Here is a 62232-nt window from a genome sequence, read left to right as displayed (position 1 = left end):
GAAGGGAAAAGCTCAGGAATGTTGTTGCACTGGCGTGACAATAGACCAGTACAATGCAAGAACATGAGTGTGCGTGTGTGTTTGTTGAAGCATAATTCTGGAACACTAAAATGGTTATGAGGGAGGCCCCCTCTCCTGATCAATTTCACCTTGGCTGAGAGATCCCCAAGCCTGTTGAACTTTGCTGATCAATTTTACCTCATCTAACAATTCCCCACAAGCCTAAACTTAAAAGCAGAAAATATACAATGGGTATTTCTTTCTCTGGACATTGCTGCTTTCCAATTAATCACTTCCTGAAGCCATTTCCTGCCACAATACCTTTCCTTTTAAATTACCTGCCAGCAATTATATGCATGCTTTCCTGGGAGTAAGCCCCATTGAACTGAGTAGGATTTACTTCCAGGATGCATTTATTCTCCTGTTGAGAGCACAATTGGCCATTTATATCTCCCTTTGTTATCTTCCCCATCTCCTGGTAGAGCAAAGAAACAAATTGTAAATGGGATACCTTGGGAAGAACCTACATCCTCAATATATATATTAAATCATACTTCCCGGTGCTTCAAAGAGACAAAAAACAAAACAAAAGGTAGAAGTTGCTCTGTGTGTGTGTGTGTGTGTGTGTGTGTGTGTGTGTGTGAGAGAGAGAGAGAGAGAGAGAGAGAGAGAGGGGTGTGTGTGTGTGTGTGTGTGTGTAAGAGCAGTACAGCACTAGAATAACTAGATTAAAAATAATAATAATAAGCTGGCAAGAGATTCCAAAAAATCATTTCACAGCAGGCAACTGGGGAAAGGAGTGTGCCTAGCCAGAGGTATATACCCAAAGCTGTGATGGAACATAGGAAGCTGCCATATACTGAGCCAGACCATTGGTCTATCTAGCTCAGTATTATCTTCACAGACTGGCAGTGGCTTCTCCAAGGTTGCAGGCAAGAGTCTCTCTTCAGTCCTATCTTGGAGATGTTGCCAGGGAGGGAGCTTGGAACCTTCTGCTCTTCCCAGAGTGGCTCCATCCCCTGAGGGGAATATCTTATAGAGCTCACACAAGTAGTCTCCCATTCATATGCAACCAGGGTGGATCCTGCTTAGCTAAGGGGACAAGTCATGCTTGCGACCACCAGACCAGCTCACCTCTCTGAGGTGTGCACAGGTGACTACAACTCCCAGAATCCCCAGCCAAAGGCCACTGCAGCTGAAGGTGCTGGGAGTTGTAGTCAACAACATCTGGGAATCTCTGTTACAGGGAACACTGCTGTGCAATAAAAAGTAGTGTGAAAAGGTAATAGGGCCATTCTCACAATAGCTACTAGAACAGGAGAAGCTTCTCCCCTGGTTTGGGAGCCAACTGGCCATCATGAGACTTCTACAAGCAAGGTAAGAGGGCAGGAAAATGATAGGATGTGAGGAAGTACAGTGGTGGGAGGCACGGGGAGCACAGGAACATCGGAAGCTGCTTTATACTGAGTCAGAGCTTTGACACATTGGTCCAACTCAGTATTGCCTACACAGACTGGCAGCGGCTTCTCCAATGATACAGGCAGGAGATGCCAGGGAGGGAACTTGGAAGGCATGAGGCAGGTGCTATGCAAGCATGCAGGTGCTCTTCCCAGAGCGGCCCCATCCTTTAAGGAGACTCTCTTACAGTGCTCACGTGTAGTCTCCCTTTCAAATGCAACCAGGGCAGACCCTGCTTAGCAAAGGGGGCAATTCATGCTTGCCACCACGAGACCAGCGCTTTCCCTCCACCCTTGCTGTGGAGCTGGGTACAATTTCTGGGCTCACAACCGCCTCCTGCTTCCATACCCAACTCGCCAACAAGCTTTCCCCCTTCTCCTACCGGTATCTTAGGAAGCTGCCATATACTGAGTCAGACCATTGGTCTATCTAGCTCAGTATTGTCTTCACAGACTGGCAGTGGCTTCTCCAAGGCTGCAGACAGGAATTTATCTCCGCCCTATCTTGGAGATGCTGCCAGGGAGGGAACTTTAAACCTTCGGCTCGAGCAGCCCCATCCCGAGGGGAATATCTTGCTGAGCTCACACTTCTAGTCTCCCATGCAGCCAGGGCAGACCCTGCTTAGCTAAGGGGACAAGTCATGCTTGCTACCACAAAACAATTCTCACACGGGCTAATGGGGAAGACAAACAGCTCCCGAACTAGGGTAGGATGCATCTCAGACCCTAGTAATCAGCGTGGAAACAGCCTTACCAGGTCCAACTCTGGGCCCTGCATTTCAACATGGATGCCAATAAACTGTAAAGCAGGGAGGTCAAACCCCCCAGCCCCCAGATGTTGTTGGCCTACAACTCCCATCATCCCCAGTCACAGGGGCCAGGGGTGTTGGGAGTTGTAGGCCAACCTCTACAGGAGGGCTGCGGTCTGATACCTCTACAAGGATTCAGCAGAGGGCAACAGAGAGACTGTGGGTCCTGGATGCTCTTATTTCATCAGGGAACACATTCCAAAGCCCCGGGGCAGCCACAGAGAAGGCCCAGTTCCGAGTTGCCACCAAACAAACCATAACTGGACCTTTCCAGGTGATCTTAATAAGCAACAGGGTTCATGCTGTTTTGTTAATGGAATATGTTTATAAAGAGACACCTTCCACCAAAACAGACCAAAGGTTTCTAGAACCCCTTTCTAAGGCTGTAGCTGAATACAAGATGCAAATCCCATACTTCTTCAGGAATGGTCTCTCAGGCAGATGTCTTTCCAAAGTAAAAACGCATGTTGATGCCTTTTAAAAAATCCTGTCAGAGGATTTTTTTAAAAGCTGCTGTCCAGAGGGTTTCCAATCACAGAATATTTAAATAGTCTCTCCAGTATATATAATTCTTGGTTTTAATTAAGGTTTGATCTCTACATGATATTCCTCCAACACACGTAATTTCTCTGAGCACTCCGAGAAAGCATGTGTGGATTATATGGTGGGAAGTGGTATGGTTTCAACCCTTGTGTGAATTCCTTGATGTTTCTTCAGGGCTGAGCTGCAACTGTAGCTCTTTCCACACTCTGAGCATTGATATGGTTTCTCCCCAGTGTGGATTCTTTGATGAATAATAAGGCTCGAGCTATGACTGAAGCTCTTTCCACAGTCTGAGCATTGATATGGTTTTCCCCCTGTATGGATTCTTTGATGGGAAATAAGCCTTGCAAGTTGGCTGAAGCTCTTTCCACACTGAGAGCATTGATATGGTTTCTCCCCTGTGTGGATTCTTCTATGAGAAATAAGATTTTAACTACAACATAAGCTCTTTCCACACTCTGAACATTGATATGGTTTCTCCCCTGTGTGAATTCTTTGATGGGAAGTAAGGCTTGAGGTCTGACTGAAACTCTTTCCACATTCTGAACATTGATATGGTTTCTCCCCTGTGTGGATTCTTTGATGAATAATAAGGTGTGATTTATGACTGAAACTCTTTCCACACTCTGAGCATTGATATGGTTTCTCCCCTGTGTGGATTCTTTCATGGGAAGCAAGGCTTGAGCTATAACTGAAGCTCTTTCCACACTCTGAGCATTGATATGTTTTCTCCCCAGTGTGGATTTTTTGATGGGAAGCAAGGTGTGAGCTCTTCCTGAAGCTCTTTCCACACTCTGAGCATTGATATGGTTTCTCCCCAGTGTGGATTCTTTGATGGGAAGTAAGGTGTGAGCTGTTCCTGAAGCTCTTTCCACACTCTGGACATTGATATGGTTTCTCCCCAGTGTGGATTCTTTGATGCGAAATAAGGATATAATTACGGCTGAAGCTCTGGCCACACTCTGAGCATTCATAGTTTTTCTCATCTGTACAAACTCTTGGATGTGTGCTGAGGCTTGATTTCCTGGTTAGTTCATTTGTTAACAGAGAATTTTTATTTCTTCTGTTGCCTTTCCCAGCCTGTTCTTTAAATGGAATTTCAGGGACATTTGATCTTTGGAATGCAACAGATTTCTTAATCAACTGATAGTTTGCTTCAGTTTTCCTTTTCAGCTGCACACCCTTTCTCTGTCTCTTCCCTCCATCACCTGCAGAAATGGGAGAGAATTTCCCAATGAGGGAGAAATGGAGCTTCAAATGTTGTATTCCTTTCCTGTGTGAGGAAAGGAATGCAACATTCTGTAGTGGGAAGAAGATCCTGCTCTAAAGATCTATTTCCCAATGCAGATCACTATAGTGAAGGATCTCTATGAAGATTGTAACAGAGGTTGACTCTTTGTGGGGTATCTGCAGCTATCCCTATTACCACCATAAGATGTATATTGAATGATGCGTATTCAATGTATGTCTTCCAGTTGTAACAGGAATAGCTGTGTGCTATCCCAGATGGAGAGAAGGGGAACCGCTTTTATGGGAACCCCTTTTATGAACGTAAATATCTATTATTTATTATTATTATTATTATTATTATTATTATTATTATTATTATTAAAACTTTTATACCGCCCTTCCAAAAGGTCCAGGGCAGTTTACATTAAAACACCATTAAAATCAATTAATAATTAAACAAAAATTATAAAGCATAAAACAATGACTAACAATTAAAAACATCATAAAACAACAATTAAATAATCTTGCATTAGATTTGGCCATAGGAGCATTGCATGAACTTCATGCGGATGGTGGAGAGGAAATGGCTGGGGAAATATTTGTGATTACTTCACCACAGGGATGTGCAGCCTTTCAAACTCTTGAGGAAACCCTGCTCAAGATGAACAGGGACTTCCTTAAAGTGTGGACTAAGCTCCAAGACAGAAGTGGGGAAATGGATCCTGCCAAAATAATGTATTATTTATTTTATTTAACATATTATTATACCACCCACAACTAACATCTCTGGCAGTTTACAACACCTGATCCTCCATTTAGCTACCTGATCCTCCACTTAGATACCAAAACCAAACCTAGAGGAGGCTTAGCAAGGACAGGCTAGACAATTACAAGGTTGTGAGACCAGAAAACTGCTATTCTGCTCCCTTTTGACTTCTACTGATTTGGCTTTGCACATCCAAGGAATAAAGACCTACACTTGACGTCCTCAATGACAGCCACCAACTTTGCCAATGCAGACCCACAATCACAGCAAAGGGAAGGGAGAACCTTACCCAGAAAAGCCAGATGCCCATAGATGTCTTCCATGACTTCTGTGTGCAGAGCTCTTTGGTCTGGATTCAGCAGAGCCCACTCCTCCTCCGTGAACTGCACAGCCACCTCTTCCAATCTCACTGGTCCCTGACAGAAGGTGAAAGCATTTCCTTCTTAGTGACAGTGTAGCAACCCAGGAAGACAGTAAGTGTGAGGTGGATGGGTCTCCTCACACAGGACTTAACTGTGTTGTGAACCAGCCTGGCTGTAGGGGAAATCCACTGTTGCCATTTGTTTCTCTACTGTTTGAATTGATTTTATATGTTCTTATTAAACCAAATTGTACTAATGTCCTCTCTAAAATGAGGGGTATGCATGTGCAGAAAGAGTGAATGGGCATTCATGCCAGAGGAAGGATGAAGATGGGGGTCATAGAGCAGGGATGGCCAAACCTGGCCATCCAGCTCTTTTTAAACTATAACTCTCATCATCTCCTGCCCCAACCAGTGGTGGCTGGTGATTATGGAAGTTGTCATTCTACAGCAGCTGGAGGGCCACGTTTGCCCAGCCCTGCCATAGAATCTAGAGTGACCAGGAGAGATGTCAGGACTGTGCATACAGAATACTTTGAAGACAGGAGCCTAGAGGAGGAAAAGTAAAGCTTGCCACCAAAGTGCCAGGTAGAGAGACAGTTTCCTGATAAGGAGGATGGTTGGCCGAACAGCACATCCCTAAGTAGATAAACTCCTTGGAGGGAGGGCGTTGCTTCCCAGATTGTGAGCCTGTGAAACAAGTTGCTGCCCGATCAAGCCACCAAGGGAAATGTCAGCACAAAAGACCCAAGGCGCTGGCCAGAGAGAGGAGAGTCTAAAAGGGGCAATTTTGCAAATGGCTTATTGGGGGGAGACGGCTGACTAATACCTCCGAGCAGAGGTGAACAAACCCCAGAACTCCTGGCCTTTTCCATCTCCATGCTACATTCAGGCTTGGCCAACCCCAGATGTATGCATGAGTAACTTTAAACACTAACTATACTCTCTCTCGCACAACTTCAATACATTCTATACTTTGAGTCTCTGCTTGTCAGTTGTGAACTGTGTGGCATCAAAGCCTGGTCATAAAAGCTTCCTTCCCACGTGGGGCGTGGGTGCCCTAATGGCTCAGGGCAGGGTCATGGCCTGCACAGTGCCTTTGCCTTAACAATGGTTCCCCAGTAGCCTTCCATAGGGGACATTTGGACCATTCAAGTGAGGGGAGGGAGGCAGAGGGTTTCAGGCCCAGGGAGAGGCACAGCAGACAGAGGCCCTCAGGCCCTGCCCACCACTTCTCCTTCAGGAGCCTTGTTCTACCTGGTTCCGTGGCCCAGAGGCTGTTTCCGCTTGGCCCAACAGAGAAGGTCTGGGAGGAAGGACCAGTTTGGTTTCACCATCTGTGAAGATGACCAAAAGGGACAAAAGAGATCTAATTCATGACGACATAAACATTGGAAACAATTTAAAAGTTCAGTAAAACAGAACAGAGTCTATCAGGCAAATTGCAAACACTAATATCAGCAGCATGTTTTTGATCTTACAGAGCCCGTCTAGACTCTTCATTCTCTTGAGCAACAGGGTGTGCAAGATGACTGGCGGAAATTGCACCTGGGATACGCTGGCATACCCAGAAGGGCTTGGAGCACGTGCACTTTGGCAGTGTTCTCTCTATTTTTTCCCATCTGTGTGCAGAATGAGTTTTGTTCTGGGCGGCAGTATCAAGGCAGTGTGTGCACACATGCATTCAGAATGGGGCCTTCCTGATTCAACCTGAGCAGTATCTAAAATTAATTGAAGGGACGTAAAAAAAACGTGTGAGCATGTGCACACACGCACGCCTTAGAGGGAACACAGCATTTGGTGACTCACTATATCAGGCAGTGAGAAGAAACGCATCTTCAGTTCTTGCCAAAAGGCAGGCAGGGTGCATGTTTGATGAAAGTGACGGGTTTCAGGAATTCCAAGACGAGAAGCCACAACCATGAAGGCCCTGATCAAAAGATGGGAAACTGAAGGGTAGTCTTTGAAGAAGATATTAAGGGTAAGGCAGGCTGCTACATTACAGGGGAAACTTCAGGGATCTTGGGCCAGTTAATTTAGGGCTTTAAAGACCCAAACCAGGACTTTACATGAGTCACCTCTGAAGCCCTTAACGACATGGGACCTGCACACCTCAGAGATGGATTTCTCTACCCTGGGTCCCTCCCTTCTCCTTGCTCATGATGGTCTCCTGGAGAGAACTTGCTTCACAACTCTCTATTTAACATGCTTCAACCTTAGAAAATCCTCCCAAAGAGCTGGGAGTGGCCCCCTCTCTAGAGAGCTTTTGTCACAGGAAAAAATAGCTGGGCTTCCCCAAGACATGCACTATTCACCATTTATCCTGTTGACTCTGGCCCACTCCAGACATTCAGCGAATCAGCACTGCACACACTTACATCTGCTGAAAGTGAGCTGCAACTTCTGCCCAGGCCTGGCACTCACCAACTCCTCTGTGCTGCTCACAGATAGGATGGCACTCCCCTGAAGAGGCCACCGCTGTATCTGTGATGGCGGATGCTTCCGTGATAGGGAGGCCCAGGCAAATTCCTTGACAGGTTCTGTGTCAAATATTCCTGTGCCATTTTTACATTTGGATATGTTACTATGAGGGCTGACTTTGGGGGAACAATTCAAGTCAAGTCATACAATGAAATACTCTCTTCTCCATTTACTTCCCACACTGGATCTCGGGCACAGTTCAAGGCACCAGATTGGACACCTGAATGTCTTGAATGTTGAAAGTAAACTCATTTTTAATCTAGGGAAAGAAGATGGAGAGAAGCTTGGGTCTCCATAGAACTGGAAATGGAATGTAAAAAATTTCAAGAGGGAGGCAGAGCAAGTTGAAATGCACACCCCATTCCTTCTTACCTGGCAAGGTGGCCCCTCTGTCACCCTCTTCCACCATCCCCCTGAAGAGCAGATTCTGTCTGGGATCCGATGGAACCTCAGAGAAATCGTTGTCCGCTCTTGATCTCATCTGTCCCTAGAAGACCAGAAAGGGAATGGGGAGACGTATTAGGAAATGGGGGACATTCCTCCCTTTTGTTACTGAAGGAAGACACTCTCTTTTGTTATTGAGGAAAGAAGGCCATCAAGGTACAAGCCTTAATCCTTTTTCACAGCAGGTAACAGGCTCAAACTGGACCCGCCTTTAAACATGTACGTTTAGGCCCATTAAGGAGGAGGAAATTCCAGTTTGGAGTGGAAATCCCAACACTAGAGTGACATCAGAGATGCACCAGGCCTTCTCAGTGGATCCAAGAGCTGTCTATCCTGGGAAGAGGAGGACAGACTTCCCCCTCCATAATGGCTATAAAAATAGACGGCAAGGGCCTGGCCAGCATTCACAACTTTCCACTTGCTAATGGGTGTTCCAGGGGCGAAGCTGTAGAGATTAATGCTCTCTCAGCCAAGGACCAGCCTACTGCTAGACTACGGTAAAACACTGTGCTAGTTAGTTAGTTAATGTAATGGAGGATTGCTTGCAAAAATCTTCCCCAGGTGCCTCGTAGAGCCATTCTCTACTATCGAGTTGTTTTTCAGCATAATAGATTGTGGTCTAGAGCTGAGTTATGTGGACAGTGTCCTGTAAGGCCCAAGTCAGACAGTTCTAGGTTGTTGAAGCCGTGTCTAAGCATGGTCAGTGCCTTTGGATCAGTCTTCAACTGGTGGCAGCCTACATCAAAAAGAACGCTGTGCTCCTAGATCAGGATCAGAGCAATCTCTCTTCTGAGAGAAGATCCCTGGAAAGCATAGAGCAACCCCATTTTGTCACAATTTGACACAGTTAAAAGAAAGGACACGAGACAGCCTTTCCAGAAATGTTTCTCCCCCAAAACTGGGCTAGCAGGGATCTCATCTCATTCATATCTTCAGACCGTGGAAGCTACCCAGATGAAAGAGATGTTCTCACCTGATGCTCTTCGTGCCTCTTGTCCTCTGCCTGGCTCAGGAGGAAGCCTTCTGCTAGGGCTACTGCCTGGGAACTGGTCTCTGCTCCACATTCTCTCAACCAGGTCTCCATCTGTGGTGGCAGGACTCTCAGGAACTGCTCCAGGATCACCAGGTCCAGCATCTGACCTTTTGTGTGTCTCTCTGGCTTCAGCCACTGAAGGCAAAGACTGTGGAGTCGGCTGCAAATCTCTCGGGGTCCCTCGACCTCCTGGCAGAAGAACTGCCTAAAGCGCTGTCCATCTGAGCTGGTGGCATCCTCTCCCAGCCTCTTCTGCTCTGTCTTTCCCCAGCATTCCTCAGTGCTTCCACCCTCAAGGTCTCTAACTGCTACAGAGCCAGCTCGGTATTTCATCTTTGTTCTGTATTCCAAGGTGGCTTCTGGGAATTCCCAGAGATCTCCTTGCTGTTCCATCAATCACACTCTTAAAAGAAGGTGTTTCTGTTAAGTCTTGGGAAGCCAACACCCTTTTCTATCTTCAGTATTAATATTGTAATGCCACGGCAAGAAACCTTACAAGAAAGACTAGTGACTGAGGATTATCCCTGTAAGAAAGTAAGATGGAAAGTAAGACTCATGGAAAAACCACAGATTGGGTAGTGCTTGTTGGGGAGGATCCATCACTGAGGGGGCCTGGCAAAACCTACACACTGCACATTGGTTCACCCGAAAAGCTCCCCCATCCAGCCCGTCTGCCCACACTCACCTACCTGGTATCTCCACTCTCACCATGGTTGGGTCTCCTTGCCATTCTGGGCTCGCAAGATGATAGCAGCCTCTTTGTTTGCCTGACTAGGCTACTTTCCTCACCCTTTCAAATCATGGTGGTCCCAGGCACTCCAGCCAGAGAGCCCAGATGTGTAGGGTTTGTCGCCTATGCAAGCTTGTAGCTCATGACCAGCTGCCTCCCTGCCTTGTCTCCCTCTCCACTAGCTGGGCATCTCCGCCTCAGCACTCAGAGCGCTCCGTCCCCACTTTCCTCTCTTGTATCCCCTGCTGCACCCCACATACCTGTTGCTCTCCCCAGATCCCAGATAGGAAGGGAAATCCAAGCCCAGCTTCCCTTATGGTTGGGTGAAAAGAGGCTGTTCCTAAGGGGGCAGGGTGAAAGGATATCACTGATTTCTCTCTTTCCCTCATTCTCTGAAGCTGCTTCTCTCCTGAGTCCTTTGCCTGCGTGGGTGGTGACCACAAATAAGGGCTGGCTAATGAGCTAAGCCTGAATTTATGGGTCCCTGTTTATTTAAAATAGGGTTATCCTGCCCCTGCAGTGCAATACTGCTCATGACTGAATAAAAGAATTAAAACAAACTAGCTGGGCCGGGCGCAGAGCATCTGCGCCTCTGCCGGCCTGTTTCTTCCCACGCTGGCCAGCTTCTCCACACACATACACCCTCGCCGGCCTGGTACTTTCTGTTCCTAGCGCCAAGCCCGCTGCCGCCTCCTGCTCTTGACGGCTGGGCCAGGCTGGCTTGCCGCCTCCTGTTCCCTGTGGGCCTGGCCACCATTGCCTCCCCATCACTATCCCCCAGGCAGCTGCTCTTGTGAGAGCTACCACTCAAGGGATACAACAATATAAAGTAAATAAAACTCAGTTAAAATTAGACTCAAGTAAATCCAAAGTTACCATTTCAAAATAGCCGCCACGAACCAGAACGCAGAAGAATAATGCTTTTTAAAGCCTCTCTTCAAAGGATTCTCGAAAATGCAGGGGGCACAGAGACATTCATCCAGAAGGGCATTCCAGAGGGAAGGGGCCATCACCAATAAGTTAAGTCCCCTCTCATGGTCCCCACAAAGCTAGGTTCCGCCACCTTTCCCCCTAGTCTGCCTTTGCCTTTCTTGATGTGAATTTGGTTCATCCCTGGGCCCGCCTTAAACCAATCAAACAGTGGGAATCAATTAGAGGCATTTTATTGCACTGCAGTTGCAACAGGTAATCAGAGGGCTTTACGCTCTCTAACTGATTACAAATTGGTTATAGGTGCATCTTACATTTATACAGACAATCTGAATGATGCTGACACCCCAGACATAGTATACGTGGCAACAAAATGGTGGACTAAGTATCTAGTACGCATGCGAATGATTCATTGTTCATCTGGTGATCACTCCTTATTTGGTTACATCCTGTTTTCTAAACTGCCCTGTGAGAACCAAGTTTCTTTAGATACATTTTAGTGGAGAGAGATAATGACGTTGATCATGAGAGGCCTTGATGGCTCTGAGCTGAGCTGGGCTGGGCTGGGGTTACTTTAAGTTAGAATTAGGTTTTCTAAGTAAAATGCTTTGGTTTTCTAAAACACATCAAGTACCCTCTACAGCTCTTCAAGAAAATATGCCTCCTTCTCTCCACTCCGCTTACTCTGAGGCTGCTAGATGTGAGAATTCCATAGCATTGACTCTTAGCACAGCAGTAACCGCCTCTTTGGGCGACTAGAGGCCCGAGAAGTTATGTCGTTAATAGGTCTCTCAAGGCAGTTGCTAGGGGTGTGCAATTCGAATTGCTAGCAAATTGATTTGTGGCGAATTGGGGGAGAGTCACAGATTTTTACTCAAATTGAATCACCCCTGATACGGTATAAAGGGGCGGATTTGTCCACAAATTGAATAGACAGCGATTCGTCATGAATCAATTTGCACCATTCGCTTAGCAAACTCCATTTTGTCTCCGTGTTTTTCAGTCTCTGATTGGTTTACTGGCACTGCATTCCAATTGGCTTGAGATCTCCTTGCTTTTTGGTTGGCTTGTTGACATATAAATCAAGCGTTGGCATGGGCAACTGCTCCCTCGTTGGCTGAGGAGAGGGAGCAGGGAGGTCAAAGGAAGGAATGGCAGAGAGAGTCATTGCTTTTTGTGGCTCAGGAGAAGATCATCAGAGAAAGACTGCAGCAGCACCGAGTGGTGGTGGTCGTGGTCAGGGGCATCTTACACAATCCCTTTGTAGAGATGCCCAATGAATTTGTGCCAGACGCATCTCTGATCAAGGCAGCATGGGTGCATGGAGACTCATTTCAAAAGCCATCATCCTATACCAGACTGGACCAAGTTTTTACAGCTTATATCCTGTGTTCTGTACATAGAAGAATACAGCATTCTTTTCTTAAATATACTAGCAAACAGAACCTATACCCTGTGGAACACTGTGGATAATGTCAGATTCTTTGAGAACAGACTGTGAGCTGGGTAGTGGTTGTGGGTTAAAATGACAAAATGTATACATGCTTCCCACCCACATTTAAAAAAAAAAAGATATTTCCATTATTTTCCTCCCAACATCATTTTTCAGGGAGTGCTTAAATATTCCCTCTTTATTTTGAAGCAAGTCGCACTGAGTTGAATGGACTACACTCCCTTCCACATGTGCATAACTGCATCCATTCCCACCCAGTGCCAACAAATGACTATAATGCTATACACTGCCCTTGAGCATGGAGGTTCTACATGAAGAACAAAATGACCTATGAACTTGCAGGCTTAATTTCCTCAGTATGGTCAAGTGAAGCTTCAAAATTCACAGGTAATTGGGCTCTGATGTAGAACCTCCATGTTCAAGAGCAGTCTACAAAGAGATAACACATACTGGGATCTCTCAACTCTCAAATGCAACATACTTAGTTTCATTTATGCAATTTCCAACTGCTATGTTTGGTCTTATGTTGTGTTGAGAATATATAAAATTATACTGGATCACATTGTTGCTTGCTCTCTATTACATGGTTAGAAGATTGTATGGTGCGGGTCTTATAGTTTCTTGTTTGCAAGAGCAGTCTACATCAGAATACTCATTTGGAGGGAATTGTTTGTTTCTCACCCACTTTTTAAAAAACGTTTCTCTTATTCTCCCCACCACAAACACAACATTATTGAGGGATTGTTTAACTATTCCCTCATTATTGGAAGGAGGTTCCACTGCATTTAATAGTGTTTAATTCATTGTAGGTCTTCTTGTAGGACGGCAAGCTCAGTTAGGCTCAGTGAAGTGCAGTTTTCATATCCACAGGCAGATTGGCATTGATATAGAGCCTCCATGTTCAAGGGCAGTCTATACCAGAATGATTATTTCTTGGTACTGGCTAGGAATAGTTTTTAGAGTTACCTTCAACTATCTGCAGCCATTCATTCATGTGCGGGGGGGAAATCAGTCATTGGAAATGCTGCTGGAATAAAGGTAAAGGCTGCTTTCTTCTCCCGACCATGAAACACCTAAGCCGCACTGACAGGGATCCAAGGAGATTATATAGATTGTGCACCAAGGTTCTTTGCATTACATGCCTCACCACCACCATGCATATCCTGATGGCCATAAAGCAAGACATTTGCTAGTTGCTAATATAAGCTGTCTGTTGATGTGTTATTAGACGAAAAATACTGCTGATACTTGGGGGGGGTGGGAAATCAACTTGTTTTCCTAACAAGGCTCTTTACTTTGTTTCCCCCCCCTAAAAAACATGAGTGTTTTAACTTAAAATTTATTAATCCAATAGACAAATATTTGGTTTCACAATCTTACTAATCACCTCATCTTGAAACAGGCATTGCAGTGCTGGAAATGGTGCAGATAAATTAACATAACATGATCAAGGGGCTGAAGCTACTTCACTAGGAGGAAAGGCTGCAACATTTGAGACTTCTGAGCTTAGGAGAAATGTGAAGAGGAGGGATGTGAAAGAGATTGATAGCATTCTGCATAGGGTGGAGAAACTGAATAGAGGGAATTCTCTCCTCTCTCTCTCTCTCTGTTCCCAGAGGCACACTTACCCCTGGATTTCAAGGCCGAAGTCCGGGGCTCCCCAAACTTCTTTAATCTGTTCGGGGTGCTGTGGTCACCGCACTGTGCTGCCAGCCCACACTGCGCCAGGTGTCCGAACAGGATTGTGACCTATGCCAGGTGCTTTAGAGAGAGAAGGGAGCGTGGGGAAAGAACTATGTGGGGTGCAAGTATGTTAAGTTTTGTGCTAAAGTGTTTCTGCTAATGCACACTTGCATAAATCAACCTGTTTTATATCCTTACATTCTTGTGAGTTCAGTTGCTGTTTGTGCCCTCAAGAACCACGAGTTAAAAATATTGTGTGTGTGTGTGTAGCGGGATGATGGGGGGAGGGGGCGCTCCTAAGGCCTTTAAGTCCAGGCTCCCAGAGGCGTAACTAGGGAAAACGGCGCCCGGGGCAAGCATTGAAATGGCGCCCCCCCCCGCGCCCCCAACATACTACATTATACTTAGGTTTTTCCTCACAAGCGCCCACCGTCGCCGCCGCCAAGCCAGGCCACTGACTGGCCGCCAGGCGCCAGCAAAGCAATGGGGGGGGGGGGCGCGGGCGGCGCGGAAGGGACCGCTCGTGGGGGAGGGGGCGCCGACGCGCTCCCTTGACTGCTGCAGTGCTGCTGCACTGAGCAGGAAACATTTGTATTAACAAAAAATTTAAAAAAAATTAAAAAAAATTTTTTGTCATGGCGCCCCCCCCCACGTGACCAGAAAAGATGGCGCCTGGGGCACGTGCCCCCCCCTATAGTTACGCCTCTGCAGGCTCCCAAATGATCACTGCCTGGTGCCCCTGCATTTCCTTCCCCTCCCTCCTTATCTCTTTGCCTCTTACTTTTTCTCATTCTCTGCACAGCTTTATCTTTAAAATACGGAACTTACAGTTGCCCACAGTTGATCCCTGTCCAGCCTGTCCTCGATAGCCAACTGAATCCAGCTGCCACAGAACTATGGGCGGAGCACAACCAGAAAATCCATAGCAGAGAGCCAATCGGCTGGCTCCGGGGACAGGAAGAAGGACAGATCGAGGCACTGATTGGAGAGGGTGCTCTCCGCCGACCCCTCCACTTTTCATTCAGTCCATCGGCTCTTTCTCCCGCCAGTCAAATGGTCTGTTCCGTGGTCACTGGGGTGGGAGGCCTCTTCGCTCTCCTTTCCGCCCAGCAGCCCCTCCCTGTCCCTGTCCTGCTCCTGGTTCAGAGAGGCTCGGCAGGCGCGCTGGTTCTTGTCCTTCCCTGCCTGCTGCCTGGTTGGGAGGAGAGAGGGAGGGGCAGGCTGCTCGGGCTGGGGGCGATGATCGCCCTGCTCCCCACCCCCGCCAAAGGACAGCCCTGAAATGATATAAACTACGTTGGGTGCTTGCACGACATGGTGGCTAGCTTTGGAGGGATTTGGCAGAGGATGCTTGGGGCTTCCGGCCCGGAAGTTCCGGGGCTAAGCGAGCAGTTGGACTTCTGGAATGTGCTCTTGGGCAAGGAAAACTTCTGTTTCAAAGTTAAGAAAAATGGTGAAAAAATATTAAGGGGGGAAAAAATTGACAAGTGTCTATTTTGCTATTGACTTTGCTAATTAACATTGAGAGCTCAGAGAGAGAAAACCATCAGAGTCCTCTGCACCTTTACTAGAAGACAGACACACTAGGCTTTACTCAGGAGTAAGCGGCCACTCTAAAGCTTCCTCCTCTCCGCCTGTTCTGGTCCCCCAGCAGATGCCTTTGCAAACCCAAATATTCTTGCTTTGGGCAAAAGCTCTGTAAGAAGGAAGTCAGTCCAGTGACTCTTGCTGGTGTCTGGCTTATGTTTCTTTCTAGACTGTGAGCCCTTTGGGGACAGGGATCCATCTTATTTATTATTTCTCTGTGTAAACGGCCCTGAGCCATTTTTGGAAGGGCGATATAGAAACCGAAATGTTTGTTTTTTTATATATATTCATATATTCTCAGTTCTTTGGGAAAGTCAGCCCAGAGGGGGGGGGGCGTGAACAGGAGGCCCCGCATGTTAAGATGGGATATCACAATTAATTTAAGTACACTCCGGGGGACCTTCCTGAGCTTGGTGGAGGCATCGGGCAAGGGAGGCTCCAGTAGGGGGCTCCAGGGTGATCCGGCACCCCGTGTGACAATTTTTGACAGAGGCAGAAATGAGGAGGCAGGAGAGTGAATAAACATCTGCCTCTGTGTCTGTTCAAGACTGATCCTTCTTTTCGATCTGGGGTGGGGTGGAGGCAGGGGCTGACGCTTCTCTCCCCCGCCTCCCCCCCCCCGCAACTCAGGAGGCAGCTTATTGGCTCCCAGCTATTTGTTTCCTTGTTTGTGCTCCGCCCATCGCTCTTGCAGCAGGGTAATGTTGATTGCAGCTGCTCTACTCTTTAGGCTGGAAGGGTCAGAGATCTGCTAAACTTAGACAAAACAAAAACAAAAACGAAGGAGAGAGACTGTGTGAGTGTTTGAGAAGTGGGAGAGCCTCCGGGAGTCCTTGTGTGCTCTGGTAGGTAATAGTGGTTTTGTTCCTTAAGCAGAGAGCAATGTTACCCGCCAGCAGCACCTGAGAGGAAAAGCGCATGTCTGTTTCGACTGAGCCAACTGGGTGATTCAGGGGGAGATGCGACAGAAATACTTGGTTTTTGTTGTTTTGTGTCTGTTTTTTGCCTGTACTTAAGACTAAGAGTGATCAGGACAAGAACCAGTCTCTTCTTGGGGAATAAAGTTCTGCTGAGAAGGTTCGTGTACCTACAAACACCTTTTTATTTCATTCATTCAGTGTCTATACCATCCTCCCTAAAGTGGCTCAGGGCGGTTTACATTAAAATCAAACACACACAATGAAACAATTAAAATTAAAAGAGAAAAAACATGTACTGCATGTACTTAAGACTAGACTACAGGCAGGGTTGCCAGCATTCTGTTGCCCAAATAAGGGACACAAGGGGGGGGTCCCATGGGGGGTACTTCAGAGGCAGGGATGTTCATGCAACCCCAGCCCAGCGCAAGACAGAACATTCCCCGCCCGGGCTGCCGCCACCACTGGCCCAGGCTATGCTCTTCCTCCCTCTCCAGTGGGGCCTCATGGTGGCGGAGAGGGCAGCAACAGTGGCAGACCTCACACCGGACTAGATCTTGCAACTTCCTTTAAAAATAGTAATAATGATTATGACAACAATTTTTACAGTTCCTTCCCCCTTCCTTCACTGTAATCAATGACATTTCACAAACACACCCCAGCCAAGACCGTACCTTCACAGATGCGTAGAGCGCAGAAGGGAGAAGCTTCTGGCTTGCACTGCTGTTGGAGACAGGAGGAAGGAGCTTTGCATGCTGAAGGTCCTGGGTTCAATTCCTGACTTCTTCTCTAGGTAGGGCAGAGTGAGACTCCTCCCTGACACCTAGGAGAGGGGCTGCCAATCATTGTAGACAAGGCTGAGCTCAATGGACCAGTGGTCGGACTTTCTAGAAGGCAGCTTCCTAACTTTGAAGCATGTGTCTGCTTCCATGTTAACTCCCCCCAGGGAAATTTGCTGCTGCATATTTTACTTGCACAGCCCCACACAGGCTTTCGTGCGAGCCCCACCCGCCCACCGAGCAGCTCAGCAGCAACCTGCGAGTCAGCTCAGAAGGTGGAGATCACAGATGCTGCTGCCCACCAGCCACCCAAATATGGAGCAAAGAGCGTCTCAGAAGGGACAAGCATTTCATCTCAAAATTATGGGATGTCCCAGTGAGCCCAGGGCTGTCGGCAACCCTAACTCTCAAGTCAGAGGCTCCAGATGTTGTTGGACTACAACTCCCATCACCCCCAGCCACAACAGCCAAAGGTCAAAGGGATGATGGGAGTGGGGTCTCCAGATGCTGCCAAAGTACAAGCGAGAGAACTCCAACTCTATTTCTGAGAAAGACACCCAGCTCTCTTGGCCTGGAGTTCGCAAACTTTGGGCCGTAGCTGCTACCGAACGACTGCATCTCCCCTCAGTCATCCCCCATGCCTCAATGGCCAAAAGCAGTGGTGGCCAGAGCTTGCTTTTTCCTGTCACACCAGCATGGAAATGTTGCTTCTTTGTGCTCCAGCTGGGATCCAGCGAGGGGAGAAGAAATGGAACTGCGCCTCAAAGTGTCCCTGCCAGACTACACCAGTGATCCCTGGGAGCGGCTTTGGTGAGGCAAGCAGAGTTCTTCCCTCCAATTTTCATCATCAGTGAGTGGAAAAGGTTTTGTTCTGGGTGGCAGTATCAAGACAAGGCAGTGTGCAGGGGTGGGTTAAGTTTTTTGCCGCCCATAGGCAAAAAGGCTTTTGCTGCCTTTTTACCTTAAACGGGACTTTTCCGGGCCTTCTCCGTTGCTGCCCCGAGGCTTTGGAATGTGCTCCTTCGTGAAATAAGAGCCTCACCATCTCTGACAACTTCTAAAAAGCCTTTAAAGATGCATCTGTTCACCCAGGCTTTTAACTGATATTGTTTTGATTGTTTTAATGTTGTTTTTAGAATATTGTTTTAAAATTTTAAAATTGTTGCGTTTTAAATTTCTTGATTTTGTTTTTAATTAATGTTTTACTTTTGTTTCAATCTTGTTGTAAACCGCCCAGAGATGTAAATTTGGGGCGGTATAAAATATGTTAAATAAATAAATAAGCAAAAACACTTGCCTTAAAAAAAAGGTAAAGGAGCGGGATGTTCTCCTTGCCCACTCCACCCTTGCTGCAGCTGCTGCTACCGGGGGGGGGGGATTTGAGGAGGGGCAAAATTTGCTGCTTCTCAAATTTTGCCGCCATATAGGCAAATGCCTACTCTGCCTCTCCATTAATCTACCACTGGCAGTGTGTGCACATAAGTCTCTCTCTCTCTCTCTCTCTCACACACACACACTCACACACACAGAGAAACGCAATTATTCACCATGCAAAGTGTGGCACGCAGGGCATTTTTTACTCCCCCCCGCCCCCAGGTCCCCAGCTTCGCTCTCTCCAGGCAAAGTGGTAAAGAAGCAAGGATAAGTATGAACATTATTAGAGCTGGAAGAAGCTGATGCTGCAGTTACAGAGGAGTAAGTGAAAGAATACATAATGATTAAATGTATCTGGTAGAATTGAATGAGCATTAAGGAATGTTCCCCGTCTGCATATTTTCTATGTGTAAAGAAAAAAATCTCTGGCTGGCAGGTGAGACTATGAAGATTGACAGTAGGAATTGTTCAAGAAATTGATCCTATATATTTGTTCAGTATGGGAACTGAGATCCTAGATTTTTCTTCTGCTTCCTATACCCAGTACAACCAATTGTACAGCTGCTATTGTTTTATTATTATTAGATTATGTATACAGTATCATCAATGTTTGTTGTATTTTACAGCAGAAGGGGGGGTGGGGAAGGAGATATAAAACGTGGCCATGGGAAAAGGAAGGATGGGACTTGGGAGAAGCCAGTTGAAAGAGATAAATAAGAGCAAATGCAGCTGCATGTTCTGTATTCAGTTAGACTTAATTGTGCTCAGGGATTGCTAGCCAGACAGAGAGGCAGTATAAAAATGGATTCATTCATTGGTCCATTCATTCATGTATTAACTAACTCCATGGAGGTGATTTTGGGAGGGAACTGCAAACTTTAGGGCAACCGTAAATGGTAGAGTTAGAGGGGCAAATTTCACCAGCAGAAACATAATAGGAAATAAGGGAAGAGAGATCAAAGGACAAGGCAGTGAAGACCTTCATAGATAAGGAGTGCTAGTAGGATGCATATTGGTATCTGAGAAATATTATCACAAATTTGTCATATTGCAAAACTCCAAAAAAGAGAAAGGACCCTTCAACAGATTTCTAATTCTATAGCCATGAGAAAAATCCATCCGATTACTAGAAGTGAGTCTTGACCTTGGAATCTCAGTTCCCATAGAGAAGTTATCGCTAAACAGTTTAAATCAACTGCCTGTTGTCCCATCCACTCACAGTCCTATAATATAGTTAGAGAGATCTAGTTTAGCCATTTTAAAAAAATTACATCCCACCTTGCTGCTCTTACAAGGCTTTCAAGGGGGCTAAAAAGAACCAGCAACAAAAATCCCACCACCCACAACACTGGTCTCTCTGAGGTGCGGGAGGGGGGGTGCGAGCCACCACGTCCCATCCTCCTTTCCACCCCCACACCAACCCCCAGTTCCGGTTACTCAGGACTGCCGGAGGTTGGGGGGGGACCACTGCTGCCTCCTGTCCTCCTCCTCCCACCCGCCGCCCTATAAATCTTGCAAAATTTACAGCTGGAACTGGAGGAGGCCCGGCCAGGGGGAGAGGAGGAGGTGGTGGTGGGGAGAGGGGGAAACGGGGTACTGGGCAGTTGGACGATGGTGGCAGGCTCAGCAGAGACTGTGTGCCCACCAGAAACTGCTGTGTGGGGGCCTGGAGGTTGGTGTGTATGCACACACCTTAGAGGGAACAGAAGATGGAAGAAGACAACTCAGCTGGCCCCAGAGCAGTTAGAAGTCATGTGGCTGAGAACACAGAGGAATTCTGGGAAAGATCTCTGCAGAATGTCTTAGGAGAGGATGCCACCAGCTTAGATGCACCATAACCAGCACTTTAGACAGTTCTGCTAGCAGGAATCCAAGGGGCCCTGAGAGGTTTGCAGCCATCTCCACCACCTTTGCAATCAGTGGCTGAAGCCAGAAAGATGCACGAAAGCCCAGATACTGGACCTGGTGATCCTGGACATCCTGCCCCCAGAGATGGAGAGCTGGGTTAGGGAATGTGGAGTGGAGACAGTGCCCAGGTGGTGGCCCTGGCAGCAGGGGCGGAGCCACCATGGGGCAAACGGGTTCAAAGACCCCGGGCTGCCGCCAATCAGGGGCTATGCCTCGCAACCCCGACATAACCCCAGCGCCTGACATCAGACACGGGGGTGCTGGTTTAGCTCCCAAGCAGGCCCCATTCGGGAGTTAAATGGCCACTGTGTTTGCAGTGCGACTAGGAGTGGCTCTTCCCTGCCTTCAAACGCAGCACTGACCCCCAACCTAGCTCCAGCCACGCAGCCCCGTTCAGGAGTTGGATGGCGAACGTGCGTTCGCAGTGTGGCCAGAGGGGTTGTTGTGAGGAGAAACTCAAGTATGTAGTACACCGCTCTGGGCTTTAAGGCAGGGAAAAGCTGCTCCTGGCTGCACATGCAGCGCCGGCCAGACTCTAACTCCCAAATGGAGCCGTGTGGCTCCATTCGAGAGCCAGACCATGCCCCTGCGTCTGATGTCAGACGTGGGAGGCAGGGTGAGCGGGGCTGCCACCGCCACCAGACACGGACCGCTGGCGGTCTGGCTCAATGCTGGACCGCTGGCGGTCTGGCTCAACTACCGAGAGATGGCGAAGTCACCAATACCTTTACCCTGGAACAATATCTAATGGCCTGAACTGGAAATGCCACAGCAGAAAGAGGAACTCAGGAGTGGAACTTGATGTCGTGAACTGGGCCAGGCATCCAATCGGTTCATTGATACTGTGAAATTTGGGAGTTGAGAGAAATATCTCCAGACATTCTCACCAGAATGCCATTGGGTGATCTGTTTGCAGAATGCAACAGAATTGCCAACAGCAGGGCTCAAACTAGATTCTCACTGAACAAGGGAGGCCCCCTCACTGCAAGTAACTTTGCCTTGGTTCCTCTCTACAGCCGGACTGGAATCTCTCTCCCTCTCCAAAGCCCTAATCCTCTCCCGGGCTCACCCCCATCCTCCCTCCTGGCCGTGTGGCTGGTCACCCTTCACCATCAGTTTGTAGCCTGTCCCTTCTCCCTCTTCACCCCAAGCCGACTACAGTGCTCTCTCTGCGAGCAATCTCTTCCTTTACACACTACATAATGGTGCAGAATGGGCTGTCCTGGAAGCGAGGGGGTACAGCGAAAAGCAGGTGGCCAGCAAAATCACAAGGAAGTATTGCAATCAGCAAAGAACGGCAAAAGTTACAGAAGAATTGGACTGCACTCCCCCCATCCCACTCCCTTCCCGCAACCAACTTGTCTGAAGACAACATTTGATTAGATATTCTGTGTTGCATATATATTTGTATCTTCTTCAGCAAGATAAAGAGAGGGGAGAGAAAGAAAGAGAGCAGCCAAGGTATGCATGTGTGCCCCATGGGATGCAAGCTCTTAAACTCTTTGCCCCTCTCTCTCAAGCACTGTGGTTTCCCTCCAGTGGGATCCCAGGCAGAGCTGGGCACACCTCAGCCTGTTCATGCAGAGGGACTGAGAGCAGAAGCTCCCATCCAGTGGAACTCCAGATGTTGCTGAACTGCCTCATCCCCAGCTGCCTCTGACCTTTTTTAGTCACCCAACCAAGACGGAAGAGGACCAGTTTAATTTAAAGCTCTCAGTTTAATTTAAAGTTCCAAACACTCTTGCAAGGCAGCTGAAGCTGAGAGGTCCCCTCTGCCATCCTCTGTGAGGTTCGTGGCTGAGAAGGGCTTTGAATAAGGCTCTCCCCACTCCAGGTCCTACATGAAACCCACTGAGCCATGCTGCAAGAGAAGCCTCTAACCCCTTTCATGTTTATTAGGGTTTCATCTCTGGGTGAATTGCAGAAAGGACTATGCATGTTTTCTCCCGTTGGGGTATTTTGATGGGAAATAAGGCTTCAGCAGCCATGGGGATCTTTCCACAGTCTGAGCAGTCATATGATTTCTCTTTGTGGATTTTCTGATGGGAAGTAAGGTTTGAACTCTAGACAGAGTTCAAACCTTACCTCCCATCAGAAAATCCACAAAGAGAAGCTCTTCCCTTAATCTGAGAATTTAAATGGTTTGTTCACTGTTTCGATTCTTTGAGGGATAATGAATCCTGTGGTACCACTGAAGTACTTTTCACACTCTGAGCACTGATATGGTTTCTCCCCAGTGTGGATTCTTAGATGGGCAATAAGGTTTGAGTTCCAGCTGAAGCTCTTTCCATACTCTGAGCATAGACATGGTTTCTCCCATGTGGATTCTTTTAAGGGAAGTAAGGCTTGTACTCTTCTTGAAGCTCTTTTCACACTCTATTGATATAGTTTCTCTCCTGTGTGGATTCTCTGATGGGTAGTAAGGCGTGATTTCTGGCTGAAGCTCTTTCCACACTCTGAGCACTGATATGGTTTTTCTCCTGTGTGGATTCTTTGATGGGAAGCAAGGTGTATGCTCTGCCTGAAGCTCTTTCCACACTCTGAGCACTGATATGGTTTCTCCCCTGTGTGAATTCTTCGATGGGAAGTAAGGCTGGAACTATGACTAAAGCTCTTTCCACACTCTGAGCACGGATATAATTTCTCCCCTGTATGGATTCTTTGATGGGAAGTAAGACAGGAGCTCTTCCTGAAGCACTTTCCACAGAATGAGCAATGATATGGTTTCTCCCCCGTGTGAATTCTTCGATGGGAAGTAAGATAGGAGTTCTTCCTGAAGCACCTTTCACACTCTGAGCATTGATAAGGCTTCTCTCCTGTGTGGATTCTTTGATGGGAAGTAAGATAGGAGCTCTTCCTGAAGCACTTTTCACACTCTGAGCACTGATATGGTTTCTCCCCTGTGTGAATTCTTCGATGGGAAGTAAGCGTTGAGTTCTTCCTGAAGCTCTTCCCACACTCTGAGCATTGATATGGCTTCTCCCCTGTGTGGATTCTTTGATGGTAAGCAAGATGCATGCTCTGCCTGAAGCTCTTTCCACACTCGGAACAGTGATATGGTTTCTCCCCTGTATGAATTCTTCGATGGATAGTAAGGCTGGAGCTATGACTAAAGCTCCTTCCACACTCTGTACATTGATATTGTTTCTCTCCTGTGTGGATTCTTTGATGGGAAATAAGGCTTGAGCTTTTCCTGAAGCTCTTTCCACACTCTGAGCACTGATATGGTTTCTTCCCTGTGTGGATTCTTTGATGGCAAATAAGGTTTGAGCTCTTTCTGAAGCTCTTTCTACACTCTGAGCACTGATATGGTTTCTCCCCTGTGTGGATTCTTTGATGGGAAATAAGGCTTGAGCTCTTCCTGAAGCTCTTTCCACACTCTGAGCAATGATATGGTTTCTCCCCTGTGTGGATTCTTCGATGAGAAACAAGGTGTATGCTCTGGCTGAAGCTCTTTCCACACTCTGAGCACTGATATGGTTTCTCCCCAGTGTGGATTCTTCGATGGGAAACAAGGTGTATGCTCTGGCCGAAGCTCTTTCCACACTCTGAGCACTGATATGGTTTCTCCCCAGTGTGGATTCTTTGATGGGTAGTAAGGTTTGAGCTCTTGCTGAAGCTCTTTCCACAATCTAAGCACTGATATGGTTTCCCCCCTGTGTGGATTCTTTGATAGGAGGTAAGGTTTCCATTAAATATGCAGCTCTTTCCATACTCTGAAGACTGATATAGTTTCTCTCCTTTGTGGATTTTAAGATGGGAAATAAGGATAGAATTGAAGCTTTGGCCACACTCTGAACATTCACAGTTTTTCTCATCTGCACAAATTCTTGGATGTGTGCTGAGGCTTGATTTCCTGGTTAGTTTATTAGTTAATAGAGGATTTCTATTCCCTCTGTTTCCTTTGCAATCCTGTTTTTTAAGTGGAATTTGAGGGACATTAGATATTTGAGACGCCACAGATTTCTTCACCTGCTGATAGTTTGCTTCCGTTTTCCTTCCCTGATTCTTGCTCTTTCTCTTGCTCGCCCCTCCATCACCTGCAGAAATGAAGAGAACTTCCCAATGAGAGAGAAATGGAGTGTCAGATCACAGAAGAAACACAACTTACTGCTGTGTGAGGAAAGGAATACAACATTCCTAACTGGAAAGCAGATCCTGCTTCCCAATGCAGATCCTCATAGAGGAGGATCTCTACAAAGATCTTGACAGAAGTGAAGGGTCTGTTAACTGGCTGCAACTGACAGCTTATGGTGTGTCATGGAATTGATTCATGGCTTCAGAAGAGGTAGCAACTATTCCTATTACAACTGGAATATGCACCTTGAATAAAGAGTTGTATGCTATCCCAGCCAGAGAGAACGAGAATAATCAAGACCCCATTTATGAATGAAAGCCATCCTACACTAGATTTGGCCTTAGGGGCATTGCATGAATTCCAAGAGGGGGGAGGAGAGGAGTTGAATTTGAGGAAATATTGGTCATTACTTCAACTAAGAGATATGCAGCCTTTCAAACATCTGAGGAAATCCCTGCTCAACATGAACAGGGACTTCCTTCAAGTGTGGACTTAGCTCCAAGTCAGAAGTGGGGAAATCGATCCTGCCAGAACAATTGAGGAACCTAATCCCCCAATTAGATACCAAAACCAAAACTAGAGGAGGCCTAACAAGGACAGGCCTCATGATTCCAAGCTTGTGAGACAAGACATTTTCTGCTCTGTGCCCCTTTGACTTCTGTGCCCCTTTGACTTGAGAGGAGAGCTGGCCTTGTAGTAGCAAGCATGACTTGTCCCCTTAGCTAAACCTTGTCCCCTTAGCTAAGCAGGGTCTGCCCTGGTTGCATATGAATGGGAGACTAGAAGTGTTGAGCACTGTAAGATATTTCCCTCAGGGAATGGAGCCACTCTGGGACTAGATACCAAATTCCTTTCCTGGCATCTCCAACATAGGACTGAGATAGATTCCTGACTGCAACCTTGGAGAAGCAGCTGCCAGTCTGTGTAGACAATACTGAGCTAGATAGACCAATGGTCTGACTCAGTATATGGCAGCTTCCTATGTACAGACTTGGCCTTGTGCATCCAAGGAATAAAGACCCACACTTGATGTCCTGAATGACTGCCTTCCACTTGACCGATACAGACCCACAATCCACAGCAAAGGGAAGGGGGATCCTTACCCAGAGAGGCCAGATGCCCACAGATTTCCTCTGTGACTTCCCTGTGCAGAGCCATTTGGTCCAGATCCAGCAGAGCCCACTCCTCCTCCGTGAACTGTACAGCCACCTCTTCCAAGCTCACTGGTCCCTGGCAGAAGGTAAAAACATTTCCTCTTTAGTGACAGTGTAGCAACCCAGGAAGACAGTAACAGTGAGGGGGCGGTGGGTCTCCTCGCACAGGACCTAACGGTGTTGTGAACCAGCCTGGCTGTAGGGGAAATCCACGGTTGCCATTTGTTTCTCTACTGTTTGAATTGATTTTACATGTTCTTACTAAATCAAATTGTACTACTGCCCCCACTAGAAAGTGGAGAATGCATGTGTGGAAAGAGTGAATGGGCATTCATGCCAGAAGAAAAATGAAGCTAGAAGCCATAGAGTAGGGATGGACAAACCTGGCCATCCAGCTCTTTTTAAACTATGACTCACATCATCTCCTGCCACAACCAGTTGTGTCTGGCCATTATGGAAGTTGTTGTTCAACAGCAGCTGAAGGACCAAGTTTGCCCAGCCCTGCCATAGAGGGCCTGGAGTGTCCAGGAGAGATGTCAAGCCTGTGTGTACAGAATAGTTTAAATACAGGAGCCCAGAGGAGGAAAAGTAGAGCTTGCCACCAAAGTGCCAGGTAGAGAGGCTGTTCCCTGATAAGGAGGATGGCTGGCCGAACAGCACATCCCTAAGAAGCCAGAATCCTTGGATGGAGGGCATTGCTTCCCAGATTGTGAGCCTATGAAACTGGTCAGAGCAAGCCATCAAGCAGAATGTCCGCACAAAAGACCCAATGCACCAGCCAGAGAAGTAAAGGTAAAGTCGGTGTCGACTCCTGGCAACCACAGAGCCACGTGGGTGTCTTTGCTCTGTGATTTTCAACCCCAATTGTATGCACTAGTAAGTATAAGCACTAACCATACTCTCTCTTGCACAACTTCAAGACATTCTATACTTTGAGCCTCTGCTTGTCAGTTGTTGTGAACTCCGCGACATCAAAGCCTGGTCATACACGCTTCCTTCCCACTCAAGGCAGCAATTCCTCCAATGGGAGGGGAGCCCCTAATGGCTCTGGGCAGGGGAATGGCCTGCACCACATTTTTGCCTTAACAATGGTTCCCCAGTAACATTCCAAGGGGGAGGTCTGGACAGTCTAAGTGAGGGGAGGCAGGCAGAGGGTTTCAGGCCCCGGGAGATGCCCAGCAGACAGAGGCCCCCAGGCTGCACCCTCCGCTTCTCCTTCAGGAGCCTTGTTCTACCTGGTTCCGTGGCCCAGAGGCTGTTTCCGCTTGGCCCAAAAGAGAAGGTCTGGGAGGAAGGACCAGTGTGGCTTCACCATCTGTGAAGATGACCATAAAGGACAAAAGAGATCTAATTCATGATGACATAAACATTGAGCACAATTCAAAAGTTCAGCAAAACCTTTAGTCAGAACAGAGTCTATCAGGCAAACTGCAAACACTAATATTAGTGGCATGTTTTTGATCTTACAGAGTGCTTCCAGAGCAGCCTGGACTCTTTGTTCTCCTGCACAGTAGGGTATGCAAGATGACTGCGAAGAATTGCACCTAGGATACTGTAGCATCCCCAGAAAGGCTGGGAGTATATGCGCTGGGGGACTCAGGATATCAGCCAGTGAGAAGAAAAGCATCTTCGGCTCTTGCCAAAAGGCAAGCAGGGTGCATGTTTGATGAATCTGGTGGGTTTCAGAAATTCCAGAAATGGCCACAACCAAGAAGGCCCTGCTCAAAAGAAGGAAAACTGAAGGGGAGTCTTTTAAAAAGATATTTAGGGGTCAGGCAGGTGATACATTGCAGGGGAAACTTCAGGGATCTTGGGCCAGTTAATTGAAGGCTTTAAAGGCCCAAACCAGGACTTTACATGAGTCACCTCTGAAGCCTTTAACAACCTGGGACCTGCACACCTCAGAGATGGATTTCTCTCCCCTGGGTCCCTCCCTCCTCCTCACTCATGAAGATCTCCTGGAGAGGCCTTGCTTCACATGTTTCAACCTTAGAAAATCCTCCCAAAGAGCTGGGAGTGGCCCCCTCTGGAGAGAGCTTTTGCCACAGGCAACAATATTTGGGTTTGCCAAGACATGCACTATTCACCGTTTATCCTGTTAACTCTGGCCCTCTCCAGACATTCAGGGAAGCAGCACTGCCCACGCTTACATGTGCTGAAAGTGAGCCGCAAGATCTGCCCAGGCCTGTCACTCACCGACTTCTCTGTGCCGCTCATGGATAGGATGGCGCTCCCCTAAAGAGGCCACCGCTGTATCCGTGATGGTAGATTCTTCCGTGATAGGGAGCCCCAGGCAAGTCCCTTGACAAGTTCTGTTTTAGATATTTCAGTGCCATTTTTACATTTGGATATGTCAGCTCTGAGGACTGGCTTTGGGGAAACAAATCAAGCCAAGTAATTCAATGAAATACTCTCTTCTCCATTTACTTCCCACACTCGATCTTGGGCACAGTTCAAAGCACTGGATGAGACACCTGAAAGTCTTGCATGTTGAAACTAAACTCATTCTTAATCTAGGGCAAGAAGATGGAGATAAGCTTGTATTTCCACAAACCTGGTAATGGGATGTAGAAGGAGCCCCCGGATTTCAAGAGGAAGGCAGATCAAGTGAAATGCACACCCCATTCCTTCTTACCTGGCAAGGTGGCCCCTCTGTCACCCTCTTCCACCATCCCCCTGAAAAGCAGATTCTGTCTGGGATCCGATGGAGCCTTCTCTGCCTCAGATAAATCTTTGTCCACTCTTGATCTCCTCTGTCCCTAAAAGACCAGAAAGGGAATGGAGAGATGGAACCACCAAGACCTTCCTTGGCGATGCTGCAACATGCTCCCTCTCACTGTGTCAGGTATGCAAGGACAGGGCCTTCTCAGCAGTGCAAAAATATTTTCCAAAATATTCCCCAAGTGCATCGTAAAGTCATTCTCTACTGTCAGGTGGTCTAGAGCTGGGTTATGTGGACAGTAACCTATTAAGGCCCAAGACAGACAATTCTATGTTGTTGAAGCCGTGTCTAAGCCTGTTCACAGTGGCTTTGGATCAGTCTTAAACTGGTGGCAGCCTACGTCAAAAGAACGGTGTGCTCCTAGATTGGGATCAGAGCAATCTCTCTACTGAGGAAAGATCCCAGGAAAGCATAGATCAAACCCCGTTTTGTCACAACTTGACACAGTTAAAAGAAAGGACCCAAGAGAACCTTTACAGATAAGTTTCTCCTCCAAAACTGGGCTACCAGAGATCTCACCTCGTTCACATCTTCAGCCCGAGGGAGCTACCCAGATGAAAGAGACATTCTCACCTGCTGCTCTTCCTGCCTCTTGTCCTCTGCCTGGCTCAGGAGGAAACCTTCTGCCAGGGCCACCGCCTGGGAACTGGTCTCTACTCCACATTCTCTCAACCAGCTCTCCATCTCTGGGGGCAGGATGGCCAGGAACTGCTCCAGGATCACCAGGTCCAGCATCTGAGCTTTCGTGTGTGTCTCTGGCTTCAGCCACTGATTGCAAAGGCTGTGGAGTCGGCTGCAAATCTCTCGGGGTCCCTCAACCTCCTGGCAGAAGAACTGCCTAAAGTGCTGTCCATCTGAGCTGGTGGCATCCTCTCCCAGCCTCTTCTGCTCTCTATTTCCCCAGCATTCCTCAGTGCTTTCACCCTCATGGCCTGCTCCAGAGTCAGCTCGGTATTCCATCTTTGCCCTGTATTCCAAGGCAGTTTCTGGGAATTCCCAAAGATCTCCTTGCTCTTCCGCCAATCACACTATTAAAAGAAGGAGGGTATTAATATTGTAATGCTGTTGCAAGGAACCTTACAAGAAAGACTAGTGACTGAGGATTGTCCCTGTAAGAAAGGAAGATGGCAGAGAGAGCCATTGCTTTTTGTGCCTCAGAAGAGGATCATCAGAGAGAGACTTCAGCAGCACTGAGGAGTGGTGGTGGTGGTGGGCAGGTGCATCTTACCCAATCCCTTTGTAGAGATGCCCAATGAATTTGTGCCAGATGCATCTCTGATCAAGTCCACATGTGGGTGCATGGAGACTCATTTCTAAGGCCATCATTATATACCAGACTGGACCAAGTTTTTGCAGCTTATATGGCACAGAAGTTAAGATAAGCACATTAACTTGCAATTTCCGTTCTTTTCAGAGCACAAGTGAAAATTAGAGCATCTTAACTCTCATCTTAAACTCAAGGTTTTTGGTTTTTTGTAATATGATACTTAAGCAGGTCTCAAAGAACAAGGTAGCACTTCCCCAAGAACACCCAAATTTCTGTAACTCCTTCAACTAAAATGAACTCACAGTTTTCTTCAAAAATACAAAACGTAATGAAATTAGTGGATGAGACAGCAGCAGTGTGATCCCACCTCATGATTGCTACAAAAGTGATTGAGAACACACCAAGAGGGAGGTAATTTTTGTTTACTTCAAATTTGTCCTTCATTTTTCTTTTTTTCCTTTAAATTACACACACTTTTTTTTTTTTTAAAGGGGAGATTTGGTTATAATGACAGTTTCACTTTAAGAATTTAAGTTATAAAGCCAGGGTGGAGGTAGTGCTCAGACAAGAGGAAGAACTGGAGAAAGTTGTATGAGAAAGTTGCTGGAGGGGTCTGAACATCTGCCTCCCTCCTGTCTGCTGTGTGGCCTGAAAGGTCTAGACTGGGACCATCCTTCTTGGACTGCAGAAGCTGAACTCCTTGGCCTTTCTACCTCCTTCCTACCTGAAGCCTGCAGGCTGCTCCTTTCCCTGGATGAGTGGGGGTCATCGTATCCAGCTGGGCCCTGCTGGTGAGAGCAATGGGGGTGTGGCTGGCCCAGGGCTGGGGCAGTGGTACAGCCGTTGGTGTGCCTTTGGGGGCGGGACTGAGGGCTGGGGCAGAATATTGGACTTCTGGATCTATCCTTGATATATATTGTTGATTGTGCTGGATCTAACTTTGAAATGGTATAGCCTTTCAAGGTTGTTAAATATATTGCTTCCTCGTTCTTGTGATTTCATTGTGATCTTGTTAAACTCTGTTAATTTTTGTGATTTTGTTATACTTTGTGCACCACCCAGAGTCGTTGAGAGTTGGGCGGTATATAAATTTAAATAAGTATTTAAAAGTTGGGTTTTGGAGGGAAACATCCTGGAATGTAAAAGTAGTAACACTCTCTCCCTAAAGGAAGCTCGCTTAGCAGCAGGGCCTCAAGAGAAGGGGCAGAGCTACCGTTGCGCAAATAGGTTCAAAAAACCCGGGCTGCTGCCCCTCAGGGGCTACCCGCCATGCCCGCACCACGCCCCTGTGTCTGACATCGGACGGAGAGCCGTTATTTCACCATAGGCTTCTGCTTAATAGTTCATGGCTGATATGAGGAATATTACTCAAAGTAGTCCTATTGAAATTAAAAGAACAAACTAGGTATTACATAAATTGTCCTTTTAATTTCAAAAAGCTGGGCCGGGAGCAGAGCATCTGCACTGCTGGTTCTCCCCCCTCCTTCCCGGTCCCCCCCCCTTTTTAACCCCCTCCCTGCCGCTACCATTTTCTTCCCCCACCAGTCCACAATCCTGCACCACTACTTTCCTCTCCCCCCTGCTGGCAGCTCACTCATGAACTCTCGCGAGAGCTGCCACACATGGGATTCGCGACAGGTATGCTTTAGAGAAATATATATAAGAACAAATTAGGTATTACCTAAATTGTCCTTTTAATTTCAGCGATCTGGGCTGGGAGCAGAGCATCTACATCTCTGGTTCTCCCCTCTCGGATCCCCCCCTTTTAAAAATTCCCTCCCCGCTGCCACCATTTTCTTCGCCTGCCCGCCTGCCACCAGCCCACTGCCTGCCACCACCATTTTCTTCCCCCACCAGTCTACAAGCCTGTATGCTGGCAGCACCACTTTCCTCTCCCCCTGCTGGCAGCTCACTCGCGAACTCTCGCGAGAGTTGCCACACATGGGATTAGCGACAGGTATGCCTTAGAGAAATATATAGAGAAGATATGATTATTTTTGAGTACATAGGAGCATAGAAAGCTGCCTTCTACTGAGCAGGCCACTGGTCCATCTAGCTCAGTATTGTCTACATAGACTGGCACAAGCTTCTCCAAAAGTGCAGACAAGTCTCTTTCTCAGCCCTCTCTTGGAGATGACAGGGAGGGAACTTGGAAAGCGTGCAGATGCTCTTCCCAGAGCGGCCCCATCCTCTAAGAGGAGTATCTTACAGTACTCACACGTGGAGTCTCCCATTCAAATGCAACCAGGGCAGACCCTGCTTATCAGATGAAACAGTTCATGCTTGCTACCACAAGACCAGCTTGCCTCCCCAATACGAGTAATCTTCCTCATGTCAGCCACTTTTGCTTTCTTGCTGTATACTGTACATAGGAGGAGAAGAGGGCTTAATAGCATTCTCTTCTTAAATATACTAACGAACAGAGCCTATCCCCTATGGCACACTGTGGATAACTGTCCCCAGACTGTGCTCAGGGCAGTAGTTGTGTGATGGTAGTGATTGTGGATTAAAACTACAAAATGTTTACATATTTCCCACCCACATTAAAAAAAAAAAAGATATTTCCATTATATTCATCTCAACATCATTTTTCAGGGATTGCTTAACTACTTGCTCTTTATTTTGAAGCAAGTCCCACTGAGTTAGACAGATTTCACTCCCCTCTACTTGTGCATAACTGCATCCATTCCCACCCAGTGCCAACAAATGACTATAATGCTATACACTGCCCTTGAGCATGGAGGTTCTACATGAGAACAAAATTACCTATGGACACGGAGCCTTCATTTCCTCTGTATGGTCAAGTGAAGCTTCCATATTCACAGGTAACTGGGATCTGATGTAGAACCTCCATGTTCAAGAGCAGTCTACAAAGAGATAATGCATACTGGGATCTCTCAACTCTTGAATGCAACATATTTAGTTTCATTTATGCAATTTCCAATTGTTATGTTTTGTCTTATCTTTGATTGAGAATATCTTTGATTATAAAAATTATACTGGATCACGTTGTTGCATGCTCTCTATTGCATGGTTAGCGCAAAGTATGGTGTGGGTCTTATAGTTTCTTGTTTGCAAGAGCAGTCTACACCAGAATAGTCATTCAGAGGGAATGGTTTGTTTCTCACCCACATATTTAAAAGGATGTTTCTCTTATTCCCACCACCACCACACAAAACATTTAGGGATTATTTTACTGTTACCTCATTATTGGAAGCAGGTTCTACTGCATTTAATGGTGTTCAATTCCTTGTACGTCTGCATGTAGAACTGCAAGCTCAGTTAAGCACAGTGAAGTGCGGTTTTTGCATCCAGAGGCAGACTGGCATTGATATGGAGCCTCCACGTTCAAGAGTAGTCTACACCAGAATGAATGGTGCTGGCTAGGAATGGTTTTTAGAGTTCCCTTGCTAGACTTCTTTGGAACTTCCTAGCACGGGGTCCTTTGTCCCAATCCTACACATGTTTATATACAGAGAAATAGACAGAGTCCTCCCCCCGCCTCCCCGCCAGTAAGGTATGTGCATGAATCGCGAATCATGCATAGATTCGAAGAGATTTGGGTAGCTTTAAAAGGGAGGAGAGCAGGTCCGTACTTAAATTCGCCACCACTCTATGCAGCTTCCCACTGCTGCTGCTGCATGGCCTCCAGCACCCCTTGCACAGTGGCAGCACGCACATGGCTTGCACCCATGCACAGCTTCCACCCATGCGCAGCGACCAAATGGCCACACCTACGTGGAGGCCATGTGTATGCTGCTGCACTGCGACCACAAGAGTGGTGCTGCACACCGGAGCAGCAGGAAGCTGTGTGGAGCAGTGGAGGAACAAGTACAGACCTGCTCTCCTCACTTTTAATGCTGCCCAATCTGCTCTTCGAATCTGTCCACAAATCACTATTCATGCCCAACCCTAATCTCAGTAAATTTTTTCTATGCTTTGCTGAAGGGCTGGGAGGAAGGGGGGAAAGGGAGCCCACATTCTTGCCTAGGATCTCTGCTGGTCCCGATTCCCATGTGTGTGTACTTAGAAGTAAGCTCCAGTTGAATCAATGGACTTACTTTCTACGAAATAGTTAGACCGCTTCTTAGGAAGCCTTCCCTTGATGCCTTAGCGATGGATAATTACAGACCAATCTCCCTTGGTTGGGCAAGGTGATTGAGAGGGTGGTGGCCAACCAGCTCCAGGCAGTTTTGGAGGAAACTGATTATCCAGACCCATTTCAAACTGGCTTTAGAGCTGGCTATGGGGTTGAGACAGCCTTGGTTGCCCTGATGGATGACCTTTACCGGGGAAGCGACAGAGGAGTGTGACTCTGCTGGTTCTTCTGGATCTCTTGGCGGCATTCGATATCATTGACCATGTTATCCTTCTGGATCGCCTGGGGGAGTTGGGGATAGGGGGCACTGCTTTGCAGTGTTTCTGCTCCTATCTCTCAGGTAGATTCCAGATGGTGGAGCTTAGTGCCAGCTGCTCCTCAAAACAGGAGCTGTTATATGGAGTCCTCTCAGGCTCCATTTTGTCACCAATGCTTTTTAATATCTACATGAAACCGCTGGGTGAGGTCATCAGGAAATTTGTTGCTGGGTGTTATCAGTATGCTAATGACACCAAAATCTGCTTCTCCTTTTCATTATCATAAGGAAATGGCACTCATTCTCTAAATACATGCCTATAGGCAGTAATGGGCTGGATGAAGGCAGTAATGGGCTGGATGAAGGATAACAAATTGAAGCTGAATCCAAGCAAGAAGGAGGTGCTCATTGTATGGACTCAGAATTTGAGGAACAAGTTAGATCTCCCCATGAGTTAGGATGGGGTTACACTCCCCCAGAAACAGCAAGTGTGCAACTTGGGGGTACTCCTGGACCCAGGCCTCACCCTGGCATCAGTTAGAGGCCATGGCCAGAAGTGCTTTCTATCAGCTTCGGCTGATTTGACAGCTGCGTCCATTCCTTGAAGAGGATGACCTCAAAACAGTGGTGCATCAGCTGGCAACCTCCAGGATTGACTTCTGCTATGTGCTCTACATGGGGCTGCCTTTGTAAGTAGTTTGGAAACTTCAGTTAGTTCAAAATGCGGCAGCCAGGTTGGTCTCTGGGACAACCTGGAGAAACCATTTTATGCCTGTTTTGAAACAGCTACACTGGCTGCTGATATGTTTCCAGGCAAAATACAAAATGCTGGTTATTACCTTTAAAGCCCTGAACGGCTTAAGTCCAAGGTATCTCAGAGAGTGCCCTCTTCTGCATGATCCCCACTGCACGTTAAGGTAAACTGAGGAGGTCCGTCTCCAGTATCCACCGGTTTGTCTGGTGGCAACTCAAAGGTGTGTCTTCTCTGTAGCTGCTCCTGAGCTGTGGAATGTACTCCCTGCAGAAATCTGTAACCTAAGTTCATTATTGATCTTCAGAAGAGCCCTCAAAACCTGTTTGGCCTGGTCTTCCAGAGTTTTAAAACTGTTGCAAATGTTGGGCTTGGTTCTCCTAGGTTTTTAACTGTTTAAAGGTTTTAACTGTTAATTGATTTAAATTGTTTTTATTTTGATGTAAACCTCCCAGAACCATTTTTGGAAGGGTGGTATATAAATCAATTAAATAAATAAATTCTTTCCAAGCTTTGCCAAGGGCCTCTGCTTTCCCCCTTTAGTGGGGGTGAAAGAAAAGGGGCAGAGGGAGAAAACAAAAGCCCAAGAAAGGAAAGGGAGAGGGGAGGAATCTGAATGCACATGTACACACACTGCCTTGATACTGTTGCCCAGAGAAAAAAACTCATTCCACACAAAGAGGGGAAAAATTAAAGGGACCATTTAACAGGCACCTATGTTCAGAACCAGGAAGTCATAAGCTAGAAATTGCCCCTCTTGCCCACACACACATACACACACACACACACTCCCCAATAACACCCCCATGTTGGGGAGTTTCTCTGCCGGGAGGTCCTGAGAGCAGAATGCTTTGCACAGAACAACAGATCTTACTCCTCGATTTTGACTGCACTGGAATGAAAAGGCTTAAACTGGCTTAATGGATAGGTCAGTGGGCTGAAGCAAGGGTGGAGGCCCAGAAGCAAGGGTAGAGGCCCAGAAGCAAGGGTGGAGGCTGGAAGGGAAGGGTGGAGGAAGCAAGGGTGGAGGCCCAGAAGCAAGGGTGGAGGCTGGAAGGGAAATGCAAGGCAGGAAAGCGGGGAGGGGGCTTTGGAAGTGCTGGCAGCAGGAGGAGAGGAGCCCAGCCAGTGAATGGGGAAATGTTGTGCTGTTTCGGTTGGTGGCAATTTTAAGTTGCCTTTACGTGATTTTTAGGTTTGAGTAGTTAAACTGGAAACTGCCCTGAGATTTTATATAGGATGTTATAAAATATGATAGATAAATAATTAAGGCACGAAGGCAGTCAAGTATGGATGGGTGTGGGTGTGTGTGTGTGGCATGCGCAAGGAAGAGGAAGTGAGAGATTCCCTCCCTGATGTTTCACCCTCAGACATCCATAACTGGGAGCTTCTTTCCTACTATTGCTAAGCCAGAATGTCCTGACAGCAGATTCCTGTGGGCAACATTCCAGCCTTTGGGATATCTGGATTCAAATTGCTTTACACTTGTATTGCTGGAGGTGGTGGGAAGTCTTGTTTGGGGTCTTGGTGGGAGGAAGAGGGTGAAACACACCCAGCCCTTGTGAGGGGGGAACTCAAGTCAGGCAGGGAGGCAGTTGTGTCTGCCCAGGGAGGAGAGTTGTTAGGGAAGGCCACTGATGACCAGAGTGCTGTGTGGAGGTTTGACCAGTGCCTGTCTTGTGAGGGATCCTCCCTTCTCCTATCAGATTTCTCCTTAGCATTTATCTGACTTACAGAGAGAAGCCTCAGTTGGCTTCTAGAAACAGCTACTTTTACTTGTAAACCTCCTTCCAGCTGTATTACAGGATGTAATTACAGGATGAAACTGCAGAGAAAGAGCTACACTTCATGGGACTGAATAGATTTTCCTGGCTGCGCAGCCCTTCCTTGAAGACAGAAATTGGCCAAAGAGCAAGAAGACCATTTGGTATTCCTGGCAGTTGTGTGGCTGCGAATTCACAGATGCAGGAACTCTCCATGGCAGCCAGCACAGGCTTGCCTACCTTGACAGCCATAGCCCATAGCCACACCCATCCCAAGGGGGACACCACTAAGCAAGGTCTGCCTTAATTTGCATCTGGATGGGAGACCACATGCTAATGCTCTAAGTTACCCCCTAATGGGGCCAGAGCTTGGAGGTAGAGCATCTGCTTGCATGCACAGAAGGTCCCAGCATCACTCATTGGCATCTACAAGTAGGTTTGGAAAAGACGCCTACCTAATCTTTGGAGAGTCACTGGTAGTCAGTGTAGACAGGTCTGAGGCTCTGAGCTAGCTTAACCAATTGTCTGACTTGATATAAGGCTGTTTCCTGTGTTTCCCCCAATTCCTTCTTCTCTTACTCACTCTCCACACACCCCTTTATTATCTCCTTCTCTCCCCCGCCCCAATCTGCTTCCTTCCTTTTTAAAAATCACCGCATTTCCTTCCTTTCTTCACTCTGTTTGCCCCCACAAGCCTCTGCCTTCTGTCTTCTCTGCCGTCTCTCCTCACGGCAGGGTCACAAAGGGCAGGTTTAGCCCCCATACCATCAGAACTCGTGAGTGTACCCTTTCCCCTTTTTCAATCACACCCTTTAAAAACGAATAATCAACTATTTGCAGACGTTCACTCATTTGTGTGTGTGGGGGGGTCAGTTACTGGAAATTCTGCTAGAATAAAGGCAAAAGCTGTCCTCTTCTCCTGACCACGAGACACCTAAGCCTCACTGACAGGGAGCCAAGGAGATGATATCGAGATCGTGCACCAAGGGTCTTTGCAAAACATGCCTCACTACCTCCATGCATATCCTAATGTCCATAAGCAAAACATTTGCTAGTTGCTAATATAAGCTGTCTGTTGATGTGATGTTAGATGGAGAATATTGTTGATACCTGAGGGGGGGAAATCAACATCTGTTTTCCTAACAAGGTTCTTTGTTTACTTAGTATTTTTCTAAAAAACATCAGTGTGTTAACTTAAAATGTATTAAACAAATCAAATACACAAATATTTGGCTTCACAATCTCTCTCTAATCTCCCCATCTTGAAACAGGCATTGCAGTGCTGGAAAAGGTGCGGATAAATTAAACTAACATGATCAAGGGGCTGAAGCTACTTTACTAGAGGAAAGGCAGCAGCATTGGGGGCTTCTGAGCTTAGGACAAATGTGAAGAAGGGATGTGAAAGAGATGGATACCATTCTGCATAGGGTGGAGAACAGAGGAAATTCTCTCTCTCGCTCTCCCTGTTCTCAGAGGCACTCTTACCCCTAGATTTCAGTGCAGAAGTCCAGGGCCTCCACATCCCCTGTGGGCACCCAAATCCTCTTCAATCTGTTCTGGGTGCTGGGTGTCACGGCACTGTTTTGCCAGTCTGCAAGGTGTCTGAATAGGATTGTAACCTGCACCAGGTTCTTGAGAGAGAAGGGAAAGTGTGGAAAGAAATATGTGGGGTGCAAATATGTTAAGTTCTCTCCCGTAATGTTTCTGCTTATGCATACTTGCAGAAATATACCTGTTTTACATTCTTATGAGTTCAGTTTCTGTTTGTGCCCTCAAGAACCCACAAGTTAAAAATATCATGTGTGTCATGGGGTGTGTGTGTGTGTAGGGGGCATGATGCTTAACTGGCGCGGGGGGAGGCGCTCCAAAGGCCTTTAGGTCCAGGCTCCAAAATTATCTAGGTGCATCACTGCCTGGTCTCCATTCATTTCCTTGCTTCCCTCCCCATTTCTCTTTCTCTAAGAATGAACCTCTTACTTTTTCTCATTCTCTGCACAGCTTTATCTTTAAAATACGGAACTTACAGTTGCCCACAGTTGATCCCTCTCCAGTCTCGCCTCATCAACAGCCCTTACTGAATCCAACAGGCTCGCTCGGCCGTCATCCACAGAACTATGGGCGGAGCACAACCAGGAAATCCATAGCAGAGAGCCAATCGGCTGGCTCCACAGACAGGAAGCAGGATAGATCGAGACATAATTGGAGAAGGTGCTCTCCGTCGCCTCCACTTTCCATTCAGTCGATTTGCTCTTTCCGCCGCCAGTCAGATGCTCAGCCACGTGGTCTCAGGGATGGGGGGGGCTTCTTCGCGCTCCTCTCCAGCCAGCCCAGCAGCCCCTCCCTCTCCTTGTCCTGCCTGCTCCCGGCTACAGAGAGGCTCGGCAGGCGGGCTGGTTCTTCGTGTCCTTCCCTGCTTGCTGCCTGGTTGGGAGGAGAGAGGGAGGAGCAGGCTGCTCGGGCTGGGGGCGATGATCGCCCTGCTTCCCCCCTCCCCACGCCGCCAAAGGACGGCCCTGAAATGATATAAACTGCCTTGTTGGGAGGAGGAGAGCGAGCGAGCGAAAGCTGCAGCTGCTCGGGCTGGGGGCGATCGCCCTGGTCCTTCCACCCCGCCCCCCCAAGGACAGCCCGAAAAGACATAAAATACTTTGGAGGAATTTTGCAGAGAATACTTGGGGCTTCCAGGGCTAAGAAGCGCGAGGCCGAGCAGCTGGACTTCTGGAATGTGCTCCTGGGCAAGGGAAACTTCTGTTTCAAAGTCTTTGATCTTTCTGTTGACTCAGAGGGAGAAAACCAGCAGAGTCCCCTGCATCTTTACTAGAAGCCAGACCCATTAGACACTGGGCTTTACTCAGGAGTAAGCGGCCACTCTAAAGATTCCTCCCCTCCTCCTGCTCGGGTCCCCAGCATATGCCTTTGCAACTCAGATATTCTTGCTCTGGGCAAAAGCTCTGTAGGCAGGAAGTCATTCTCAGTTCTTTGGGAAAGTCAGCCCAAAAGTGTGGGGGGAGCCGCGAGCAGGAGGCCCCGCATGTTCCACGGAGAAGGGATATCATGCGAGGGGGGACCTTCCTGAGCAAAGAGGAAGCTTCGGGCAAGGGCGGACCTAGGGGGTGCCAGGGTGTTCTGGCACCTCCTCTGAAAATTCCTGACAGAAGCAGAAAAGAGGAGGCAAGAGGAGTGAAGAAACTCACGCCTTTGTGTCTGTTCGATTCTTCCTTACGTTTCGATCTGGGTTAGGGGAAGGGGCGGGGGCAGGTTGATTCTTCTCCCGCCCCGCGCTCATCCCAGGAGGCAGCTGATTAGCTGCCATTTGCTGCCTCGTTTATGCTCCGCCCATAGCTCTCGTGGGGCGGGCAATGTTGAATTCCGCTGCTCTCCTGCTGAAACTAGAGTGGGGGAGCATAGAGCAATGTTGCGGCACCCCCCCCCCAGCCCCTGAGAAGAAGAGCGCATGTCTGTTCCGATTGAGCCAACAGGGCGATTCAGCTGGAGATGGAACAGAAATATTTGGTTTCAGGCTCCCTGTGTCCGTTTTTGTTGTTTTGTGCTAAGAGTGATCAGGATGGTGTGTCTCTTCTTGGGGAATAAAGTTCTGCTGAGAAGGTTCTTGTACCTACAAACACCTTTTTATTTCATCCATCCATCCAGTGTCTACCGTCTACCCTAAAGTGACTCAGGGCAGTTTCCATTAAAATCAAACACACACAATGAAACAAAACAAAAAAAGATAAAACATGTATTATATGTACTTTAAAACTGTTCTGTAGGGAGGGTTGCCAACATTCTGTTGCCCAAATAAGGGACACAAGTCAAAGGCGGGTGGGCACTTCAGGGGGAGGGCCGTTCATGCAACCCCAGTCCAGCACAAGACAGAACATTCCCCACCCAGGCTGGCACCAACACTGGCCCAGGCTGGTGCTCTTCTCCACCCGCCCCCTCAAGTGGGGCCTCATGGTTGCGGAGGCGAAAGGGGCAGCAATGGTGGCAGATAATCATGACAATTTTTACAATCCTATCCTCCTTCCATCGCTTTAATCAATGACATTTCACCGCCAACCCCCATCCCAGACCTTACCCTAATAGATGAGTAGTGCACAGCACTTGGCTGGCGCTGCTGTCAGAGCCAGGAGGAAGGACCTTTGCATGCTGAAGGTGGAGAGAGACTCCTCCTCAACACCTAGGAGAGCTGCTGCCAATCAGTGTAGACAAGTCGGAGCTCGCTGGACCAGTGGTCGGACTTTCCGGAAGGCAGCTTGAAGCACATGTCTGCTTCCATGTTAACTCCCCCAGAGAGATTTGCTGCTGAATATTTTACTTGTACAGCCCCACACAGGCTTTGGTGCAAACCCCAACCGCCCATCAAACAGCCTGGAAGCAAAGTTGGCAGTGGCAGCCCAGGCTGGTTGCCACTGCCACGCACCAAATGTGGAGGAACGAGCATCTCGGATGGAACAAGCACTTCCCCAAAAAATTATGAACTACAACTCCCATCATCCCCAGCCACAATAGCCAAAGGTAAAGGGGATGATGGGAGTTGGACTACAGAGGCTGCCGAAGTACAAGCTAGAGAATTCAGACTTGATTTCTGAGAAAGATAGACAGCTCTCTCAGCCTGGAGCTGCTTTGGTGATGGAAGAGGAAGACTCTGCTGGCCCCAGAGCAGCTAGAGGTCATGAGGTGCGGAACTCTGCGGAATGTCTTAGGAGAAGATGCCACCAGCTTAGATGCACAGCGCCAGCACTTCAGACAGTTCTGCTAGCAGGAGTCCAAGGGGCCCTGAGAGGTTTGCAGCTGACTCCACAAACTTTGCAATCAGTGGCTTAAGCCAGAAAGACACACAGAAGCCCAGATCTTGGACCCGGTGATCCTGGAGCAGTTCCTGGACATCCTCCCACCAGAGATGGAGAGCTGGGTTAGGAAATGTGGAGTGGAGACAGTGCCCAGGTGGTGACCCTGGCAGAAGATTTCCTCCTTAGCCAGGCAGAGGACAAGAAGCAGGAAGAGCAGCAGGTGGGAGTTTGTTTCATTCTGAAATTTTCCAGGGCAAAAGATGAACACAGAGGCAGTCTTAGAAATCCAGTCTGGTAGCCCTTTCTTTTGTGGTGGTGGTGGGGAACATTCCAGGGACGGCTGTCCCAGGCTCCTCGCTTCTGACTTACATCTCAGGGAATAGCTCATACTAGGCTTGCCAGGCCAAGGTGGTGAAAATAGTAAAAATCCATCACCAAAAAAGTGGAAATGGTTGGTACTGTTCACCAAAAGTAGTATCTCAAAAGTCTCCATTTTGCATTTAAAAATTGCATCCATTTGACATATGCTACTTAGCATGATAAATGCATGCTTTACTGAAAACAGCATCATTTGAGAATAAATAGAACTCACACACTCCTTTCTCCACACAGTTCAAACACCAGCCTTCCTCTGTCTGGATCACAGAATCCTAAGGGACAAACAGTGCACTTTCTTTTCATTTCTAAGGGGGCGAGAAACCACCACAGAACCCTTTCCAGACAGCTCAAACACCAGTAACCTCTGGATCACAGAATCCCATGGGGCAAATGGAACATTTTAACTTCATTGGGAGTGCGGAGAACACACCCCTGCTCCACAGTTCAACACTAGCCTCCCCTCTACAGTGGTGCATAGAGGGGAAGCATAACCTGGAGGGAGCTTACTGGCTGCAGAGACACAGGACACAGTCAGAAGAAGTTGTTTCTCCTTCGGGCCACTGGGCTAGTCACTGAGAAAAACCAGGAGGCCGGCTGCTTCAAAACACACTTGGGATGGGAATGGCCAGCACAGCAGCAGCATACAGATGAGTTCCTCCTGCTGCCACACAGGAAATGTCACACATGAGTAGGACCATTGTTTCCAATGGGCCTACTCACAGGCACAGCCACTGAGTGTTCTGAGCCACTTGGCACTTGCTGCGGGATTGCCAGAACTCCAGAAACCCCCTCCAGCACAAAAATAGTTGCAGCAGGCTGTGGCACATTTAGGCATGTGCTATGGGTTGGGGGTCTGTGGCCTCATGCCTCCTGGGGAGCCTCCAGATGCTTGTGGGGGGGTTCCCTAGAGTCCTGCTGCCCCGCAGCTATTTCCCCTTAACCACCACTGTTCACATGCTCCACTTCACTCACCCCCACCAGCGGGAGTCACAGGTGCACCTCCTCGGGCCTGCAGACCAGCCTCCTCTGTGCACGTGGACTACAGGAGTTATGGAGTGTTTAGGACCAGCAAACGGAAGTACTTTTTCCACACAATGCATAATCTACTTGTGAAATTCTCTGCCACAAGATATGGCAACAGCCAACGACCTGGATGGCTTTAAGAGGGGATTGGATAGCTTCATGGAGGAGAGGTCTATCATTGGCTACTAGGCGGAGGGCTATAGGCCACCTCCAGCCTCAAAGGCAGGATGCCTCTGAGTTCCAGTTGCAGGGGAGTGACAGCAGGAGGGAGGGCATGCCCTCAACTCCTGCCTGAAGGCTTCCAGCAGCATCTGGTGGGCCACCGTGTGAAACAGGGTGCTGGACAAGATGAGCCTTGGACCTGATCAAGCAGGGCTATTCTTATCTTCTTATGACTGGTACGATTGGCTATTTGGAATATATAGGGCTTGTTCACTTGAAGCTACATATTGGGTGCATTTGTTAGCTAATTAAAGGTTTTAAGCTTTGTCCTCCAAGGAAATTGCAGGAGTAGGGTATTACTCACCTTATCCTCATGCTGCGTGTCTCCTCTGTGTTGAAGGCGGACCACTTGTGTGTCTGCCCACCGAATTCCCGCCAATCCCCTACTAAACTCTGTTGGCAAAGCTCCTCTGGTCAGAGTCTTGTCTTCAAGATCTTCTGGCAATCTGACTCACCTCAGGAATATGACCCCTCCTACAAGCTGAGCCACTCACCTGCAATTAATCCCCCACTCAGACTAACTGCTCTGCCAAACACACACACTTCCAGCCAGCCAGAAATCAAATCCTAGGAAATCACTGGTCCTAACAAATTTAGCTCGTCTTTCCTCCTTTGTTCTCTTGTTGATTTATTAAATTACGTTGTTATTTCCTTGCTGAGTTTCCTTCCTTGAGACCTTCTTTAGGAGGGAAATACAGAGCTTATTGTCTACTCTGTCCAGTATATTCCTTGATGTTAATTAAGGTTTGATCGCTAGATGAAACTCTTACAACATTCTACATTTACTCCGTACTCTGAGAAAGCATGTGTGGATTCTATGCTGGGAACTGATATGGTTTCCTCCCTTGTGTGGATTCATTGATTTTTCTTCAGGTTTGCGCTGCAGCTGTAGCTCTTTCCACACTCTGAGCATTGATATGCTTTTTCTCCCCTGTGTGGATTCTTTGATGAATAGTAAGGGTTGAGCGATGACTGAAAGACTTTCCACATTCTGAACATTGATATGGTTTCTCCCCTGTGTGGATTCTTTGATGGGTAGAAAGGCGTGAGTGCCAGCTGAAGCTCTTTCCACACTCTGAGCAGTGATATGGTTTCTCCCCTGTGTGGATTCTTTGATGGGAAGTAAAGTGTGATTGCTGGGTGAAGCTTTTTCCACACTCTGAGCAGTGATATGGTTTCTCCCCTGTGTGGATTCTTTGATGAATAGTAAGGGTTGAGCGATGACTGAAACACTTTCCACATTCTGAACATTGATATGGTTTCTCCCCTGTGTGGATTCTTTGATGGGCAGAAAGGCGTGAGTGCCGGCTGAAGCTCTTTCCACACTCTGAGCAGTGATATGGTTTCTCCCCTGTGTGGATTCTTTGATGGGAAGTAAGGTGTGATTGCTGGGTGAAGCTTTTTCCACACTCTGAGCAGTGATATGGTTTCTCCCCTGTGTGGATTCTTTGATGGGAAGTAAAGTTTATCCTCTTTCTGAAGCTCTTTCCGCACTCTGAGCACTGATATCGTTTCTCTCCAATGTGGGTTCTTTGATGGGAAGTAAGTTGCATGCTCTGGCTGAAGCTCTGTTCACACTCTGAGCACTGATATGGTTTCTCTCCAGTGTGGATTCTTTGATGGGCGCTAAGTCTTGAGCAATCACTGAAGCCCTTTCCACACTCTAAGCATTGATATGGTTTCTCCCCTGTGTGGATTCTTTGATGGGTAGTAAGGTTTGAGCTATGACTGAAACTCTTTCCACATTCTGAACACTTATATGGTTTCTCCCCTGTGTGAGTTCTTTGATGGGAAGTAACGCTTGAGCTATGACTGAAACTCTTTCCACATTCTGAACATTGATATGGTTTCTCCCCTGTATGGATTCTTTGATGGGAGGTAAGGTTTGAGTGCTGGGTGAAGCTTTTTCCACACTCTGAGCAGTGATATGGTTTCTCCCCTGTGTGGATTCTTTGATGGGAAGTAAAGTTTCTCCTATTTCTGAAGCTCTTTCCACACGCTGAGCACTGATACTGTTTCTCTCCAGTGTGGATTCTTTGATGGGCAGTAAGGCTAGAGCAATCACTGAAGCCGTTTCCACACTCTGAGCATTGATATGGTTTCTCCCCTGTGTGGATCCTTTGATGGGAAGTAACACTTGAGCTATGACTGGAACTCTTTCCACACGCTGAACATAGATATGGTTTCTCCCCTGTGTGGATTCTTTGATCCAAAATAAGGATAGAATTGCAGCTGAAGTTCTGGCCGCACTGTGAGCATTCACAGTTTTTCTCATCTGCAGAAACACTTGGATGTCTGCTGAGCCTTGATTTCCTGGTTAGTTTGTTTGTTATGAGAGACTTTGTAGTTTTTCCTTTCCAATTCTGTTCTTTAACTGGAATTTCAGGGTCGTTTGATCTTTGATGCGCAACAGATCTCTTCACCAACTTATAGTTTGCTTCCGTTTTCCTTCCGGGCTGCTCTCCTTTTCTGTGGCTCGCCCCTCCATCAGCTGCAGAAATGGAAGAGAGGGAGAAATGGAGTATTCCTTTCCTGTGTGAGGAAAGGAATGCAACATTCTGGTGGCAAGAAGATCCTGCTCTAAAGATCTATTTCCCAATGTAGATCTCTATGAATCTAGATTGACTCTTTGTGGTGTGTCATGCAATTAATTCTGCTCTTCAGCAGCTATTCCTAACACCAGAACACGTACATTGAATTCAGTGTATTCAATGTACGTCCTTGGGTTGTAATAGGAATAGCTGTGTGCTATCCCAGATGGAAAGAACAATAACAGCTTTTATGAGCAAAAACCATCTTGCATTCGATTTGGCCAAAGTATTGTTGCATGAACTTCGTGCAGATGGTGGAGAGGAGTTGGAAGGGGAAATATTTGTTATTACTCCAGCACAGGGATGTGCAGCCTTTCAAGCTCCTGAGGAAACTCCTGCTCAAGACAAACAGGGACTTCCTTCCAGTATGGACTAAGCTCCAAGATAGTGGTTGGGAAATAGATCTTGCCAAAATAATTGAGGCACCTGATCCCCCACTTAGAGACCCAAACCAAACCTAGAGGGGGTCTAGCAAGGACAGGCCTGACAATTCCAAGGTTGTGAGACCAGACTACTTCTTCCTTGCTCTCTTTTGACTTCTACAGACTTGGCCTTGTGCATCCAAGGAATAAAGACCCACACCTGAAGTCTTCAATGACAGCCATCCACTTTGCCAATACAGACCCACAATCACAGCTAAGGGAAGGCGGAACCTCACCCAGAGCAGCAAGATGCCCACAGATGTCCTCCGTGACTTCCCTGTGTAGAGCTCTTTGGTCTGGATTCAGCAGAGCCCACTCCTTCTCCGTGAACTGCACAACCACCTCTTCCAAGCTCACTGGTCCCTGAGAGAAGGTGAAAGCATTTCCTCCTTAGTGACAGTGTAGCAAGCCAGGAAGACAGTAACGGGGGGGGCGGGGCGGGTGTCACCTCACACAGGACCTAACGGTGTTGTGAACCACCCTGGCTGTAGGGGAAATCCATTGCTGCCATTTGTTTCTGTACTGCTTGAATTGATATTTTATGTTCTTACTAAAGCAAATTGTACCAATGTCCGCACTAGAAAGTAGAGAATGCATGTATGGAAAGAGCGAATGAGCATTCATGCCAGAAGGATGAAGATGGAGGCCATCTAGGAGGTCTGGGCAAACATGGCCCTCCAGCTGTTTTTGAACTACAGCTCCCATCAACTCCATCCACAACAATTATGCGGGATTATGAATGTTGAAGTTCAACAAAAGCTGGAGGGCCAATTTTGCCCACCCTTGCTTCAGAGTCTAGAGTGAACAGGAGGGAAGTCAAGCCTGTGAATACAGAATATCCTGGAGCCCAGAGGAGGAAAAGCACACCAAAGGGCCAAGACAAGAGGCAGTTTACTGACAAGGAGGATGGTTGACCGAAGAGTGCGTCCCTAAAAAGACAGACTCCTTGGAGGGAGGGCGTTGCTTCCCAGATTGTGAGCCTGTGAAACCAGCTTCTGCCAGATCAAGCCATTAAAGGAAATTACAAAAGACCCAAGGCGCTGGCCAGAGAGAGGGCAGACTAAAAGGGTCTATTTTGCAAACAGCTTCTTGGGGAGACGGCTGACTAATACTTCCGAGCAGAGGTGAACAAACCCCACAACTCCTGGCCTTTTCCATCTTCACGCTACATTCAGGTTTGGCCAACCCCAGATGTATGCATTATTGACTATAAACACTAACTATACTCTCTCTTGCACAACTTCAGTACATTCTATACTTTGAGCCTCTGCTTGTCAGTTGTTGTGAACTCTGCGACATCAAAGCCTGGTCATACACGCTTCCTTCCCACTCAAGGCAGCAATTCCTCCAATGGGAGGGGAGCCCCTAATGGCTCTGGGCAGAGGAATGGCCTGCACCACATTTTTGCCTTAACAATGGTTCCCCAGTAACATTCCAAGGGGGAAGTCTGGACAGTCTAAGTGAGGGGAGGGAGGCAGAGGGTTTCAGGCCCCGGGAGATGCCCAGCAGACAGAGGCCCCCAGGCTGCACCCTCCGCTTCTCCTTCAGGAGCCTTGTTCTACCTGGTTCCGTGGCCCAGAGGCTGTTTCCGCTTGGCCCAAAAGAGAAGGTCTGGGAGGAAGGACCAGTGTGGCTTCACCATCTGTGAAGATGACCAAAAAGGACAAAAGAGATCTAGTTCATGACATAAACATTGAGCACAATTCAAAAGCTCAGTAAAATAGTCCGAATAGAGTCTTTCATGCAAACCGTAACCACTAATACTGGTGGCATGTTTTTGATCTTACAGAGCGCTTCTGGTGCAGTCTGACTCTCCGTTCTCTTGTGCAATAGGGTGTTCAAGATGACTGGGGAGAATTGCACCTGGGATACTGGAGCATCCCCAGAAGGGCTGGGAGCATGTCCACTTGGGGACACAATGAATCAGCCAGTGAGAAGAAAAGCTTTTGTACCTGTTGCAGTTATTCTGTCGATTGCATTCAAAACGAATCTTGTGTTATCTTTCATAAGCCGTTTTGGGATAAAACCAGTCTGGTCTGAGTGGATTACCTCAGACAGAAAACCTCTTAGTCTCACAGCAAGGATGGATGTAAAAATTTTGTAATCTACATTCAGAAGAGATATTGGCCGATATGATTCAGGCCGGGTTGGGTCTTTCCCGTCTTTGTAGATTAAGGAAATGAATGCTTCTTGCCAAGAAACAGGTAAAGCGTAGTGGGATAATATTGCATTCATTACTTCTGTTAAAGGGCCAATAAGTTTTTCTTGGAACTTTTTCTAATACAGTGGAGATAGGCCATCAGGTCCTGGCGAATTATTTTTGAGGTTTGTTATTGCCGCTTTAGTTTCCTCCATAGATATGGGTTTATTAAGACAGCTCTTAACGTTCTTCCGAACAAGGCTTTATTTGTATATTGTCTAAAAATTGTCTTATTCTTTGTGGGTCTTTCTTATCTTCTTTGTAGAGTTTGGAGGAGTATTCCACAAACTGTTCAGACATTGCATCATTGGTCATAACAAATTCACTGCCATTCCAAATCGACGTTATTGTTCTCTTTTCCTGTTCCTTTCTCAGCTGATAGGCTAATAATTTATCAGGTTTATTGCCTTTTTCAAAGTATTTTTGTTTCACATAGGTCATATTCCTAAATATCTCTTTAGATTCTATAAGGTCCATTTGTTTTCGGAGTTCTCTAATATTTTGCCAAATATCCTGAGAGTGGTTGGTCTTATGGAGAGTTTCTAAACGACTCAGTTCCTTAAGTATACGGTCCCTTTGCATTTGTAGATCCTTCTTCCTTTTGGATGATTCAGAGATAAAAATCCCCCTCATAAAGGCCTTACTCAAGTCCCATACAGAAAAAATGGAAACATCTGAGGTCTTATTTCTTTGGAAAAAAAATTGACAATTCTTCATTACATTTCAGAAGTACTTTCTCATGTTGTAACAAAAATTATTCAATCTCCACCTCCTCGATCCGTGATTCGAATGTTGAAACGTTACTATCAATGGATTATGATCAGTGTATGTGAGGGCTGCATCTTGTATCCTCAGAAGCATTGACTTTGAGACCATACACAGGTCGATTCTAGAGTATGATTAGTGAGGTTGAGAGAAAAAGGTAAAATCTCTTTCTAAAGGATATTTATATCTCCATGCATCTTCAATCGATAATAGTTTCATATACTCAAATACATTCTTAGGCAACTTTCCTGAGTTCGCTTTATGTTGTCTAGACTTGTCCAACAGTGGAGAGAGAACAGCATTCCAATCACTGGAAATTAGGAGATCGCCCTCGGCAACATCCATCATCGTCTGAAAGAATGTCTGGAAAAACTGAGCTTTATTATCGTTTGGGGCACATACAGAAACAATAGTAATTTTAGTTTGTAGGGGAGTACGAAATTTTAATATAATAAATCGGCCAAGATAATCTTGTGTTTGTTTTTCTAGAGACCAGTTCAATTTTTTAATATAGACTACTACTCCGTTTTTCTTCTTAGGGCCGGAAGCAACATAACACTGGCCCAATGCCTTGCAAGATAAGTTAATATTACTTGTTTTAATATGCGTTTCCTGAAGACAAATTATATCGGCTCTTTCCTTCTTCAATTTTGAAAAAAATCTTCTCTCTCTTTGACGGACTATTTAACCCATTTATGTTTATTGAAATCAGTTTTTGGAACAAGCCATCTTGTCTGAGATCTTCAACTGATCGGTAAACTAAAAGGCTGAGGCCTGGTCACTTTTCTGTTCTTCCGGTAAATCATCAGCTGACTGATCTGGAGTGGTCGTATCTGGAATATGTAGTGATTCTAAGAAGAGAGTAGCGTCCGAAGGTGTGAAAATCTGTGCCTTCCCCTGATCCAAGAATACTTCTAAACAGAAGGGAATATGCCACCTGTAACTTATTTTCTTATCTTGAAGTACGGTTGTGAGAAATTTCAGTTCCCTCTGTTTATGTAAAATATCGATTGGAACATCCGGAAGAATTTGTAAACGAGTATTTTGGTATTCCAAAGGAGATCTTCTTTGCACCCGGAGGATTGTTTCTTTGGTATATTTATTTTAAATTCTTAAAGGTCTACTAGTCTGACCCACATAGAAAAGACCACAGGGACAGAAAATTGCATAAACAACATTTGTGGATTAACAAGCAGTAAATGTCTTCTCTTGCCATCTCCTGGATTAATGAATAATTTAATTGACAAGCATTCATGAGAACACGTACAGTGTCCACATTTCCAATGTCCTCTTGTATCCATAGTATTAATATGAGTTCTGAATACATCTGAGTGGACTAGCTGATCTTTTAGCTTATTTTTTCAACAATATCCCACACATGGAGGTAGAGTACACAAAGTTAGATCCTGAATCAGAGGCCAATGTTTAAAAATTATGCATCTGATAGCCCAAGATATGGAGCTTAATTCAAGAGAGTAAAACGTCTCTTAGGTTTATCATGATTACATTTTCCAAAAAGCTTAAGTCTGGAACTAGGTCAGACCATTGCTTATTTATTTATTGCTAAATTTATATATTGCCTTTCATTAAACAATCCCAAGCTTAGCCTTTTCTATAACTTGTTTTGGATAACCTCTAGATGTCAATGCAGAAGCATATGCAGCTAAATATTCACATATTTAGTGGGTTATTGGTTGGTTTTGGTTATATTATCAGGATCTGTTGTTTGGTTTTATGTACTACATTTCAGGTCCTTCACGTTGTTGTTTTGTTGTTTGATAAGCTTGTTGTCTCCACACAACTGGAAATGGGATGTAAAAGCAGCCCCCAGATTTCAGGAGGGAGGCAGTTCATGTGAAATGCACACCCCATTCCATCTTACCTGGCAAGGTGGCCCTTCCATCACCCTCTTCCACCATCCCCCTGAAAAGAAGATTCTGTCTGGGGTCCGATGGAACCTTCTTTGCCTCAGAGAAATCTTTGTCCACTCTTGATCTCCTCTGTCCCTAAAAGACCAGAAAGGGAATGGAGAGAGGGGTTAGGAAATGGTTTCCATCTAGGACGGCTTCTGCCACATCAACCTCCCATTGCAACCACCAAGATCTTCCTTGGTGATGCTGCAACATGTTTGATCTCAGTGTCTCAGGTACCCAAGGGCAGGGCCTTCTCAGCAGTAGCACCATGAAGGTGGAATTCCAGTCCCAGGGAGGTCTTCGCTGCTCCATCTCTTTTGACTTCCAGGTGCAAGACAATGCAGTATTGTTTCACAAATGCTGGAGAGTTAACAATGTTTAAATAATTTCGACCTGGTGATGATGGTAGGTCTTATGTAAAATTTAGACAGGGCTGCAGTGTCTTCAGTTGCTTTGATTGACCTGGACCAATTTTATACCCGTTTTTTTCCATTTTGTGTGTGACTGTCAGATTTTTAATGAAAAGTAGAGACATTTCAAATCACCATGAAGGAACCCTCTGTGACAAAACGCAGATCTCCAGCTTATCTCAATCATGTCTTACATAAACACTCCACTCTAAGTGCTCATAATGGGGAACATTCCTCTCTTTTGTCATTGATGGGAGAAGGCCATCAAGGTACAAACCTTAACCTTTTTCACAGCAGGTAACGGGCTCAAACCAGACCCACCTTTAAACATGTAAGTTTAGGCCAATTAAGGAGGAGGAAATTCCAGTTTGGAGTGGAAATCCCAGCACCAGAGTAACATCAGAGATGCACCAGGCCTTCTCAGTGGATCTAAGAGCTGTCTATCCTGGAAGAGGAGGACAGACTTCCCCCTCCATAATGGCTATAAAAATAGATGGCAAGGGCCTGGTCAACGTTCACAACTTTCCATTTGCTAATGGGTGTTCCAGGGGTGAAGCTGTAGAGATTAATACTCTCTCAGCCAAGGACTGGCCTACTGCTAGACTAAGGTAAAACTCAGTGCTAGTTATTATTTAGTTTATATAATGGATGGTTACTTGCAAAAATCTTCCTCGGGTGCTCGTAGAGCCATTCTCTACTGGCCGAGTTGTTTTTTCAGCATAATAGATTGTGGTCTAGAGCTGGGTTGTATGGACAGTGCCCTGTAAGGCCCAAGCCGGACAATTCTAGGTTGTTGAAGTAATGCCTAAGCATGATCAGTGGCTTTGGATCAGTCTTCTACTGGTGGCAGCCCACATCAAAAAGAACAGTGAGCTCCTAAATTGGGATCAGATCAATCTCTCTATTGAGGGAAAATCCCAGGAAAGCATAGAGCAAACCTCATTTTGTCACAACATGACATAGTTATAATAAAGGACCCGAGACAACTTTTCCAGATACGTTCCTCCTCCAAAACCGGACCACCAGGGATCCCACCTCGTTCACATCTTCAGCCCAAGGGAGCTACCCAGATGAAAGAGATGTTCTCACCTGCTGCTCTTCGTGCCTCTTGTCCTCTGCCTGGCTCAGGAGAAAACCTTCTGCCAGGGCCACCGCTTGGGAACTGGTCTCTGCTCCACATTCTCTCACCCAGCTCTCCAGCTCTGGGGACAGGACACTCAGGAACTGCTCCAGGATCACCAGGTCCAGCATCTGAGCTTTTGTGTGTCTCTCTGGCTTCAGCCACTGGTGGCAAAGGCTGTGGAGTCGGCTGCAAATCTCTCGGGGTCCCTTGGCCTCCTGGCAGAAGAACTGCCTAAAGCACTGTCCATCTGAGCTGGTGGCATCCTCTCCCAGCCTCTTCTGCTCTCTCTTTCCCCAGCATTCCTCAGTGCTTTCACCCTCATGACCTGCTCCAGGGCCAGCTCGGTATTCCATCTTTCCCCAGGAAATTTCTGGGAATTCCCAAAGATCTCTTGGCTCTTCTGCCAATCACACTCTTAAAAGATGGTGTGTCTGTTAAGTTTTGGGAAGCCAGCACCCTCCTCTCTCCTCAATATTAATATTGTAATGCCACTGTGAGAAACTTTACAAGAAAGACTAGTGACTGAGGATTATCCCTGTAAGAAAGTAAGATGGATAGTAAGACTCATGGAAAAACCACAGATTGGGCAGTGGGCGGGGGGGTAGGATCCATCACTGAGTGGCTCTGGCAAGAACTCCACACGGCACCTTGGTCCACCCCAACAGCTCTCCCATCCAGCCCCTGTCTGTGTCATGCCCCCACCCGAGGACACTGGAGAGGAGTGGGGGGCAGGGGACTTGCTAGAAAGTGGGGAGGCGCCTGAGGAGAAGCAGACTGGTGATTTGAATGGGAAGGTAGTTGAAACAGGCCAGGGCGAGTGTGTGTGTTGCAGGAGGGGCCAACAGGGCCGGGTGATCTTTGGAGAGAAGTGTCAGGATCTGAGTCAGAGATTGAAAGGCCACTATCTCCTGGAGGACGCACATGGGAAAAACATCAACAGCAGGTGAAGTGAATACATAGAAGTAGTTGACTAACAAGAAGGCAGCAGGAGCCAGATTGAATCTATGGCAGCTGGCGGGGGTGGAGTGTTGATTAAGTGCATGTGGCTGCTGACTATAAATTTGGCAGCCTGTGCAGGGGCGTAGCAAGGGTGGAGTGGGCCCAGAGATGAGATTTTAAAATGGCCGCCCCCTCAAAGTCCAGGGCCTCCACACACCCCAGGCCCCCAAGGGGGCCTGAGAAGTCTGATATTTCAAAATAAGTATGCTGCCTGGAAATACATTTCACTGAATACACACATGCACACTTCACAATATATAGTGATATACATTGAATACATTGATATAAACTGCTATACTATCATATGATGATATACATTGAATACTATATATTTGTGCTATTTTTAATGCCTAGAACACACTAGAAACACTAATTATTAAAATGGGCCCCTCACTGCAGATTAGCAAAGGAGACTTTCAACCATGCAGTGTGAGCCTATGTATGTTTTCTCAGAATTCTGAACAAATTCAGTAAAGTTTGATTCCAGGAGGTTTTTCACACGGGGCTTCTAAAGCCCTTTAACACACATCTCCTCTGGAATGGAGGTGTTGCATTCACGTGTTGGCCAGATTTAACCTGAAGTCCCTGTGAGTTAATGGGGAGCAGTTCACACACAATTCAGGTTTTTCACTACTCGTTAGAGTGTAGCCTGATTTATATCCAGAGTAAAACAACACCACTATTTTGCGTTGGTTTCTTGGGACTGAACCACAACCGAGAACGTGCAAACTCCTTTCCCACCCTTGCACACAGAGAAAATTAGAAGGAAGAAGTATAGATATATTATAGAAATCTGAGATCTCACAAGCAAGAAACCACTGTTCACAGAGCTAGACAGGACCAGAACTGGGTCACATAAGGAGGAGCTGAAGGGGTAGAGGACGTGTTGAAATTTGATTGGCCCTGTCTCGGAGCATGCAGAGTTTAACAACCCATCACGTGACAGATGCCCTCCCCATACCTTGGAAAAAGTCCCAGGTAAGTGTGTGTAGAATTGCAGCCTCAGGCAGCAAATCTAACCACATTTAGCTGGAAGTACATTTCACTGAAACCTAAAGGACTTACTAGCAAGGAAAGCATGTCTACTTTAAAATAAACTCCATTCCATTCAACTGTCTGAGATCCTTCCCTGGTACGTGCATATAGGATTGCACATGCTCAGGGATCTAAACCAAACCAAACTAATTTGTGCTCCCAGCATATTTTGCTCCCTATAGGAGACTAGTAAGTCCCACTGAAGCAAGGAAGATAGTGGTGGGGGCGAGAGAAATAGAGAAAAGAGCAAGAATTAGCACCATTCCTCAGGAGAAAAAGAGATGGGCGTGGGGAGAGAATGAGGAATCTGCCTCTTCTTGGTAACATTTTAAGATAGATGAGACATGCTGGGGCTCATGGAGCTCCTGAAGTTACGCCCTAGTCTGTCCTAAAAGTCATTCCCCTGCTCCCCAATGTGGAAGTAGGGCTGGTTGTGGTCTCTCACTGTATTGAGATAAAAACCACTCTCTGTAGGTGCTCAGAAGCAGGGTCATCCCTAGTGGGGTGTGGGGCTGGGGGGCAAATCTGCATGTGCAGGGCTTCCTTAGCATTTCGTATCATTACAGAATCATACTGACTGATGACATACAGTGTAAATAGTGTGAGTGAGGTTTTTGGATATATCCAAACAGCTTGGCATTTCTAAAGAAAAATAAAATAAAATAAAAGCACAACACATGCTTCACAGTTCTCACGCAGACTTTCCGGGTTGCAGAAGTTGCAACTTGAACCTAAGTGTTCAACTTGAACACTTCAACAAGCTGGGTTGCAACTTGAACATAAGTGAATTTATAAATGAATGAATGAATTTTTATTAATTGAATTTACACACCGCTCAATATAAAAATCTCTAGACCATTTACAGATAAATAAATATTAATATAATATATTAAATAATTAAATAAATATAATATTATTTGTTCCAGAAGTTTTTGTAATTGTTACTTGGTGGAAGTAGTAACAGCCTCTCACTAAAGGAAGCTCACTTAACAGCAGGGCCTCAAGAACAGGGGTGGAGCCACCGTTGTGCAACTGGATTCGAAGAACCTGGGCTGCCATGCGTCCTACCAGCCACACCCCTGCATCTGACAACAGGGCGGTTTTTTCCGCTCTTTTAAGCCATAGGCTTCTATTTAAGGGCTGACATGAGGAATATTACTCAAAGTAGTCCCACTGAAATTAAAAGAACAAATTAGGTATTACCTAACTTGTCCTTTTCATTTCAATATGATTACTTTCGAATGCATAGAGACATAGGAAGCTGCCTTCTACCAAGTCAGGCCATTGGTCATCTAGCTCAGTATTGTCTACAGAACTAGACTTCTTTGGAACTTCCTAGCACGGGGTCCTTTGTCCCAATCCTACACATGTTTATATACAGAGAGATAGAGTCCTCCCCCCAGATAGGGATTTGCATGAATTGCGAATTGTGCATAGATTCGAAAAGATTGGGCAGCTTTAAAATGGAGGAGGACAGTGTTCCCTCTAAAATGCGTGCAAGTTTACAAGTGTTTTTTTAATGTCCACTCAGTTAAGGCTTAAACTGGCTTGAGTGAAAGGGCAGCAGGCTGAAGGGGAGGCCCAGAAACAGGGGTGAAGGCTGGGAGGGAAATGCAAGGCAGGGAAGTGGGGAGAGGAGCCCAGCCGTGAATGTGGAAATGTTATGCTGTTTTAACTGATGGTAATTTTAATTTGCTTTTACGTGATTTTTAGGTTTGAGTTGTTGTTTAGTTAAACTAGGGACTGCCCTGGCCTTTTATATAGGCTGGTATAAACATATGATAGATAGATAATTAAGGCAGGAAGGCAGCCATGAATGTGTGTGTGTGTGTGTGTGAGAGAGAGAGAGAGATGCACAAGGAAGAGGAAGTGAGAGATTCCCTCCCTGACATTTTATCCTCAGACATCCATAACTGGGAGCTTCTTTCCTACTATTGCTAAGCCAGAAAGTTCTGACAGCAGATTCCTGTGGAAAACAACCCAGCCTTTTGGATATCCTGATTTAAACTGGTTTACACTGGTACAGCTGGCGGTGGCAGGAAATCTTGTTTGGGGGCTTGGTGGGAAGAAAAGGGTGAAGCACACCCAGCCTGGACTAGGACCAGGGAGACCCGAGTTCAAATCCCCATTCAGCCATGATACTTGCTGGGTGACTTTGGGCCAGTCACTTCTCTCTCAGCCTAACCTACTTCACAGGGTGGTTGTGAAAGAGAAACTCAAGTATGTAGCACACCGCTCTGGGCTCCTGCTTGGAGGAAGAGCGGGAAATAAACGTAAAATAAAATATATAATCAATCATCATCATCTCTCTCTCTGCCTCTTACACTTTCTCAGTCTCTACACAGATTTATTTTTAAAATGGGGAACTTACAGTTGCTCAAAGATGATCCCAGCCCAGTCCCTCCTCAGCAGCCAGCCAGCCAACTCGAGGGAAATCCAGCTTGGTCCCGCGCAGAACTACTGTGAGCGGAGCTCGATCAGGAAACGAATAGCAAAGAGCCAATCGGCTGCCTGCAGGGACAGGAAGGAGGACAGATCGAGGCGTCCATCGGCTCTTTCTGCCGCCAGTCAAATGGTCAGCGGGGAGGCTTCTTCGCGCTCCTCTCCAGCCAGCCCAGCAGCCCCTCCCTCTCCCTGTCCGAGTCCTGCCTCCTCCCGGCTTCAGATCCGACAGGCTCGGCAGGTGCGCTGGTGGTTTTTGTCCTTCCCTGCCCTGCTGCCTGGTGGGGGGGGAGAGGAGGAGGAGCAGGCTGCAAGGGGTGGGGGCGATGATCGCTCTGCTTCTTCCTCCCCCCCGCCCCCCGGCCAAAGGACGGCCCTGAAATGATATAATCTATGTAGGGGGCTTGCAGGAAATGAGGTGGCTTTGGAGGGATTTGGCAGGGGATGCTTGGGGCTTCCGGGGCTAAGAAGCGCGAGGCCCAGAAGTTAGACTTGGGGAATGTGCTCTTGGGCAAGGAAAACTTCTGTTCAAAGCGAAGAACAATTGTGGAACCCGCGAAGTTTTTCAAAAAATGATTAAGAAGTGTCTATGTTGCTATTGACTCTGCTCATTAACTTTGAGAGCTCAGAGAGAGACCAGCAGAGTCCCCTGCACCTTTACTAGAAAACAGACCCATTATACACTAGGTTTTACTCAGGAGTAAGTAAGCGGCCACTCTAAAGATTCCTCCCCCTCGTCCCCCAGCAGATGCCTTTGCAACTCAGATATTCTTGCTCTGGGCAAAAGCTCTGTAGGCAGGAAGTCATTCTCAGTTCTTTGGGAAAGTCAGCCCAAAAGGGGGGGGGGAGCCGCGAGCAGGAGGCCCCGCATGTCCCGTGGAGAGGGGATGTCACGCAAGGACTCTCCCGGGGACCTTCCTGAGCAAGGAAGAGACATCGGGCAGGCAGGGTGAAAATTTGACAGGAAGCCCCTGTGAATATTCCTCACAGAGGCAGAAAAGAGGAAGCAGGAGAGTGAGTGAAGGAGGAACTTGCGCCGTGTGTTCGTCCAAGATTGATCCTTCTTTTCGATCTGGGGGGGGGGGCTGCCGCCTCTTCTCCTATCGCCCCCTCATCCCAAGAGGCAGTTGATTGGGCTCCCCCAGCTATTTGTTTCCTTGTTTCTGTGAGTGTGTCTGTGTGAGTGAGAAGTAAGCGGGGGAGCCTCGGGGAGTCCTTGTGTGCTCTGGGGAGAGTGGTTTTGTTCCTTAAGCAGAGAGAGAAATGTTGCGCCCACCCTCAGCCCCTGGGAGGAAAAACGCATGTCTGTTTCGACTGAGCCAACAGGGCGATTCAGGTGGAGATGGAACAGAAATACTTGGGTTTTGTTCTTTTGTGTCTGTTTTTTGCCTGTACTTAAGACTGGAAGTGATCAGGATGGTGAGTCTCTTCTTGGGGAATAAAGAGACTCAGAGAAGGTTCTTGTACCTACAAACGGCTTTTTATTTCTTTCATTCAGTGCCTATACCCCTGGTGGAGCAGTGGTAAAACTGCCGCCCTGTAACCAGAAGGTTACAAGTTCGATCCTGACCAGGGGCTCAAGGCTGACTCAGCCTTCCATCCTTCCGAGGTCGGTAAAATGAGTACCCAGAACGTTGGGGGCAATATGCTAAAAATCATTGTAAACCGCTTAGAGAGCTCCGGCTATAGAGCGGTATGTAAGTGCTAGTGCTATTGCTATACCGCCTTTCCTAAAGTGGCTCAGGGCAGTTTACATTAAAACCAGAACACACAATAAAACAATTAATAGAAAATAGAAAACATGTACTGTCTGTACTTTAAGACTGTACTGCAGGTAGGGTTGCCAACATTCTATTGCCCTATTATTATTATTATTATTTTATTTTATTATCTTTACATTTTATATCCCGCTCTTCCTCCCAAGGAGCCCAGAGCAGTGTACTACATACTTAGGTTTCTCCTCACAACAACCCTGTGAAGTAGGTTAGGCTGAGAGAGAGAAGTGACTGGCCCAGTGTCACCCAGCTAGTATCATGGTTGAATGGGAATTTGAACTCAGGTCTCCCCAGTCCTAGTCCAGCACTCTAACCACTACACAAGGGGGGGCATGGGGAGGAACGTCAGGGGCAGGGATGTTCATGCAACCCAAGGGGAACACAGAACATGCCCAGGCTGTGCTGTTCCCTCTCTAGTGGGGACTCATGGTGGCAGAGGAGGAGATGGCAACAGCACCTTCCTTTAAAAATAATAGTCATGACCATTTTTACAGCCCCCCCCCCACTTGCTTCACTTTAACCAATGACATTTCTCTTCCCCGCCCCCAGCCAAGACCGTACCTTAATAGATGTGTAGTTCACAGAAGGGAGAAGCTACTGGCTGGTGCTCCTGTCAGAGCCAGGAGGGAGGAGCTTTGCATGCTGAAGGTCCTGGGTTCAATCCTTGGCTTCTTCTCTAAGTAGGGCGGAGAGAGACTCTTCCCTGACATAAGAACAGCCCTGCAAGATTAGGCACAAGGCCCATCTAGTCCAGCAGCCTGTTTCACACAGTGGTCCACCAGATGCCACTGGGACCCCACAGGTAGTGCCGGTGCTACGATTAGGCCAACTAGGTAGCCACCTAGGGTGCAGACCTCAGAGGGGCACAGAGTGTCAATGTGTTTGCCCAGGGTGCAAAATAGTCTGGTACCGGCCTTGCCAACAGGCAGAAGTTGAGGGCATGCCCTCTCTTCTGCTGTTGCTCCCCTGCAACTGGTATTGAGAGGCATCGTGCCTCTGAGGCTGGAGATGGCCCACAGCCACCAGACTCATAGCCATTGATAGACCTCTCCTCCATGAATCTAAGCCCCTTTTAAAGCCATCCAAACTGGTGGCCATCACCACATCCCATGGCAAAAATGACTGTAGATTAATTATGCACCGTGTGAAAACTTCCTCTTGTTGCTCCTAAATTTCTCAACCTTCAGTTTCATGGGGTGACCCCTGGTTCTAGTGTTGTGAGAGAGGGAGAAAAATGTATCTCTGTCCACCCTCTCCACTCCATGTATAATTTTATACATCTCCATCATGTCTCCCCTTAGTTGCCTCTTTTCCAATATAAAGAGCCCCAGATGCTGTAGCCTAACCTCATCAATAAGGTGCTCCAGGCTCCTGATCATTTTGGTTGCCCTCTTCTGCACCTTTTCCAGTTCTACAACATCCTTCTTAAGATACGGCGACCAAAGCTATACGCAGTACTCCAGATGTGGCTGCACCATAGATTTGTATAAGGGCATTATAATATTAGCTTTTCCCCCCCAATCCCCCTTCCTAATTATTCCTAGCATGGAATTAGCCTTTTTTCACAGCTGCCACACACTAAGATGACACTTTCAATGAGCTGTCCACTACAACCCCAAGATACCTCTCCTAGTCAGTCACCAACAGCTCAGATCTCATCAACGTATACTTGAAGTTCGAGTTTTTCGTCCCAATGTGCATCACTTTACATTTGCCAACACTGAACCACACTTGCCACTTTGTCACCAACTCACCCAGTTTGGAGAGATCTTTTTGGAGTTCCTCACAATCTGTTTTGGAATTCACTACCCTAAATAGTTTGGTATCATCTGCAAATTTGGCCACTTTGCTGGTCACCCTAACTTCTAGATCATTTATGAAAAAGTTAAAGAGCACTGGTACCACTACCGATCCCTGGGGGATCCCACTTCCTACCTCCATTGTGAAAACTGTCCATTTATTCCTTTTCTCTGTTTCCTGTCCTTCAACCAGTTACCGATCCACACATGAACCTGTCCCCTTATTCCATGACTGCTAAGTTTACTCAAGAGCCTTTGGTGGAGAACTTTATCAAAAGCCTTTTGGAAGTCCAAGTATTCTGTGTCAACTGGATCACCTTTATCCACATGCCTTTTGACACTCTCAAAGAACTCCAAAAGGTCAGTGAGGCAAGACTTTCCCTTGCAGAAGCCATGCTGGTTCTCCTTCAACAAGGCCTGTTCTCCTATATACTTAACAATTTTGTCCATAAGTATGCTTTCCATCAATTTACCCGACACCAAAGCTAAGCTGACCGGCCTGTAATTTCCCATATCCCCCCTGGATCCCTGTTTGGAAACTGGAGTCGCATTGGCTGCTTTCCAGTCCTCTGGTACAGAGTCTGATTGTAGGGACAAGTTACATATTTTTGCTAGAAGATCAGCAATTTCACTTTTAAGTTCCTTCAGAACTCTTTGGTGGATGCCATCTGGCCCTGGCAATTTGTTAATTGTTAGCTTTTCAAGACGCTTTAGAACATCTTCCCTAGTCACCTCACATTGGCCCAGTTCCTCAGCGGCGAAACCTGAAATGCTCAATTCTAGAGAAGGTATGTATATGGTCAGTATCCTCTGCCGTGAAGACTGATGCAAAGAACGTATTCAGCTTCTCTGCAATCTCCTTATCCTCAATAATCCCTTTCACACCCTTATAATCCCTGGCAGGTATTCTGCCTCTGATATATTTAAAGAAGTTCTTGTTATTCCCCTTAACGCTTCTAGCTATATGCTCCCTTTCAACCTCCTTCTTACCAGTCCCCTTATTTTTGAGAAGTTTCCTCTTCTGAAGTCCAACGCACCTGTGTTGGACTTCCTTGATAATTCTCCACTCACATATATGCTGAATTGGATCGCATTTTGGTCACTGCTACCCAATGGTTCTGCAACTCTCTCCTGTGATGAAAGGACACTACCTGTGTGCCTCCCCACAGAGTTTCCTGCCAATCTCCCCACTAAACTCCTGCAAAACTCCTTCGTTATCTGTCTGCAAAGCTCCTCTGGTCCGAGCCTTGTATTCAGCACCAGCAGTTGAACTGATTCAGCTCTGGAATGTAAGCCCTCCCACAAGCTGGGGCCCTCACTTGGAATGAATCCCCCACTCAGGCTTCTCCTCTGTCAAAGACACAAACACTTCCAGCCAGCCAGAGATCAAACCCTAGATCTCCAGCTCTAGCAGACCTGGCTTCTGCTTCCCCTCTTGTTTGATTGGTGATTTATTTCATTTCCTTGCTTGATCTCTTCTTTAGGAGAGAAATACAAGCTTGTTTTCCCCCTCTCTTCAAAACCAGCAAGCAACTGCCTCTCAGGCAGTGCCCCACCACCAAAGAAAGACTGCTGGTGTTGAGGAAAAGTCTCCTTTTTGCATTTATAAATTGCATCCATTTGACATATGCTAAGTGGCATAATATATGCATGCTTTGCTAAAAATAAGATTATTTGAGAATAAATACAACTCACACCCCTTTCCCCACACAGTTCAAACACCAGCCTTCCTCTGACTGGATCACAGAATCCTATGGGATAAATGGT

At 46.9% G+C, this 62232-nt stretch overlaps 2 pseudogenes; both read right to left on the bottom strand.

Moving 5' to 3' along the window:
- Window positions 1–2577: 2577 nt before the first annotated feature.
- LOC128341672 (zinc finger protein 665-like) lies at window positions 2578–29399 on the bottom strand (annotated as a pseudogene).
- A 9475-nt stretch (window positions 29400–38874) lies between these two features.
- Window positions 38875–56901, bottom strand: LOC128341630 (zinc finger protein ZFP2-like; annotated as a pseudogene).
- Between the last annotated feature and the right edge of the window lie 5331 nt (window positions 56902–62232).

This window comes from Hemicordylus capensis, chromosome 2 (genome assembly GCF_027244095.1).
Source record: "Hemicordylus capensis ecotype Gifberg chromosome 2, rHemCap1.1.pri, whole genome shotgun sequence".
In the NCBI taxonomy this organism is placed as follows: Eukaryota; Metazoa; Chordata; class Lepidosauria; order Squamata; family Cordylidae; genus Hemicordylus; species Hemicordylus capensis.
The sequence above is the reverse complement of the archived record's forward strand: the minus strand, read 5'-3'. Positions and strand labels throughout refer to the sequence as shown.